The 72,089-nt window shown below is 37.3% G+C and overlaps 4 protein-coding genes across 6 annotated transcripts; 1 reads left to right on the top strand and 3 right to left on the bottom strand.

Annotated features, from left to right (window-relative positions):
• Positions 1-26,004: 26,004 nt before the first annotated feature.
• Positions 26,005-28,499, bottom strand: LOC127137871 (uncharacterized). Its single transcript, XM_051064290.1, has 4 exons — positions 28,493-28,499; positions 27,178-28,143; positions 26,166-27,101; positions 26,005-26,051 (listed from the first exon to the last, which is right to left on the bottom strand). The coding sequence occupies exons 1-4, from the start codon at positions 28,497-28,499 to the stop codon at positions 26,005-26,007; spliced, it is 1,956 nt and encodes a 651-aa protein (XP_050920247.1).
• Positions 28,500-31,479: 2,980 nt separating this feature from the next.
• Positions 31,480-33,370, top strand: LOC127135183 (exopolygalacturonase). Its single transcript, XM_051061964.1, has 4 exons — positions 31,480-31,752; positions 31,856-32,164; positions 32,261-32,782; positions 32,870-33,370. The coding sequence occupies exons 1-4, from the start codon at positions 31,627-31,629 to the stop codon at positions 33,098-33,100; spliced, it is 1,188 nt and encodes a 395-aa protein (XP_050917921.1). The 5' UTR covers positions 31,480-31,626; the 3' UTR covers positions 33,101-33,370.
• On the bottom strand, positions 33,346-35,937 carry LOC127135184 (F-box/kelch-repeat protein SKIP4). 3 transcript variants are annotated; one of them, XM_051061965.1, is made up of 3 exons: positions 35,786-35,937; positions 34,307-34,818; positions 33,346-34,033 (listed from the first exon to the last, which is right to left on the bottom strand). In XM_051061965.1, the coding sequence occupies exons 2-3, from the start codon at positions 34,801-34,803 to the stop codon at positions 33,436-33,438; spliced, it is 1,095 nt and encodes a 364-aa protein (XP_050917922.1). In that variant the 5' UTR covers positions 34,804-34,818; positions 35,786-35,937; the 3' UTR covers positions 33,346-33,435. The 3 variants fall into 3 exon arrangements, with proteins under 3 accessions (XP_050917922.1, XP_050917923.1, XP_050917924.1); XM_051061966.1 differs by lacking the exon at positions 35,786-35,937 and adding an exon at positions 35,583-35,766; XM_051061967.1 differs by lacking the exon at positions 35,786-35,937 and adding an exon at positions 34,896-35,575.
• Positions 35,938-43,158: 7,221 nt separating this feature from the next.
• Positions 43,159-45,506, bottom strand: LOC127135182 (subtilisin-like protease SBT3). The gene has a single exon (XM_051061963.1). It carries the CDS (start codon positions 45,498-45,500, stop codon positions 43,203-43,205), a length of 2,298 nt encoding a protein of 765 aa, XP_050917920.1. The 5' UTR covers positions 45,501-45,506; the 3' UTR covers positions 43,159-43,202.
• Between the last annotated feature and the right edge of the window lie 26,583 nt (positions 45,507-72,089).

Raw genomic sequence — 72,089 nt, 5'->3', positions numbered from 1 at the left:
TATGTTCACAACATTAAAATACCCATTTTTCTAATTTCCAACAGTGTTAACCGGTTAACGCCCTGGGTTAACCGGTTAACGCAGGACAAAACACACTTTCTGGCCTAGCGCAACAGTGTTAACCGGTTAACGCTCTGGGTTAACCGGTTAACGCAGGCAAAATAGCACATTTCCACAAAATATAACAGTGTTAACCGGTTAACGCCCTGGGTTAACCGGTTAACGCAGACAAAACAGCAGTTCCTGCGCTAACACAAGGCAGAATGCAGAGTTCTCCGCATTTTCCGCCGTTGGAGGACTTCCGGACCTCCGATTCAATTTCCGTAAAAGGCTATACGTTCGGGGGAACACGACTCACACAATTACAGACTCAATCACAGCTTCAATACAACTTATTCATCACAATATTTCAGCACTCAACATCCCCATTAGGGTCAAATCAACGGTTTATCACTACCCATTACATGTTAATCTATAATACCCATTAAACGACGATAAACCCCCCCTTACCTGAGATAATCCGGCAATCTCTAAGCTTCAAGCTTTTCCGTTCTTCAACCTTTGCTCTCTAGCTCTTCCTCTTTGCCCTTTCTCCACTTTTCACCTTTCAGCCGCTTCTCTGTTTCACGTGAAAACTCTTTACCAAAAATGAAAAACCCTTTTTCTTTTCTTATTCCAACTTATATATTTTCTACTAATTATTATTCCAAATAATAATAATAATAATAATCCAATAATTCAGTTTATTTAATTAAATTAATAAATATATTATTAACTTAATTTAAATAATTCTCTTATTTTATTCGGGGTGTTACAGTAGCTCCCCTAATCATTACCGCACCTGGCCCGATCCCGTATTCCTCAAGCAAAGTTATTCCGTGGAATTATGGCGGTGATGTTTACGTCCATGCCGTAAAGCAAATTGACAATTCTACTAATCCTAATGGCATCGTTGGGACTAGTAAAATTACTCGAAGTGGAAGGATCTTCTCTCCAGAAATCTCACCTCCTGTCCTTGAAACTCGAGGAAAGGAACCAGTCAATCCTTCTCAGTCAGAGACACCGGTCGAAGTTACTCCCGAAGATGTTGCCAAACAGGAAATGGAAGAAGTGCTGAAAATCATCCGCAAGAGTGATTTCGATGTGGTAGAACAGTTGGGGCATACCCCGTCTAAGATCTCGATGTTATCCTTGTTGTTATCTTCTGAATCTCATGCCAATGCATTGATAAAATTCTTGAAGACTGCTCATGTGCCTCAGGAAACATCTGTCGATCAGTTCGAAAATTATGTTGCTCACTTGGCTGTTGACAATGGCCTAGGCTTTTCCGATTGCTGACCTGACACCAGCGGGAAAGAATCACAATAAAGCCCTGCATATCTCCATTGAGTGTAGGGGAATCACTTTGTCTCATGTGTTGATCGATAATGGCTCTTTCTTGAATGTGCTGCCAACAGCTGTGCTGGATAAGCTGGACTGTAAAAGCATCGAACTGAAACCTAGTGACATTGTGGTACGTGCTTACGATGGTGCGAAGAGTGTTGTCCATGGCGAAGTAGCCCTCCCTATCAAGATAGGACCTCAAGTCTTCAATACTACCTTCCATGTAATGAACATTCGTCCTGCCTATTCCTGCTTACTGGGACGCCCTTGGATTCATGGGTCAGGTGTTGTAGCTTCGTCTCTCCATCAAAAGCTGAGGTATCCCACAGAGGGCAAAATTGTCACCGTGTGTGGAGAAGAAGAGTACATTGTCAGTAGTGTGCATGCCTTCAGATACGTCGAGATGGATGGTGAATTCATTGAGACTCCTTGTCAGTCATTTGAAGTAGTTCCTCCGACCAATCCTGTCCTTAAGCCAACTTCCGGTGTGCCCAAGGTTATCCGGACTCCTCCTACTATGATTTCCCTGAAGGACGCTCAAGTTGTGGTTGAAGATGGTGGCTGTACTGGCTTGGGTCAACTGATCGACGTACCGTACAAGTCTGACAAATTTGGCCTGGGGTTTAGCTCTGAGAAGGTAGCCAAGAGTCAAATTAATGCTGTAGAAGACGCTGACAGCGATTGCGACCTGGATAGCTGGATTTTCCTAACAATTGGCGACGGACTCAATAATTGGAAGGCTGAAGACACTATCCCGATTTCCTTTAGTCAGGAGTAATTGTTATTATCTATTTTGGTGTTGCAAATTTTTGTTTTTTTACAATTGAACTTCTCCAAGCGTTGTGTCTATGCCCGGGGCACAATAGCTATTTTGTTAAGGGTTTTGTCATTTTCATAAGCATATTCACATTCAATAAATCAATGGACTTTTTGCATTCAAATATTGCGCTCTTTGTCTTTTCTGTCATCTTCCAAACAAGCTATGTTTTCTTACACACACTCACGTAACGAATTGCAGATCCATACCCACTCTGGATCCTGTTGATAATAGTTCTACTACTGTTTATTATGACTTTGAAAATCCGATCTACCAAGCCGAGGATGGAAGTGTGGAAGATTGTGAAGTACCTGGAGAACTTGCCAGACTGTTACTGCAGGAAGAGAGGACTATACAGCCGCACGAGGAGTCAGTTGAGATTGTAAATCTGGGTACCGAAGTAGACAAGAAAGAAGTCAAAATAGGAGCAGGCTTGGAAAACAGTGTCAAAAGAAGGTTGATTCAGATGTTACATGACTATGTAGAGATTTTTGCTTGGTCTTATGACGACATGCCAGGACTGGATACTGATATAGTAGTACATCGGCTGCCAACGAGGGAAGATTGTCGTCCTGTTAAGCAAAAGGTTCGTCGCATGCGTCCTGAAATGTCTGAGAAAATCAAAGCCGAGGTTATGAAACAATTTGATGCAGGTTTTCTGGCTGTTACTTCTTATCCTCAATGGGTTGCTAATGTGGTACCAGTGCCGAAGAAGGATGGCAAGGTGCGAATGTGTGTAGACTACAGAGATTTGAATAAAGCGAGTCCCAAAGACGACTTTCCACTTCCGCACATTGATGTTCTGGTAGATAACACCGCTCAACACAAGGTATTCTCATTCATGGATGGATTCTCAGGTTATAACCAGATTAAGATGGCGCCTGAGGACATGGAGAAAACTACGTTTGTAACGCAATGGGGCACGTTCTGTTATAAAGTAATGCCATTTGGTTTAAAGAATGCAGGGGCAACGTACCAGCGTGCTATGGTGGTTTTGTTCCATGATATGATCCATCATGAAATAGAAGTGTATGTGGATGACATGATAGCCAGATCTCATACTGAAGAAGAACACCTCGATCATTTATACAAACTGTTCGAGAGGCTGAAGAAATACAAGTTGAGATTAAACCTACCGCTTCTAACGGACACCGTTTCATCCTTGTTGCTATTGATTACTTTACAAAGTGGGTAGAGGCAGCCTCATTCGCTTCTGTTACTAAGAATGTGGTGGCACGATTCATCAAGAATAATCTCATTTGTCGATATGGCATCCCTGAAAGAATTATTACTGACAATGGTACTAATTTGAACAACAAGATGATTACTGAACTCTGCACGCAGTTCAAAATAAAACACCATAACTCTTCTCCGTACCGGCCAAAGATGAACGGTGCCGTGGAGGCTGCTAATAAGAATATCAAGAAGATCATACAAAAGATGACGGTGACGTACAAAGACTGGCATGAGATGTTACCGTTTGCTCTTCACGGTTATCGCACTTCAGTACGCACTTCGACAGGAGCAACTCCTTTCTCTTTAGTCTACGGAATGGAAGCCGTTTTACCAGTAGAAGTTCAGATTCCCTCTCTAAGAATCATGAAGGAGGCAGATTTGAATGAGGATGAATGGATTCAGACTCGACTCGATCAGATAAATTTGATTGATGAGAAGAGGCTGGCGGCTGTTTGTCATGGACAGATATACCAGAAGCGCATGACCCAGGCATTTAACAAAAGAGTCAGGAGACAGGTGTATCAAATTGGCGACTTGGTAATAAAGCGTATCATCCTACCACAAGGTGATCCCAGAGGCAAATGGACTCCCACATACGAAGGGCCATTTGTAGTTAAGAAGGTATTCTCTGGTGGAGCCATGATACTAGCTACAATGGACGGCGAAGACTTCCCGCATCCCGTGAACGCAGACATAGTCAAAAAATACTACGCATAAAATAGACCTGCTAGGTCGACGTACCTAGGCAAAAGTAAGGGCATCCCGGCAAACCAAAAAGGTTCGGGCAAAAACTAGGGATAAACATAAAAAAATGTGCACCCGACAAGTCGAAAACCTGGAAAGGCGGCTTGGGCAAAAAGGGGTATCCTGGTGGATTGAAAACCTGAAAAGGCGGTCCATGCAAAAATTAGGGATCAAAGCGTATGACTATGTCCCGTTCTCAGACAGCTTCATCCAAGTTCAAAGGACTGAACAAGCTAATCACTTCTATCCGACAGCAAGAGATGAGAGGCTTGAAGACATAATGGCAGTAGGGGAATTAAAGTCAATAGGACGTTTTCGGCATAGCTTTCTCTTTGTTTTCTTGACAATTTCCTCTTACTAGGATTTCTGTCTCCTTGTACACAAATTGCCTGTTTATAGGCCCTCTTTCGAAATCAATATAATTTTAGTTTCAAAAAAAATGCTTTTGTTTTACTTTCTCTGTTTTGTTTGCATAAGCGTCCATTGATTTAATTCGAATTAATATATGCATTTGGATATGATCGATGTTTACCAAAAATGCGTGCATAAAATAGAAATAGCGATTACTACTAGACTTCAGGATCGAGGAGAAGGTCTAATCATGCTTTCCAATGAATCCGTTGCTAATCCTATCCCCTAGCAAAGCCAGTCATTCCCATAAGAGAGTGGCATTACTAGACAAATGGGTCATCTCTCCCACCCCCAGCCAGGCTTCTGTTGAACATTTCTACCATCAGACAGAAATCAAGCATCCCCGGCTAAGAAAGGGTCATCGATACCAGTATCTCCCAACCAGAAGATTGAGATTTGTTTTCCCCAGTAGAGTCCTCTGGAAGAACTTTTCAGATGCATAATTCATTCATTACATCATTTCACAGCATACGCATGCATACATCGTTCGCAGTTATTTTCGAAAGCATAAAACATCTCATGCATCATGACATGGCATGAAGCTAACTTTATTTTTCAGGTTAATTATTCCCCTGATACAGTCAAAACAAAGGTCCATTCAGACGGACATCCTCATCAATTATGTTCAGGATTCAACTACATCTTCCAGATATACTCCATGTCAACATTCATTCTGACATCCTCCTAACGATGGCATGTATAAGCCCATCCCAGACATTTATTGCAAATACAACATATACAAATACTATCAGATATAGCCTAGCGTACGGTTCATTCTGATTCAGCTCAACATATGACTCTTTCAACTCAGATGCGATCTAACGTACGATCCATTCTGACCTTCAACAACTCCAATACGATCTAGCATACGATCCATTCTGATCCTTCACCCCCAGTAACGATACAGCCTAACGGACGGCTCGTTCCGCAACTCAGATACGATCTAGCGTACGATCCATTCTGATCCTTTATCCCCAGCAGTGTATGACTCATTCGGATTCTTATCTCATTTTGATTCGGCACAACATATTACTCCTCCAATAATACGGTCTAGCGTACGACCCATTCGGATCTTCATTCCTCAGATACTACCTAGCGTACGGTACATCCCGAGGTGTAGTCTAGCGTACGACTACTTTTCGTCAGATACAGCCTAACAGACGGCCCATTCTGCAACTCAGATACGATCTAGCGTATGATCTATTCTGATCTGTTATCCCCAGCGGTGTATGACCCATTCTAACTCCCCAGTGAAGTCGACGGCCTAATGAATGACTCACTATACGGTCTAGCGTATGACCCAGTGACACCCATGACTTCAGATATCTTCTAACGTACGACGTACTCTGAAGCTCTCATCATCAAACTTCCTAGATGGCATCTTTAAGCCCATCTCCATCAAGACTAATTAATTGACAAGTGCAAATTTTTGGGGCATTCTAAGTGTTCAATAATCTTCCACCTCCAGACCACGAATGGCGTACATACCCTTCTGACTCTCTCGGTTCAAGAATATTGAACAGGGGCAGCTGTCATACCCCAAAATTTGCCCATTAATATTTCAAGACATTTTTCAGGGCACTCCGACTCATTTTTATGACACTGATCTTAAAGGAACAAAGGCCCAGCTCACGAATGGCCCAATCCAGAAAATGGCCCAAACTGGCCTGCTCGCTAGGCGAGCAAATCCTTCGCCTAGCGAACGTTCGCTACACGCTCGCCTAGCAAAGCTGGCAGATAACAGAAAATTATGGGCTTCACTCTGAGCCCATTAGGTCATGAAAAAAAGGCATTATAAATACCACAACTCCAGTCAGAAAAGAGGAGGACGAAAAAGGACGAAAGGAGAACCCTAGCAAGCAAACCCTAGCGCTCACAGACGGAAAACCCTGGAGGCTAACCCTGAGAATTCCGAGTAACCCTAAAGGAAACCCTGAAGGAAAAGCCGGCGGCAGCAAGGTCACTTCCGCTCAATTCGATCCGATCGGCCAATTTAAGGTTACAATTCGATTACAAACAGGTTGGCATTGCTATTACTACCTTATGTTCTTAATTTGCACATGGTATCATGATTGAATTTATGAAACTATCTTAAGTTTTACATATGAATTTAAGTATGCATGAACATCTGAATGTCTAACCACATAATCTCTGTAATGAATGCTATAAGGTGTGAAGCTTGCTGCCATTATATCGTTATTAAAACCAGAATCCGCAGCCGCTCGCTAGCACATCGCTAAGCGAGCATGCAACGAGTGTTCGCTAAGACTTCGCTAGGCGAAGCAGGAGCGAACGCGACAGCAGCCGACTTTTCTGTTCTGACTTTTGCCCACCTGTCATGTTTTTATCATAGCCATGCATTGTTTATCTGACCCTACTACTGTTCTGGTTTCTTTTGTGGTGTAATTCTCGATTGCACCCTGATTTGGTATTCTGACATGTTTGCTGAGTTTTGCAAAGGTTCACACATCGCCGGGAAAGCTAGCTAGATAGGTATTCCACTTTATTTATGGGATGCCCTTTGTGGAGTTTCACCCTAAATTACCTAATTAATTTTAATGTGGAGATCCACCCTCAATTACTTAGCTGATTTTAATGTATTGATTTTAATGTGGAGATTCATCCTAATTGCCTAATTGATTGTAAAATACGGCCTTTAAATATGTGATCTTGGACCTCTCTTTGCTGCCCTACGGCATTACGGTATAACGGTCGTGTCCCGCGAATGTAGGGATACACGTAGCAAAGACCCTTCGGTTAAATCATCATAAAATAAATCATGGCCCATCGGATGTTGCCTTCGAAAATACGATTTTGTCCCTCGATGACCCTTCGGTGTAGCCTACGTTAAATGATGATCGTCCCTTCGAATGCTAAGGTATCCTTACAACTGTTGCCTTCAATGACCTATCGATGACCCTACAATGACCCTTTTACATCCAAAGGATAAAACTACTTACTTCTCAATGGTAAGGACAGTTTTACCCTCATAAGGATAGGAAATGCCCATAACGACCTTAGGAAGGTATAACTCTCAATTACTGGATCATAACCTAAAACATTTTCCACCCCTCACACTTTGCAAGTCCTAGAAAATCACCACTTGGTATACATTCATACTAGAATCATTACCAAGTTATATTTTTCTAAACTGTTTTTCAAAATCAAACGAGATAAATACTTTGTATACATTCATACGAGAATCATTACAAAGTTAAACTCTCTTTTCGAAACATTTTTAAACAATTCACCAACACTTTTCAGACAAAAATATAAGTGATCCAGCAATTAAGAGCCCATGGATAACCATGGATACAAAGGGTGCTAATACCTTCCCTTTGTATAATGTACCTCCCGAACCCAAAATCTATTGAGGTCTTTCCTGTTCTTTTCCACCCTTCCTTATTGGATAAAAGAAAAGTCGGTGGCGACTCTTGCTATCCGCGACATTGCGATAAAAAGCAAAATACCCCAAGTCAGTTCACCGTATGACAGCAATTAATTCTACTGTCATCCTTTTGGTGCCAGAAAACCTGTTCAGTTTTTGTCCTTACGTCAAAAAAGACCTTTGCATGATTTGAGTCTCGACTCGAGGGTTGGCATTTGGTTTGACGTTCTAACCCTAATATCTTGGTGTTGTTAGAATATGTTGCATTTTCTTTTTGCATTTCTCCATTGCATTTCAAAGGACAAAATTTGGGTCTTTTCGTATTTAATTACCTTCCACCACAAATGTATGAAGACCGTTGTCATTCTTATCTTCTAGTTCAAGTTAATTAAATAGGGGCAGCTGTCATACCCCAATTTTGTCTGGGCATTTTTAAATCTTCGTAAATTTGATTTCATTTTTAATTTGCATCATATGCACAGCATGACATGCATTTCATCATGAATAATACCTAAAATATCAGTCGAAATAGATTTATTGAAAATACAGACAAATTGATTAAATCATTTCTCAAGAATATGCAAAATCAGCGAGTAAAAAGTTTCAAAATTAAACTTGCAGACGACAGTATTATTAATCTATGGCTCGCATAGTTTAACCTGGTGTGCTCGTTATATTTTTTGACGACTTTTTCAGCTGCATTTTTGATCCGTCTGAGCCTTTTAACCGGTAAAAATTTATTTCAGAATTAAAAGAAACGCTGTATTTTTTTAATAAGTATATTTCGCACTAATCATTTTCATGCATCCGATTTAATTTTTCGAGCAAATTTTTACCCGACTTTTATTCATAATTAGTCATTTTTATTTTATTCCTTTATCTGAATATCCAAATTAATTAGTTAGAATTTTTCTAGTTTGAAATTTTGACAATGAATTTTTAATAAGCCTATTTTCTTTAATGATAAAAATAATATTTGTTCCTTCAAAACAAAAGAATGGGGTAGCATTGGATTCCTTTGCCCAATAAAGTCAATTACGTGCCATCTCACAAGAGGCATATCAAAAATATCTCCTTCTTGCCACTTATGAAAAGCCACGCGTCCCCATATCAAAGGGAGGTAGCATTTGGGCAACTTTTATTTTTCTGTTAGCATTCACGAGGTCACCACAAGAGACGAAAAAGGTCTCTTTCACCACCCATTGATAGACAGCTGGCTTCGAAAGAGGGAGAGAATCCACAAAAAAGATCTCCACTCAAATACACTCTCTCACTCTCTTTGAGCGGAAAAAGGAAAAAGGAAAAAAATAAAAAAGGCTCCCACTTTTCTTAATAAAAGATAGACTCTCTCTCTCTCTCATTAAAAGAAAAAAGAAAAAAAAAAGAGGAAGAGGAGGCGACGAAAAACCCACTAGTCTACTCTCTCTCTCTGGAAAAAGCGGAAAAGGAAAAATAAAGTGAAAACAAAGAAGAGGATTCTTTCTCCTCCTTCCTCATCTCCGCGCAAGCCTTCATCTTCACTCTTCCCCCTCACCGGTAAATCAACCCTCAACCGTAACTCTCACTTTCTCCTTTTCACTCCCACAACCACGATCCACAACCTCACATTTCCGTCCACACCACCATACAACTCCGACCATACTCCCACCGTCGACGCAATCGGAACAACATAAGCCACCACCTCTCACCGCAATCGCCTTCGTCTCGCATCCTCATCACCATCCTCATCGATGAAAACTCAAACACCTTCGTCGTCTACACCATCGCGAAACCTCTTCTTCCTTCGACCACTACCGTTTCCGACCCACAACCTTGAAGACCCCAGTATCCGACGAACGCCACGAAACCCCCTAACAACCACTCAAATTCGGCCACCATCGAGCAACACGAGGAACAATCTCAGACGCGAACTCCGATTGACCATCACCTTTACGTCCTCTCATCGATCCAAGGGATTGTCATTGTCACGTCAATGTTTGGTCATTGAAGTTCGACGTTGGATACTTCGAGAAAATATCATCTAGTGAAGTATTTGTTAAGGTCGATTTTCATCGACACACGACGAATCACGCCCTTCTCTCTTGGTGTTTCCTCGGAGCCATTTGCTTATGAAAAATGTGCTTTAATGTCCATATGGTGGAAGATGCGGAAAAGAATGTTGAGTCTCGCGTGGTGAGAACTTTATCAGAGAAAGATCCTCCTAAACATCACGGTTTACACCGGCATTGTCGACTCGCAACAACAATAATAACTCGGTTGGTTTCACTTATGTCATTTTCTGTTTGATGTTTTTTAAGTTGTCTCTTTAAAAGTTTTCAATTCAATTCGAAATTTTTCTGATGTTCGTTCGTAGCTCTGTTAAAATTATTGTTGTGATGCGGTTCTGTTTTCTTTCAAGCGTTTTTGTTGAGCTGGTTCAGTTTTGTTGTTAAATTGTGCAAACAAGATCGGTTATTGTGATTTCTGATGAGTTTTAATAGATCTTGTATTAGATACTGGAAAAATCCAGCGTGTTGTTTGCTCTAAAAACTCCAAGCTACTTTCTGAATAAGGGACAAAAGTTAAATTAGAGAAAGGAACATATAGGATGAAGGGTGAAGAGAGCTATTTCATTTTCAAGTTTAAAGAATTTGCAGAGTCTTAATTTTCAATTTATATAGTGTAAATTTGGAAAATTAATAAATAGTGATTTTTGCTTTTGAGTTCGGAGATTTCATGTTTGACATTTTATTCTCACTGAATTAGAAGTTGTTTGAGCAGGTGGGGTGTTATCACCAAGTCACTATTTTCCTTTGCTTGTTTCTTTTTTTATTCTTCTTCTTCTTCTTTTATGTATTATTCAAGTTTTTAGTTGGACAAATTGGTCCTCAAGCCCACGCGTGCATATGTCTCAAGATAGCCTCACTATTTAGCTATACACCCCTCCATTTCCTTTGCTAATTATGCCACTCATTTTCTTTGACTAGTTTAACTAGTCGCTTAATTTCATTGGATAATTAGATTAATAGATTATTAGTTGAACTTCGTTGTTGGCTTTTGAACACGTTTAAGATGTAAATGATATTGGGTTGATGATTATTTTTTATTTTGTCATCTTTCAAATCGAGTCTCTGAATTATGGATTCGACGCATATATGTGTTATGCCACCAAGATTTCAATATATTAATAGAGAATTTCACCGCGTTTCAATCCACATACGACACTTCAATTCTGTTGTCGTTATGAACAAACCGGTTTACGAGCACATGGTCACCGATTCAATTCAATCAATTATATCACTTAATTCTTTCTCTTTTAATTATAACAAATTAATTAATTAATTTTTGACCAATTAGTTAATTACTATTAATTAATTTTAATTAACTTTATTATTTGATTTAATTAAATAATTTTGATAATTAATCTTAATTAATTTAGTTAATCGATTTAATCAAACTTTAATCAACTAATTTTGATAATTAATTGTTGATTGATTCCTTCCACCATCCTTTCATAATACAAACTCAACTCCAAAACCATTAAAATCACAATTCTCGATCCAAAGCCGAGCCTGTTTTCAAACACCTTTGTAAGTCGATCGCTTTTAAAGCATCGTCATCAACCTCACATAGCTTACTCTTGGGCTTTCTTACAATGAGACCTATTCGATTTTTAATCGAGTAGATGATTGATTCACTAAATATAATCCAATTAATTCAACAAAACACAAATTAAAAACCTCGATCCAATGTCGAATACATTTATCCAAATCAAATTAAAATACCCAATCCCAATCAAATACCATTTCATTTGGGAAATGAAAAGGGGGATGGTTTTGAGTTTTCAACTCCTCCCCTCGATTATTTGAATACGAGTTCTCTTACTCGGTTAGTCAAATAGTCGTCACTTCTATCCACCTAAGCACAATCAAATAGAATTATTTTTTTGTAATAAGAAATGAAAAGGGAGATGACTTTGAGTTTTCAACTTCTCTCCTCAACTGTTTGAATACCAGTTCTCTTACTCGATTAGTCAAATGATTGTCATCTCTCTTAAAGACTTCTAAACCCGTTTAAATCAAAATACTTTTATAATAAACTAAATGAAAAGGGAGATGATTTTGAGTTTTCAACTTTTCTTCTCAATTGTTTGAATACGAGTTCTCTTACTCAGTTAGTCGAACAATTGTCATTTTTCCATAAATTAATACATTAATCAAATCATTTTCATAATAATCTACGTGAAAAGGGAGATGGTCTTGAGTCTTCGATTTCTCTCCTCAAATGCTTGGATACGAGTTGTCTTACTCAACCATTCTAGTACTTGTCGTCTATTCTAAAATATATCAACTATACATAAACCTATCTTCATAATCACTCGGATGAAACAGAAAGTGGTCTAGAGTCTTCTATTCCCTTTTCCGAATTTTAGGATGCGAGTTTCCTTACTCGACTATCCGAGTGTTCGTCATCCATTTACAACACCTTAATTATTATTAAATCCTTTTTAAGGATGAAAAGGGAGATGGTTTAGAGCCTTCGATTCCCCTCCTCGACTATTAGGATACTAGTTGTCTTACTCGAATATCCGAGTAATCGTCATCCAACAAAATGTCTTAACACATCAAGTCTATATTTTCTCGCCCTCGTGCGATCGAAACCAATCAAACAAAACATCAAACATATTAACTCAACTTGTCACCCCCCGTGTGACCAAAACCCTTTTTTCCAAAGAAAATTGTTTAACCCTTTATAATGCGCACCACAAACCAGTCTTAAGCCTCCGTCGAGAGTAGACAAGCCGACGTTTAACCTTTAGAACGCGATCTACACAATTGTTCATAAAAGACACCAACCAGTCGTAGTTCTCCGAACTACGAATGCTCTGATTTTCTTATTGCACCATAAGGATACGTAGGCAGGAGATTGATGTATCTTCGCGAACACACTAATAAAAAACCTCATTTTCCCCCTTCTGAGGTTACCATCCATCTCCATTCAATATTTTTTATAACTCGAAGAAAACAAACAACGTAAGTTAACACTCAAATCGCAAAATTGAACTAAAAAGTTCCCGTTGAGTACAACGGACGTGAGGGGTGCTAATACCTTCCCCTTACGTAATTAACTTCCGAACCCGAATATGGTTGCGACGACCATTATTCTATTTTTTAAAGGTTTTATCGATATTTTCCTATTCTTTCATTAGAATGAATAAAGTTCGGTGACGACTCTGTTCGAACTAAAATATTTTTCCGCGCCCATGGCGAGGGATCACATTTTTCGAGGTGCGACAGTTGGTTGATTTTAGTTTATGAAAAAAATATTTGAATTTGAATGCACGAGGGCAAAAGAAGTTGATTTGTCGCACAGGGGCGAAAAAAAATTGATTTGATGGATAATCTGGATTTTAATCGTATTTTGAATTGTAAAAAATATTAAATTAATTTGATTTAAAAATATGTGATTTTTAACCAAGGTGTGAAAAGATAATTAGGGAAGAACCTAATGTATGTACAAATTAATTAACTCACTAAAAAAAATTACTTTTTTTATGACATTTAAAAGGGAGATTTTTTTTTTAATATTTTGATGATTTAACCAAATTAAATAACCTTAAAATTAAATCAATTAATTCTAACTACGCTATTAAAGAAATAATCTCAAGAGAGGTGCAAGAATGACTCGGGAGAATATGAATGGTTAAAGTTAGAGGAACAAAAGCTTTACGAGGCCTAATTAATTTACTCTTAAGCAAAAATTATAATTATAATTAAAAAAAAACTACTACATAATAATATAACAATGACTTAAACATAACAATGGTGTCCCTCTCTTCTCATCTATCAATCTACATTGTTTTTTCTTATTCTTATTATAATAAAACAAACCAATAAATTAGAATACCAAAAGAAAAAAATAATATAAATTAAAACTAACCCACAACTAGTGGAAAGGAGACAAGTGTCGATCAAATTAAAAATAATTTTAAAAAAAGGATTTAATTGAAATACACTGACAGTGTAAAGAGATTTTACACCGTCAGTTAATCCTAAATGTTGGATATTAAAATAAGTTTGACTTTTATTTTAAAAATCTATAAAATAATACAAACGGGTGATGGTGATGAATCGATAGTGTAAATCTTTTTACACTGAAAGTGCATAGTAATTAATCTCTTAAAAAAACTAAATAATACAAAATATGTGAAACAACATTAAAATATGATATCCGAGTCCTTTTCTCTTACGTGACTCTGGCTCTAACGTTCCTCTCCCTTCTTCCTCTTCAAGAGACACAACAATTACGATTTCACATGATTTTAAATATTAATTTAATTTATTGTTTCAATTCTTTTGTTATTTTTAAAAAAAGTATTGTTTGTAGAAATATTTAATACATAGATAACATTTTATTTAAAATATATTCTAAAATAATTTATATTATTTTTAAAATTTTAATACTTGTTTTTTAAACCTGAAATGTAGAAGAGATAAACTTTTTTTAATCTTTTTAGGAATATTCAACTCATTAGGTTAAAATTCTATTAAAAATATAATCTACAATTATATATAAATTTAATTACAATTTTGGTCTCCCTATTCTATCAAATTTACGAAATTAGTCATTATATTTTAAATTTAAATAATTTTAGTCTCTTCTCATAGAATTTATATAGGTCGGTTTGGGTTAAATTTAACCAAAATCATATACTCAATCCATATAAGGTACATCGGGTTGGATGAGATGAAATAACCATCAACAATTAGATTGGATTGGATAGTTGAATATCTATTTTTTTCTTCTTTTTTATTCTTTCTATAATTAAAAATGACATGCCATATTTTTTTAATAAATATTTTAATCTATTACAGCTATTATTTAAAACATCAAATGTCCAAGTGCACAATTAAATTCATCATAAATATAAAAATCAAAGTTAAGTTACGGTAATATTTAGAATTGCTTAAAATACTTACAAATTACATAAATTATATAAGTTAAAATCATTACTTAAAAAATAAAAAAGGTTCAAAAAGGTCGTAATTGAAGCAACAAGAAAAAATTCATTCTAATCATCATTCATCAAATTACACAAAATAGCCACATACAAAAATAGTCACTCAATTATTATTAATGGTTTTTAATTTTATATGAGTGGGTTTTATTGAGTTTCTTTTATTTACCCAACTCAAGTACACCCCATATCCTCTCATACTTTTTCCCTTAAAACTGACTATGTTTTTATTTTTTAAATGATAAATTACTTGTGAAATACGACAAGTCATCGTATATAAAGATACTTTTGAATTTTTTAGATAAAAATATAATTTAAAAATTAGAAATAAATATCTCATTTGTTTTTTATGAAAAAGCGTGAGGGGACTATAACTGTCCGAATTTAAAATAGGAGGAATAAAAAATATTTGAATTTAAAATAAGGGGACTAGTTTCATGAATTTGACAAAATTAGGAATCAAAACGGTAATTTAACCTTATATATATTATTATTTTAAATTTTAAATACTTATAATTTAAACCTAAAATTTAAAATACTTATTTTTAAAATATATTTTACAATTTTGTATATATAATTTAGGTTTAATGTCCTTTTTAATTATGTATATTAGTCTCGTGGTTCATTTTGTTCAGTTAATTTTAAAAAGATCTATATTGGTCCATTTTTGAATTTTTCCGTAGCTAAAAGACAAAAAGGACTAATATAAAATATTTTGAATATTTAAGGGACTAATTTGGTCCTTTTTTAAGTTAAGATATCAAAATAAAATCGGAGATTAAGATTCGGAATTATAAAAGATATTAAGCCTTTAAATATTTAATTTTTTAATTTTTTTTATTATTTGTAGGAAAATTCTTAAATTTTAAAATTTAAATATTTATTTTAAAATATATTCTAAAATTTTATATATATATATATATATATATATATATATATATATATATATATATATATATATATATATATATATATATATATATATATATATATATATATATATATATATATATATATATATATATATATATATATATATATATATATATATATATATATATATATATATATATATATATATATATATATATATATATATATATATATATGGAGCGTACCCAATGAAAACCTACATCCATTGTGAGAAATAAAAACTACCCATATCAACATCATATCATCATATTTAATTAACCTTTAAGATTTATTAATTCCATCTAAATACCACTTTATTAAAAATTCTATAAATAAAGAATCTTTCTCAAAAATATTTCCTATTTGCTATAATTATTAAAATATTATCATATTAGTATAATTTATTTTGAATGCTTATAATCGTAGAATTTGCACACACAAATATTATTGAACTTGCATATTAATAAATAAACAAATTTAAAGTACAAGATATAATTATACATTATTCAATATATTTAATCATATGAAAACATATGTGAGAAATGAATAAAGCATTTTAATTTAAAATGATTACAATAATATAACTGCAAAAAATTAAAAACATTTTGAAATTTCAATTAAAAAAATCAACCAAATTAAAATATAAGTAATAATTTCACTTTGTTTAATATTTTTAATCAAATAAAAATATATGTAATAAATAAATAAGGTATTTTATTTAAAATAGTCACAATATTAGAGCATGCAAATAAATAAATCAACCAAAATAAAAAATATAGGTAATAAATCAATACTGTTTTATATTTGGGATAATGAAATAATTAATAACATTATATGAGTTCTAAAGTATAAATTAAAAACTATATTCAATGGATTATTCAAAATTAAATAATGAATAAAATTATATCAGTTCTAAAATATAAAATAAATATTATATAAATAAAATAATTATTTTCCAATCAAGATTTTAAATCATATAAAAATAAATAGTTTAGGAGTCAGAATAATAGTGGAAATAGAAAAATATTGTTATAACATTTAAATATTAAATAGAAATAGAAAAATATTTTGATAATTGAAACATTAAATATAATATATCCGAAAAGATTTTACTATTGGGGTAATACTTCAATAATGGAAAATAGAAAATATCTCCGAAAATATTCTTTTTTTTTATGGAACAAAAATTCAGTTGTCTTTACATGAAATTAATAAATCATAAGTGTTAATTAAATTTGATGGTTAATATTGATAGTTCACATTTCTCACTATAGATATCAATTTTCAATTAGTACAAAATATATATATATATATATATATATATATATATATATATATATATATATATATATATAATATATATATATATATATATATATATATATATATATATATATATATATATATATATATATATATATATATATATATATATATATATATATTATTGATTATCAATTGACTTTATATTTTTAAAAATGGAAGATTCTTTTTAATATTGACTATCAATTGGGATATTTTCAATAATGATTATTAAGATAATAATGATTAGAAATAGATAGATGTGGGTAAAAATTCATGTAAAGAATTAGACTTTATCTAATATTTCAAAAATGTTGATAAAAAAACATAGTTTTTGCAAAAAATATATGGTATAAATTCTAAATTGTCGATATAAATATATAAGTTTAATAGAAAAAATATTTATTTGTAAATATTCGATAAAAAAATTTAAAATGCGGTAAAAAAAATCAAATTTTTTGAAAAACTTTAAAAAATAATAATTTGAATAGCAAAAATAATGCGAGGATATTATGATAAAAGTGCTGCTATAAATGGTATCACAGGTACATATAAACTGGTGTCAGGTAGAATTATCCACCCTAAAACCTAGAATGCTTTGGTTTTACTTGGTCAACCATTTGGCCATTTTGAGCTTTTAAGCCCATTCCTTTTTTATTTTAAAATTTCATGCTTGCTTTATTTTATTAAAGCTTTTATTTCATAAGTTAATTTTCATTTTATTTGGCATTTAATATTTTTATTTGATTTTGAATAAGATAAATAAATTAAATTAATATTTTTTATTTCATTTTAATTTAATATCACATTTTTGTGAATGTTTAATATCTAAGATACATTAATTATTATAATTTGGTGATCTTATTGTTGAGATATTAGATATAATTCAAGTTGAGTTGTCTGACCCAAACCCAAAACTAATTAGGATTTAAGGTTTGTTAGTTAGTTTCTTATCTTATTTAGTAGCAAGTCACTTAGGCTTATATAAATAGACATTTTGTAATTCAATTTTATTATTCAATTCAATAATATAATAATTATTTTCTTATTCTCTATTTCTCTCCTCACTAAAAGTGTCTGACGCACTAACAAATTGATATCTAGAGCTCCGATTAGATTCTTGATTGTGTTTTTAGAATCACACGTCAGAGATGGTGTTTTCGGGATCGTGGGTTATTATTGATTAATAGCTGCAAAGATGAATGGTAACAGAAATTTACGAAACTCTCTTCCAACTCTTGACGGCAATCTCTATTTGGCTTTCATGAAACTCTAGAAGTAGTTACTAATGGTGTTCATGCGGTTGGTGAAGATGGAACCGACGCACAGAGAACCACTCACAAGGATGCCAAGAAGAAGGATTGCAAAGCGGCATTTTAGATCTTATCGGCGGTTGACGCGACTAATTTTGACAAAATCTCTCATGCTGAATGAGCGAAGGAGACATGGAATATTCTTGTCAAGTACTGCGAAGGAGGCAAGAATGTCAAGGTTGTCAAGTTGCAAACTTTGCAACGACAATATGAATTGTTGTTGATGGGAGAAGACGAAAAGATTGCAGGCTATGTATCGAAGGTACATAAACTCGTCCATCTCATGAAGGATTGTGGTGAAACCCTAGTTGATAAGATGATACTTGAGAAGGTAATGCATACGTTGACCTTTCACTTTGATCACGTTATTGTAGTTATTCAAGAATCCAACAATATTGAAACCCTAAAATTTGAATATTTGGTTGGTTAGTTGGAGGCGCATGAGATTAGGATTGTCGAAAAGAAAGGAGTTCAAGACTCGATACAAGCACTACAGGCTCAGTCATAAAATAAGAATGGTGGTTCCAACAAGTTGAAAGGCAAAATCGACAAGACTTCATGAAAACCATTAATTTTTTTTTTAATATCTAATGAAGAGTTATCAAGGGTGTCTATATGATAATAGTTTTCAATCCAACCATTAACTTTGTTATATGGACATAGGATGAAGAGTTATCGAGGATGTCATATTACTAAATTTGACACTTTAATATCACTTGATCCTGAATATATATATATATATATATATATATATATATATATATATATATATATATATATATATATATATATATATATATTGTTCTGGACTGGGCCATGACACTAGGCACGGCACGGCCCAATGCTCGCCAAGCCCACGTCCAAACGACCGTGTCCAAACGACCACGAGGACACGTCAGGTGAACGACCGTCCGCCCGACGAACGTCTCCCCGGCCCCTTAAATACGTGTCGGACAACGAGCGGGTCCTCCTCATATGATCTCCATCCACTCATCGTCAACCCACGTCGCGGACACCTAAGTTGTGTCGGGCAGAGCCATAACGGCATCTCACTCACCACGTCACCCAACTCCCCTATATTGTCTCCTTAGGGATAGGGGCAGTTGGACCAGGGGGCAGACCTTGGTCTAGGTCTTAACGCTTCTTACGCGTCCCCTGGCAGCTCCTCCTTGGGCCTAGCTAATCCAGCCCATTAGGAGCCTTAGCCCAGCGCTGGGGGCTCAATATAAATACCCCTTTCATGGCAAAGGGGCAGGTATTCTAACTCACACTCTGATAACCTCATTCTGTACCTTTTCTGACTTAAGCATCGGAGCATCTTGCAGGTACACCCCCCTCTCATTTCATTCTCTGGCCCATTCACCAAGACCTTGGAAGGCCCTCCTGATCAGGTAAGATCAGTGGCGCCGTCTGTGGGAAATAGCTATCCCCATCTTCATCAAACGAGGATCAAAAGCTCATTTATTTCTGTCCTTCCAACATGGCCGGAGAACAACATAGCGATCACAGCCGTCCCCTCGACAACTACAATATGGACGACGGCCCGCCATCCCATGAAACGGGCGCTCGGGACGGTCATCCATCCACCCCGTCTCCAGAGCCCCAAAACAACGGGGATGCCTCTCACGCCCACAATTTAGGGGCAGAGACATTTCATCCCATTCCCGTTCCCGTTGAAGGAGACGCCGTAATGATTGCCATGGTGAATGCCCTCAATCAGGCCGGTTCTATGCTCCACCAGCAGCACGAACGAATCATGGCCCTCGAAGCCGAGCGACAAGAAGCCCGGCCCCAGCCGGTGAGTAGGATACAACAACGTTCGGAGCCAACGAAGAAGCGGGGACGTCGCTCTCCAGAACCCCACGTCAGCAGGGCACGCGCCCGTCGTGACGGTGGTCGAGCGGGAACATCACCAAGGCGCGGGCACAGCCCCGGCAACAACGAACTGTCTCCCTTAAGGAGCGACGAGGAAGATTTGCATTGCCCCCTATCTCGGGCAATAATGGAAGCCCCGCTCCCCAAAGGCATGGAGAAACCACCAAATCTAGCTGTGTACGACGGGACTACAGATCCCGACGATCACGTCGACAACGTCAACGCGATGCTCGACTACCGCAATGATATAACCGGGCACCTCAAATGCCGACTGTTCTCAACGACCCTCAGGAAAGGGGCCATGGCTTGGTACAAAAGCTTGGCCCCTGAGTCCATTACGTCATGGAGAGTCATGAGGTCCATGTTCACCAGGCACTTTACAGCTTCCCGTCGTCACCCCAAGACTGAGGCGACCCTTGAAGCCATAGTGCAGAAGAAGAATGAAACACTGCGCTCATACATCGAGCGATTCAACCAGGAAGCTGTCGAGGTAGATACCACCGAGCACATGAAGAAGTATCTCCTCGAGAGAGGTCTCTTGCCCGGCAGTGAACTTAGCAGAGCCGTAGGGATCGAGCCTCCCCGCACCTTAAACGAGCTCCTGCATAAAGCCCAGGCCTACATCAGATACGAGGAAAAGCAGGTGGCACACAATGCCCGCAGCGGACGTAACGCTGGGGAAACCGAGCACTCAAAACGCGAGGACACGAGCATTTCCCGTCGCAACGGAGACAAACGAAGAGAAGAAAGACCTCGCGAGCTCCGGGAAGGAAGAGGCCCCGCGGGCAGATATAGCGAGTACACCTTACTGACAGCCCCTCGGGAGCGCATCCTCGCAGAATGTATCAACTCTGAATTTAAGCAGGGCAGGGTCAGGTTCCCAAAACCGTCTGCACCAAAGCCCCACACCGACAAATCAAAGTACTGCCGGTTCCACAGAAGTCACGGGCACGTGACCGAAGACTGCGTCCACCTGAAGGATGCGATAGAAATTTTAATCCAAGAGGGGCACCTGAAGCAGTATACGAGGAAGAACGAAGCTCCCAGACACGACGAGCCAGAGAAGAAGAGACCCCGGGAAGACACACCCCCTGGCAACTCTCCCTATCAAGTGGCCCTCTGCGTGTCACGACCGGAAGATTTCTTCCTCCCCGAACCATTGCCCGAGGACAAGATCACTGCACTCAGCCCCTGGGAAAACTTCCCTGCCACACTGGTGATATCAGGAGGAGGAACTAACGGGGAATCCGCGGCCCTCTCCGTCAAACGTAAGTTCGACGAACTCCTACTGACTGCCCCCGAGCAGAAAGCGACATTGACAAAATACCGGGGAAAATCCAACCCAATATCCTTCTTCCTGGAGGAACTCCCGGGCGGATCCCCGAACTCGGGCATCCCACTATTGATAAGGGCAAAGATGGCCCAATTCGACGTACGACGCATCCTGGTCGACCAAGGCAGCTCAGTGGATATCATGTACGTCCACCTCTTCAAGACTCTGAAGCTAGACAAGACCAACTTAGCCCCCTACGTCGGATCAGATCTCCAAGGATTCAACGGAGCAACAACCAGACCGTGGGGATATGTTGAGCTCCTCGTCACCTTCGGCGAACAAGAAACGGCCAGGGAAGTCAAAATCCAATTCCTGGTCGTAGACTGTCCGTCTCTCTACAATTGCATCTTTGGACGCCCGACACTGGCCGAACTCACCGCGGTCCCATCCACCGTCCACCTGAAGATGAAATACTACACCAAATTGGGACGTGTGGTCACCATCCATGGTGACATCGAAGCAGCCCGGCGATGCTACGACGCCGCAGTAAAAGGACAGGCCGTAGTCAGCACGAAGAGCAACTGCGACAACAAAAAACTCAAGACCGAGGATCCTGCCCGAGGAGTCAACGCCATCGACCTCGACTGTCGCATCGGGCTGGACGAGACCGAAGAGGGGAGGTTCCCCAAGGAACGCTCTCTCGAACACCCGGTCCGACCAATCCCCGACGGGGAGTTCGAACTCATTCCTCTTGGGGACGATCCGGAAAGGACGGTGAAGATAGGTAAGGGACTACCCGAGGAAACAAGAGAAGAGCTAGTAGCATGCCTCAAAGAGAACTCCGACCTCTTCGCGTGGAATGCCGCAGAAATGCCCGGGCTGGACCCCGAGATCGCGTGTCATAAGCTAGCTTTAGACCGGGCAGCCAAGCCCATAGCACAGCGTAGACGCAAGCAATCGCCCGAAAAGGCAGAGGCTGCCGAGCGGGCTGTAAAAGACCTCTTAGAGGCAAATTTTATTTCTGAAGCCCAGTACACAACCTGGCTCTCTAATGTAGTCCTCGTTAAGAAAAATAATGGAAAATGGCGTATGTGTGTTGATTATACTGATCTTAATAGGGCTTGCCCGAAAGATGCTTTCCCCCTCCCTAATATAGACTTGCTCGTTGACAACTCTGCAGGTTTTAAACTCTTGTCCTTCATGGACGCATATAGTGGATACAACCAGATCCCTATGTCGCCCGCAGACAAGAAACACACAGCGTTCATGACCCCAACGGGCAATTACTATTACAACGTGATGCCGTTCGGGCTCAAGAACGCTGGCGCTACATACCAACGCATGATGAACAAAGTCTTCAAGGACGAAATAGGGGACATGCTCGAAGTGTACATGGACGACATGATCGTCAAATCACACGAGGAGATAACCCATGCTCGACACCTTGCGAAGGTATTCGAGCAGGCGAGACAGTGTAAAATGAGGTTCAACCCCGAAAAATGCACGTTCGGAGTCCGGGCAGGCAAGTTCCTCGGTTTCTATCTCACCGAAAGAGGGATCGAGGCCAACCCCGACAAATGCCGGGCATTCTCGGAATTTCCGACCCCGAAAACCAAAAAATCGATCCAGTCACTCAATGGAGTGCTCGCCTCACTCTCCCGTTTCATCGCCAAGTCCGCCCAGCACGCATTGCCATTCTTCAGACTCCTTCGCAAAGAGGCTACCTTCGACTGGACCGATGAATGCGAGCAAGCGCTACTCCATCTAAAGAAGGTTCTGTCCCAACCCCCGGTCTTATCACGGCCATCAGAAAAGGAAACCCTATACTTATACCTATCCGTGGCAACCGAGGCCGTCAGCGCCGTTCTAATAAGAGAAACCGACGAAGGACAAAAGCCCATCTATTTTACGAGTAAAGCACTCCAAGGTCCCGAGCTCCGATATCAGCAAATCGAAAAGGTCGCCCTGGCCCTCATCAACACAGCGAGGAGACTACGATATTACTTCCTCGCACACACGATAAAGGTGAGGACCGACCAGCCAATCAAACAGCTGCTCGGGCGCCCTGATATGGCCGGGAGGATGCTCAAGTGGTCACTAGAACTCTCCGAATTCGACATACAATACGAAAGTAGGAAAGCCTTGAAAGCTCAGGCACTGGCCGACTTCGTCGCGGAGATGACCCACTGCCCGACTCCAGCAGAAAGCGCCCACAAATGGACGATCTTCGTCGATGGCGCCTCTAGCACATCAGGCAGCGGGGCCGGGATCATCCTCGAAAATGAGGAAGGGATCCTGATAGAGGTATCATTGGCGCTAGCGTTCCCAACATCAAACAACCAAGCCGAATACGAAGCCTTCCTCGCAGGCCTGAGGTTAGCCGAGGACCTGGGAGCAAAAGAGGTAAAAATATCCACCGACTCCCAGCTCGTGGCCTCACAAGTGCGGGGAGAATACCAAACCAAGAACGACAACCTCCTCGAGTACTTGTCCCTCGTCAAAGAAAAACTTGATAGATTTGAAAAATGGGAAGTTCAACACATACCCCGCGAGCACAACACACGGGCAGACGTTCTCTCGAAACTAGCCAGCACGAGGAAAAAGGGTGGGAATAAATCAGTAATCCAAGAAATTCTCCCTCGGCCCAGCATCGACAAACTACCGCCTCCACTCGAGGTCAACGCTATTGGAGATGCCCGCTGTTGGATGACACCCATCTACAATTACCTCACACGAGACGAACTCCCGGCTGACCCGAAAGAGGCGACCACTGTCAAACGACGCGCATGCTCGTACGTACTCCTCGAAGGCAAACTCTACCGGAGAGGATTCTCCATCCCACTACTCAAATGCGTCGAGGAAGAGAAAGTCCCCGACATACTTGGAGAGATACACCGGGGAATTAACGCTCAACACCTCGGCGGACGATCGCTCGCACGAAAAGCCCTTCGAGCAGGCTACTACTGGCCGACCATGCAAAACGATTCGAAAGAGCACGTCAAAAGATGTGACAAATGCCAACGACATGCCGACATGCACCTCGCACCCCCGAACGACCTCAAATCACTGTCTTCCCCATGGCCCTTCGCGTGGTGGGGCATGGACATCCTCGGACCCTTCGTCACCGGATCATATCAGAATAAATACCTCATCGTCGGGGTGGATTACTTCACCAAATGGATCGAGGCGGAGGCACTGGCTAAAATAACCGCGCAGAACATTCTCCGGTTCTTCAAACGCAACATCCTCGCTCGGTTCGGTATACCCCAGGCACTTGTCACAGACAACGGGACACAATTCACGGACGGAGGATTCCAGGACTTCATCGCCAGCCTGGGCACCACACAGCATTTCACGTCTGTCGAGCATCCGCAGACGAACGGGCAAGCAGAGGCGGCCAATAGGGTAATCTTACGTGGCCTCAAACGCAGACTCGGTGAGGCAAAGAGGGCATGGGTCGAGGAGCTACATAGCGTGCTATGGGCCTACCGCACGACTCCACATTCTACCACCGGGGAAACCCCGTTCCGACTAACTTACGGCACCGAGGCAGTCATCCCGGTGGAGATACGGGCGCCAACGAGGAGGACGGAGGAGCCCCTAGACGAGGAAATGAACGATGAAACCCTTAGAGCCGAGCTCGACCTAGTCGAGGAGATACGTTCCGAAGCAGCTCTCAGGGAAACAACCCTCAAACAAAAAATAGCACTACGCCATGACGCGAAAGTCATAAAAAGAGAGTTCCAGGTCGGCACCCTGGTCCTCAGAAGAAACCAGAAAAACCCGAGAGAGGGCAAACTGGCGGCCAACTGGGAAGGCCCTTACCGCGTCCGCGACAAAACGAGCAACGGGGCCTATTACCTGGAAAACCTACAAGGAGAACAACTCGCTCGACCATGGAACGCAGAAAAACTTAGACAATATTACAGCTAAATACACCACGGGGAGACGTGGCAGGTACGACCACGCTCTTCGTCCCCAAAACCCCAGGGAGGAACCACGAGACCCGGGAACGATCCGGGGTCACATGACAAACACAACCCTCCCCGACGGTTGGGATCTTGACCAAGACTCAACGTCGAAGTACCAGGACTGGCAGGGCACCCAGCTCGCGATGGGAGGGCCCAAGCCTCGGGACCAGGGTTCGAACAACGGACCCGGGCCTCGATACCCACGGGCACAAAGCCCGACACTTCGTCGGTTCCCTAAACCGAGGAGATTATCAAAGTCGAGCAGAGTACGAATTCATACAAACAAGTATCAAACGCAAACGAGCACAATGAATGATAACGTAAATATTCATGCATTAAAAACGATAAGAGCGGCCGAAGCCAAGTACGCCCGAAGGCCATATTACAACGCCCGAAGGCCAAATACATAAGGCACGCAGGCCATGATAACTAAAATCAAAGAAAAACAAATAAACTAAGACTCCGCTCGGAGCACCTCTTCATCCTCTTCTTCTTCTTCTCCCCCCAGCTCCTCCTCCGCTTCAAACGGGCAGATAATCTCACCGTCCCGGACGCAGCAGTTATAGGCCGACCCTACTGTCACCAACTCAGGGTTCAGAAGCCCGAGCTGCTCGACAGCATTGTCGAAACCCTCTTTGAAGCAGGCCACGAGATCTTGGTTGAGAGTCCGAATATGCCCTAGCAGCTCACCGCGCGAACCAAGGGCGTGTTCCTCCTCGGTCTCATCTGCCAGAGGACGGACCTTTCCCTCGAGAGACTCAACCTGAGCCCGTAGGCAAGCGTTGTCCTCGGTCAGCTTCTGATGGTCGACCACCTGCTCTTCCAAGCTCGCCTTAGCAGCCTTCAACTGGTCCCTCTCCTTTTCCACCTCCTCCAGCTTCTGGCTCAGCCCTTCCTGCAGCTGATGCTCTTCTTTGTAGTCCGACAGATCTTGAGATAGTCTTTCCTTCTCCGTCCGAACCTGCAAAAGGGCATCCTCCAGCGAGGCGGTGGAGACCGAAGTGTCGGTCAAAACCATGGCCGTCTCCATCACCCGGATGACAGCAGCAATATCCCTGGCCAGATCTTTCCTCCGGGCAGCAACATCCTGGTCCAGAATAGCCTTGGCCTCAGGCGCAGGCACAGCAATCGACTCCTCGGCCTTGAAGAACGACCGTTCCACATAGCAGGGAGGTAGAAGATAGCTGCCCGGTCCATGCGAACTTCCTGGAGACGACCTAGTAAGGGCCCCAGCCGGACGCTTCCGTTTATGGAGGGGAGAAGCCGCTGGCGACGGACTGCTATCAGGAATGTTGATCGGGTTAGATCGAGGAGGAGAGGAAGGAATCACGCTCGCCGCCTGCGAGGGACTAGCCCCGGCATCGCCAGCAGTCTCCAAGGGACGGGCCACAGTTTTCTTCTTCTTCTTGGGCACCCGGTCAGGAGCGCCGACCTGATTCGCTAGCTTCAGCACCCGATCACGAGCATTGGGCATGGCACCTGCAAATAAATTACACACCAACATTAGCGAGCGAAGTCATAAACAGAAATAAAAAGCTAAACAAAGTCTGCCTACTCAATAACGCCAGAGCTTCCTCCTCGGTATCACACTCGAGCAGAGCCTTCGTATTGATATAACGCGCCTCGGTGATTAGTTCCCCGGCCTCATCCAGGTAGGGCACGCCCTGTCGATTCGCCCAGAACCCCAAGCTGAAGCTCTGCACGTAATCGACCAGCTTCTTGTACGCGAGCCTATCCTCCTCGCCGAGCATCGCATACTTGACTCGGTAATGCGCCGTGGAGAGATCGAAATGATCACGCTGCCACCTCAGCGGTATCTTCGACATCAGCGTCTCCTCCCCATTGGGTGTCCGCTGATAGTAGTATAGAGAGTGAAGGGCAGCCCGGGTAATCGGCATCACCACGTACCACCGGTTTTTGAAATGGCGAACAGAATCCTCGTACGTCTTGAACAGACGCACGGGCTGCTTGAAAGAAACCCAACTGTGGCGACCACGGGAACCGGACCTCTGGAGATGGAAAACGTGGAAGAAGAGAGCCCGGGTGCAACCAATGCCGAGGAACTGGCAAACTAACTCGAATGCCCGCATAAATGCGAGAGCATTAGGATGTAGTTGGGACGGCGCCAGCCGGAGCCACTTGAAGACCGACATCTGGAAGGAGTTGAAGGGCAGTCTAATCCCCGCCTCACGGAAAGCAAATTCATACATGGTGAACTGCTTCCCCGGGAAATGATGGCAAATGCGGTCTTCTTCCTTGGGGGCGCAGCAATACCAGTTCGGTGGATCCTCCCGGCTTATGGTCTCGACCATAGCGTAAGCAATGACGGCCTCGTCACAGAAGTCTGATTCCTCCTCCAAGGGCTCGTCCGCAACCCATGAGAAGTCGACCTGCCCGGAAGAGGAGGCGTGTTCGGTACCATCTCGGACACTCCCATCCCCGACAGGGAGACGAGCGATTGTCGCGTCTTCGGTGGAGGACCCAGAATCTTCCCTCCTCGGTCGTAAGCGCCCGGTAGCACCTGAAACGCAGACAGAAAGAGTGAATTCGACGTCGTATCAAATCCACCCTTCCACCGCAGGTCAAGTGAAAGGGCGTAGCGGCGACGGACACTAACCGTGCTCAACTCGGTGACGCGCGCATTCTATGGAGACCGGGCATAAACTTCATACAGCCTATGCAAGTATTGCCCGGCATATGAAATTTATGCCCGGTACAGTATGATCCCAACCCTATTTTCTACCACCTAATATACACCTACAGTCCACTACACTGTTCCTAAGTTAAACCTAACCACATTTCTACAAAAATAGCATGCGTTTGACAGAAAACAACAAGGAAAAACAGTGGGTCACAGTGGAAAATCATACCTGTCATAGTTAAGTTGAAAGGGGTACGGTGGTGCCCGAGCAGAAGACGGTGGTTCAGATAGGAGGACGGGCGGAGACGGCGGTCCAGACGGTAGAGCGAGCAAACGAGGGAGAATGTGGAGAACTCCGGTGAACGTGTGAGCGAAAAAAGTGGAAATGAAGTTACTCAACCCCTTTTTTATAGGGCTTGGCACGTGGACCAACACGCTAGGTCATCATTGCCTAGCCTGCCTACGCCGTCTTTGCACACGAAACGAAGCGACCCCACTGATTCTGAGACACGTCTATCAAAGATAAGAAACTGAAACGACCCGAGCACCTATCCGTCTCCTCGACTCACCAAGACGCCACCTCCCCGCGTCATACCCACGTTTACCACAAGGAAGGTGCGGACCAACCGATCACCTCCATCCCCGACATTCCCGGAGAAAGGGTCGGTCATGAACAGGTCTGTTACGACCTCACCTGTCTAACGATGAAGCTTCCCCATCGCCTCGGGGAACCCTTAGTTGAAACATAAGTCATCTCTCTGGCTCAGAGACTCGACTTGGGGGGCTCCTGTTCTGGACTGGGCCATGACACTAGGCACGGCACGGCCCAATGCTCGCCAAGCCCACGTCCAAACGACCGTGTCCAAACGACCACGAGGACACGTCAGGTGAACGACCGTCCGCCCGACGAACGTCTCCCCGGCCCCTTAAATACGTGTCGGACAACGAGCGGGTCCTCCTCATATGATCTCCATCCACTCATCGTCAACCCACGTCGCGGACACCTAAGTTGTGTCGGGCAGAGCCATAACGGCATCTCACTCACCACGTCACCCAACTCCCCTATATTGTCTCCTTAGGGATAGGGGCAGTTGGACCAGGGGGCAGACCTTGGTCTAGGTCTTAACGCTTCTTACGCGTCCCCTGGCAGCTCCTCCTTGGGCCTAGCTAATCCAGCCCATTAGGAGCCTTAGCCCAGCGCTGGGGGCTCAATATAAATACCCCTTTCATGGCAAAGGGGCAGGTATTCTAACTCACACTCTGATAACCTCATTCTGTACCTTTTCTGACTTAAGCATCGGAGCATCTTGCAGGTACACCCCCCTCTCATTTCATTCTCTGGCCCATTCACCAAGACCTTGGAAGGCCCTCCTGATCAGGTAAGATCATATATATATATATGTATGTATGTATGTATGTATATGTATGTATGTATGTATGTATGTATGTATGTATGTATGTATGTATGTATGTATGTATGTATGTATGTATGTATGTATGTCAGTGTAAAATATTTTACACAATCGATTCATCATCATCCCCGTTTGCACTATGATTAACTGTCAGTGTAAAATCCTTTTACACTGCCAGTGTATTTTAATTAAATTATATATATATATATATATATATATATATATATATATATATATATATATATATATATATATATATATATATATATATATATATATATATATATATATATATATATATATATATATATATATATATATATATATATATATATATATATATATATTTTGATTTTCGATAATATATATTGGGAAAATACTTGCATGGAAACACACTTAAATTTATACTTTTAAAAACATTTAATAAGAAAAAAATTTAAAATTTATTTTCTTTTTTAATTGAAATCATGGAGGTGGTTGTGATATGAAGGAGAGAAAAAATATTTTTATTTTTTAATTAATAAATAAAAATTGTTTCTATTTTTAAAAAAAATCTATATATTGAAAAAAATCACTATTTTAGAATGTACTGTTAAAAAGTAAAAATAAATTGTATTAATGAATTTATATTGACACCGATATCTATAATAGTAAATAAATTTTAAATTTTAAATTATATTTAAATTAAATTATATTAAAATATAACATAACATTATTATTTTATTAAATAAAGTTATGAATATTCAATTAAATTCAAGAGTATCTTCCTTAAAAGAAAATGTATCGTCCTTTACAAAACTATATTTTTAGGGGTGTACACGGGTTGGGTCGGACCGAGTTTACTCTAACCCGTTATCCAACTCGTTCAAATTTTAATGGGTTGGATTTGCCGTTCAGCATGCAATTTCACTGGCAAAATCGATCTGAGTTGTTCATTTATAGATTGGGTTTCAAATAAAATATATATTATATGATTATTTTTGTCGGCTTAAAAAAATGTAACCCTAACTCAATACAATCATATTCATTTATAACACTCAAATTCGACGAACCACATCCTATAATATATAATAAAATTTATCAAGAGACATAACACTTGATAATAATATAAAATTCAACCAGACACATTATTTCTATAAAATAGGTAAGTTGGAAATGATATAAAAGAAAATAAGAAACAAAATCCAATCTTCAAATTAGGTAAACTCATGGGTATAGTAGTATTATTGATAGGAAAAAAAATTGGAAAAATTAGGGTTATAAGTAAGATATTAGTTTATATTTTTATTTAAAATAATAAGAAATTATTAAAGAAACATCTATGAATTGGATTAATGAATCTGGGGATTGCAAAATTCAAACTCAATATCTAAACCATAAATCATAATTATACGGATTGTTATAGGTTGAATTGAATATACTCGTAGATAAATGAATTAGAATAATTTATAAGTTGGTTTGATTTGGGTCCGTCAGTCCGTGGATCACTCGCATCCATGAACATTCTTACTTTTTTTCTTTTTTTTTTCAAATAAAAAATTAAAAAGAGTTGAAAAAGTAAATTAACTTTTTTGGTCAATTAATCAAACATATCCGATCAAGAACTTTATTCCTAAAAATGATTTCGATAAAAGTTATTCAAGATATTATATACTACTTCTTCTCTGACTTTTATTTATGGAAAACATTTTAACTTTATTGATATATGGATATTGTTAGTGTTTCCGATAATAATAAAAGACATTAATATTTTGCCTCGCAGAAAAAGCATAAATATTTCTTACCTAATATCATCATAAAACTCATCTTGGTTATTATAAAAAACGACATGCAAATCACCAACATTGAATACATTTGATTTCCTAAGATTATATAAACCTAGTACACTTATTCTCAAAAATCCAAAACCAAACTACAAAGCTTAGTTATATAAAAAAAAAAAAACATCAAAATGAACACAATTTTTTTGTTTGTGTTTTGCTTTCTAGTTTGTATTGCAGAAGCAAAAGTTGAATACAAACTTTTCAATGTGATGAATTATGGTGCACGTGCTGATGATAGAACTGATAATAGTGTGGTAATTATTAATTATTAACTATTAATTATTAATTAATCATATTCATTAATAGTAATCTCTTCTCTTAATTTTTTTCCTTACAATTTTGATTTTGATGTGGTAGGCATTTTTGAGAGCATGGAATGATGCATGTAGTCGGAGAGGAAAATCAACAATTTTGGTTCCACAAGGATCATATATGCTTCATGAAATTATATTTAGTGGTCCATGTAATGCTTGGATGAACTTTCAAATTGAAGGAAGATTGAAAGCTCCAAGTGATATATATTTGTTTAGGACTGATAGTTGGATAAGTTTTAGATACGTTGACAAGTTAAATGTTGGTGGAGGTGGTACATTGGATGGTCAAGGAGCTTTTGCATGGACCAAAAATGATTGTGAGAAGAATCAAAATTGTCGAACACTTCCGACGGTAAATTGTTTTTCTATTTATAAATTTAATTCATATGCACTGACAGTATCAGGACCGATGATATACTGATGTATGTTTTGTGAAATTGTTTACTAGACGATGACATTTCAGTTCGTCACGAATGGTTATATCCATCACATGCGTTCCATTAACACAAAACAAAATCATTTTGTGTTGTATGGATGTAAGGACATGGTGTTGACAAGATTGAAGTTAATTGCTCCTTTCAATAGCCCTAACACGGACGGTATAAAAATCGCGATGTCGACGGGAGTAACGATCACGAGTGTGAATATTGGAACGGGCGACGATTGCATTGCTATGCTCTATGGTACTAAAGGGGTTCGGATTTCGGATGTTTATTGTGGACCTGGTCATGGAATTAGTATCGGAAGTCTTGGGAAGAGTAACGGCGAAGACGATGTTGATGATATTGTTGTAAAGAATTGTACATTTAGTGGTACAAACAATGGTGTTAGAATCAAAACATGGACAGCTGTTTTGCAGAAGATTATGCATGTTTCTAACATTCATTATGAAGATATTGTGATGGAGAATGTGCAAAATCCCATTGTCATTGATCAAAATTATTGTCCAAGTCATCCATGCCGTCCAAAGGTTTGTTCTTCTAATCCACACTTTTTGAGATCTCTATAGACATCTTTTAACTACTTAGTTTAATCTCTTGCTAACAATTTTGTGTAGGGAGGAGTTTCAAGTGTTGAAATAAGCAATGTGAGTTACAGATTTATTAGAGGAAGTGGAAATTCAAATGTTGCAGCAAGTTTGCAGTGCAGTCCAAATAAACCATGCCTAAACATTACAATGGATACTATTAATTTGTGGCCTAGTGGTAAGGGTAAAAAACTAAACAATGAGTGTTTGAATGTTAATGGTGCTTCTTATGGTATACAGATCCCCAGTCCTTGCATGTAGTTTTCTCGAGTTTTATCTGCTCGTTGATCCAGAGATTTCGTCTGTGTCAATACGAAGCGTACTAGAGTACATATTGGTGTAATATTAAGAATAATGTTGCATCAACTCGAATTAGGTGTAAGAGATGCAACAAATGTGTAACATTGTGTGTGTTTGTGGTATGAAACCTTTTTGCAGCAAGAATAGTTTTTTTTATGTATTATTCAATTTTTTTGTCTGAGGAATTGGTGTAAGAAAAAATGAAATGAAATAATACAATACAGTCTTTAATCTTCAGATTGCCAAGCATAGAAGAACCTTGATACAACCATATACAAAATACACTTCAATTGTGATCAGATTGACAAGCATTTACAACTAATTACATTGTAATCAGAGACTAATTTAGGTATAGAAGAACCCACCATCAACCTTCCCATATTTTCAATATCACCAACATCGACAACCACAGTGCTAAGCTCTTTTCCGATGATATAAATGCTTTTACCAACTGCAACAAGTTGGCAGGGTGGTCTTGTACGCAGTGGTGACAACTTACCAACCGGTATCCACTCGCGTGTCTTTTTATGCCACATCATCAGCCTGGTACCTGAACTTTGATCCAAGACAAAAAGGATTCCGTCCACAACGACCGCAGGACCTCTCCATCCTGAAACCATGTCAGCTTCTGCATGCTGCCATGTGCCGCTTGATGGTTCGTATACAACAGCATACACGTGAGGTGTAACAGGAGATTTGCCACATCGGATGTATATTTTCCCGTCCATAACTATTGAATCTTCGATTTCGGGAACAATATTTGGATCTCTGTGAGATGTCCAACCATTTATGCAAGGATCAAAAGTATCCCATGAATGAGGATCACTTGAATTTGAACCTATGCCACCAATAGCATATAGTTTTTCGTCCATGACTTCACAAGCAAAGTAGCACCTGAAATTTTTGTGTGAAGGAAAGTGGTGATTCTTACATTACAGTCAGAATAAAAACTTGCAGATCCATATTATAAAAAAAATCCAAATATAATACTTAGTTGTGGCTTTGTTTTTGGCATAAAAAGCTTCTAGAAGTTCAAGTAAATGTTAGACTCTACCTATAACCTATTCCAAAAATTCCTAGCAGATTGATATTGCCAATCTATTTCTCGCATTTCTTCCAACACTTACTTACATAGCTTCTCAAAGGGAGAGACATGAGGACATTTACCTAGCAGTTGACAATGAAGCAGTTTGAACCCAAGAGTTCAAGGAAGCATTGTATGCATAAACCTCATCGGTAGCATCTTCTGACCAGCCACAGCCACCCAATAAGAAAAGCTTATTTCCCAAAGCTTCAAAACCCATGCCTTTCCTTCTCACGATGTGAGGCGGAAGCCCATGTATGAGCTTCCAAGATTTTCTTGACGAGGTTGGATCCAAAACATAACAGCAAACCTGATCCAATCTGTCCCTGCATAAAGCATAGATCCATGTCTCATCAAGTTTGTGCTTTCTACGATAATGAAGCCACTCTTTGCTGGAAACTAAGTCCCTCCATCTTTTTGAAACAGCCTTCATAACTGAATGATATCTTCTAGGAACTCTCGCCAAGCACAAAAGAGAAATATCATCTGGAAGGCCACCAATAAGTGGAGTATTAATAGTGACTTTTACTTCATCCACATTATTTGACGATAATCCTTCCTCATTATCTAAAAGCTCCATAATAGTTCATAAAACCTGGAAAACAAAAAAAGCATCTCATTAGAGCTGACAACAAATCATAATTCCATTGAACTTACAATTCATTTACGTACATTGTATGTAAAGCATCTAGCCATTGTGTTCCCAAACTAAAATTGTGAAACGTAATTAAGGAAATCTGATAGACCCGGGCCTCAAATTCAACGGGTGAATGCCAAGACAAAAACAAGATCAAGATTCGTCACATTTGTGTGATAGGGTTCATACATCTTTATGGCTTGATATTTTCACAAAGACATAGCATAATCATATGACTTGGCGTTTGTTTGATTTTGCGATGAAAAAATAAAAAAATTGATTCCGAGTAAATTGATTCTGCAAAATTATGAATCTGGCTAAAAGTGAATTGAAAGTAAAGTGATTATTTTTTAATAAATTCTAACAAAGATGAGTTGAATAGTGAATTTCAATATAAAAATAAGTTTAGACTCAAAAGCTACAAATCCTAACTTCAAGTAAAACCAATTCTAATCGAGAGCAACCAAACATGTTAAAAAAACACAACCAGAACATCTCAAATAGATGAAACAAAATACCATATAATCTCAAGCAACATATTTTTCATCCAATTTAAGGAGAGTATGAGAAGTTGAGAAAAAAATTGAAATGTTACATAAGAAATCATCCAAATTCCAACAAATCAAAAACTAAGCTATATAAAAAACTATAAAACTATAATCACATGGTTAATTATTTCTACTACAGATTTTTTTTTACAAAGAATCAACATTTAAACCCACCAAAAAATGCAGTGCGTTTAATATTGCTAAACCTAGCTTTTGAGAGTTTTCCCCCAATTTGTTTTTCTGTAGTTGGAAGCAACAGTTGCAATTTCAGATCCAACTCCAAAAGGGAACTAAGATTTCATTTTTACAATTGCAAAAGATTATGAATTGCAAGTAAATGATGAAGAATTAAGGAAAAAGAGAAGAGGGAAACTCACCAGCACGTAATTAGGGATTTCGTCTAAAAAGCGCGTTGCAAAATAAAGAAAAACCCAGAAGTTTTGTCTAAAAGAATCTATAGTATTTAAAATAAGTACTAACTTTATACATTTTTATAAATTTAGTTTTAAATATTTAAAAATGTTTACTTGTTTGAGTTGAACCAAATTGTTTTTAGAATAATTTTTTAGTCCGTTCTAATTTATCCTCTCAAAATTTGAATGAATTAAGGCGATCTTTGAGATTATTTGTGTGTAACTATGATCATGTTGACGTAACTAACCATGATATATGTAGTGAAATAAATTTTATTTTGAATATATTTTATGTCGTTTAGAACGTACCAATATTTTGGCATTTTTAGATAGTTGAATAATGAATGTCTTAGTTTACATGAATATCCTCGAAAATAGTTCCTAGGTAATGTTATTCTGATATGTCAAAGTGTGTATATCATATAATGTGGTTCTATACTTTGTTATTGAATTTGTTTTATAACGAGTTTTGAGTTTTTTAGTAGATGATTCATGATGTGCTTTGGATTGCATTGGAATTAAATTCCAATTTTAGAAATAATTTGAATCAATTTTGATGAACAAAAATTATTGTTTTTGATTGATCGTTCCTCACTTGTCACTTAAGTGATTCAACCACATCTTGGTTACAAGATGATTCAATCGTACAATGATTTGAGAAAGTGAATTAGAGAATAAAAGAGGAATTATGATTTTGGGAGAAAGGGGAAGAAGATGGATCAAATTCTGCAATATTTTTCACTTCTTTTATTCTGACTGAAATTTCCTTATACAACAACTACTTACAATAGTATGGTACCTCCCTATTTATATACGAGATTACTTGCACACCAAGTAATTTCTAACTAGTTCAACTACTCTGTCGAGGTTAACCCCTTCGATAGCTACCTACTTCGACTCTTTTGAATGCTTAACACAAAGAATTACATATTTAACACACCACCTAATTCATTGTGTTTAAGCTATCTACATTCATCATAGTTCTCAATCTCTTTCAACAATTAGACTTGCACAACCTTCGTCATGATGCCTGCAATCTGATTATTAGTTCTACAGTGTTCCAAGTTCAGCTTCTTATTAGCTACGTGCTCTCGAAGATAATGGAAACTCATTTAGACGTGTTTGCTTCTTCCATGTGTTATCGGGTTCTTTGTCAGATTGATAACAAACATGTTTTCGATCTTCATGGTCATTGCTTCATGGTTCACCATCCATGTTGCTTGACATGCACAGAGAGAGGTGTAACGGTAAATTCATGACCACTGAGCTATTGGGTTAGCTCAACGTCAATAAAATCAGAGTCACCACCGTGCTTTTATTGTTTCCAAAGGAAAAGGAAAAAGTACGAACAAAATCCAAAGATAAGAAGTTTTCAAATCAAAACTAATAAAATGTCAGAGATTATAGGTAAGGGGGTTGGTTACACATAAGGAAGGTATTAACACTCAAAGTGTCCTAGGTACTTCTAGGAAGCCTTTTTGTGTGCAAGTGTTTTAGTTGAAAAAAAGATGTTTGCTAAAAAATAAAATGAGGGGACGAGAAAAGAATTCATTATTATATTTTTGTGTTCGACAAGACCTTCGGTCTTATGCCTACGTACCAACATAAAAATGAGGGATCAAAACCTCGTAGTTCGTGGTAAAAATTTCAAAGATGGGTAGATTGGTTTTAACAAAAGGGAGAATACTCAATCAAACATCCACCGATAATGAGGGTTTTACAACATTTAAGAGGGAGGGCTCCAATTTGGATTCAATCAACAAGTATGTCACTAACCCCTAATAAATGAAAAGACTTACAATCAATATATCATGAAATGAGAGAATTATATCTCAACCAAAGATAACTCAAATCTAAATGCCCTATTTTGAAAAGTTTAAAAGAAAAAGGCATAAAATGGCCAAAAGGATTAGATGAGGTTGTTAGTTCTTTTTGTCTTTTTGAAAATAAAGTCAATATGATTAAGTTTATTTACAAGTTTGATTTAAGAAAATATTTTAAAAATCAATGGCATAAGGCAAAGGTTTCTACTCATTAAAATAAGTCTAAATTGAAAACACAAGCAAAGATGTTTTTGAAATGAGGGAGAGATTTTGAAATTAAAGAAGTGAGAGGGGATGAAGAGACTATCCTAGACAAGATTTAAAAGTTTAAAGTTGAAAAGATCTAACCAATAGAAAGCATCCACAAGACAAGAATATCATATAGAAACACATTTCCTTTGGACTTTCAAGCAAGCAACAAGCATAATCGTCTAAGCAATTAATATGAAGACCAATTGTATCAAATAAAGATAACCAAACATCCAAGCAAGCACTCCAAAAGCAATCAGTCTCCAATATTCTTTAAATGTATCAGATGAAATATCCCCTGAAACAACTCAAAGAGAAAACATCATATGAAAACAACAAGATCAAAATAACAACTTAAGCACAAAGACAAAGATGCAACAGATAAACCAAGGGGAGTCTCAAGACTTGTATCAGGTGAATGGCATTGGCCAAGGAAGGTCTCAAATAATGGCATTGACCAAGAATTTTCCATAGCTCAGGGATGTTGCCTACTTCTAAGCCCAAGTATCAAGATCAAGTCACAGACAGAGGTTCAACAGTCCACCAATGTACTTTTAGGGTTTTTGTTTTTATTATGTATTTTAAGGTCCTAAGACCACAAACAAAACAAAATCACAAGCACAAAATAATGCAAGCACAAAATATGGCTCAAGTGAGCAAAGTGAAAATCACTGAAACATAAACAAATTGCATGAATGTATATGACGATGAACGATAAAGTGCATAAATTTAAATTGCATTAAAGTAAATGACATTAAAATAAAGCAAAATAAGAGATATGTTAGTGAATGTTAGTGGGAGAAGAAAATTGTTTTTAAGTCATTCTTTAGAGAACACTCAACCATCCACTCACAAGCATGAAAATATAAACCTAGACATCATCTATGAGAAGGACTCCAACTTGGATAAATCAACAAGTATGCCACTAGCTCTCACAAATGTAAAAAAGGTAAAATCTTCACACAATACCATGAGGGAAGGGAGACTTACAATCTCCCTTACAAAAATATTATGCCTTTTCTGACAATTTTAGCCTCATGTTAAGCAATCGTAATTAGACTTATGTAGAAGTCAAAACTATCTGAGATCGGGCAATAATAATATTGGTGTTAATGCATGCTAGAGACAAGGTATAGAGACCAAACTCCTAAAACATACCACACACAAAAATAAGAGGAGATGAATCTATCTCAATCAAGCTTTTGTTGATTCATCTGACACAAGGTCATTGATGAATCAACTAGCATTTGAATATTTGAGAAGTCATTAGCCAATGAAGGGATTAGGGAAGAAAAAGATAAAGAGATGAAGTGAAAAAGAATCCCAAATTGATAATGGGATGAACTTCATTTGATTAATACCATCCATTCATTTTGAGGGATGGAGTTCAAACTTCATCAACCCTAAAGCCAATGGTATTGATCAAATAAATGTCAAATTCAACCAAGATCAAGGCCAAGCAGAAGTTGAGTCAACACAAAGTCAATCAAATAGCTCAAGAAAATATTAAAGCAATTAAACAATTTAAATTCAATTTTTAAATGAATAAAAATATATTTTAAAAGGGAAAAAACCTCAAATCCTTTCAAATCACCAAAGAAATGGCCAAGGGATTTATCATAGGTCAAATAAGGTCAAAGGATCATTGACTAATTTTTTGGCATTTTTGAAAAGTCGGAAGTATTTAAAATCAATTAAAAACAAGTCAAAAATCATTAAATTCACTAAAAATATCAAACTGAATCCAAAATATAATTTTAATTCAGAAATGGGAAGAGGAAATTATTTGATTTTTTTTTTGTGAAAGTCCCATATTTTTTGGATTAAAATTTAAATTATAATGAATTAAATGAGAAAATAGTATTTAAAATATAAAATCAGAAAATTAATTAAATCCAAAAGAACAAGGGTCATCAGATCTCCCTCATTAATTGAGGTGACAAATCTGATGCCCACGCGCATTATGCCCACCATGGACCAAAGTCAATGCGCAAGTACCAATCGTAATCAGAATCAAAGGATGAGATTATAACGTGGCAACCAGATCAGATGGCCTGGATTGAACTAGTGCATCACCGGAGCCCTAGCTCCGGTCATCTTCTCCGGCCATGTCACCGGACTGGTCAGGACCAAAGCATTACCAAAATTAATGGATCATATACCATTTTGAAGAGAAAATGATGAGGATCTTGAATCTGACCTCCAATTTCTTCAACTCTCACTCTATAAAAAAATATGGAGTTGAAAGTTGAGGTTCCATAACAGAGTTGCTTCGATTCAACCTCAAATTAACTCAATCTTATTGCCTATATTGGTAGGACTTCAGCCAAGCAAAAATCAAGCAAAAAGGTTGAGAAATGAGTGAGAATCGAAGAAGGAAAGTTTGAGATATTTCACCTTCGGGTGATGAATTCTGAGCTAGATCTCGATGCAATTACACTTGGTTTTGCTTCCTCTTGCTTGCAGGAGATGATTGAGATGAAAAAGGATGTGAACCCTTGGAGTTCTAGTTCACAAACAGAATTTGAACTAGAAGCTCGATTTTAAAGAAATCTTCAAGGTGTTCTATCAATGGAGACTATAGGATTGATGAGCAAAGCTTGGGCAAGGTTTTTTTTCCTGAGGCAATGGCAATGTATTTATAAGCTCATGAATTCATTTCCACACCATTTGAAATTTTGGCCAAATTTAGCAAGTTTGTGTGCATGGATGCATGGTCATGTCCTTAGGCCCAAGTGATGATTACAATAAGTCCAAATTCATGCACAATTGATGCTGAGATCATAGCATGAAGTCATGCAAATAAGTGTAACATTTGAGTTCAAAAGTTGCCAAAACAAACCATCTAAAGGAACCATGCGCAAGTCCTTCAATTTTGATCCAAATGGAATGATCTTAGACTCTTTAGAAAGCTACCATGAAGGGTAATAACTTTGGTGTTGGGAATTTTTCCATTTAAGCTTGGAACTTGATGAATTCTGACCTTAAAGTTGGAGGAATCAAACATACTTGAAAATTTTCTAAGTTAAAAGTCAAATGACCCTTTTTTCCACCTTGAATAACTTTTGATATGAGCTTCAAATGACTTTGGTTCCTTCTTCAAAGTTGTAGCTCTTTCAATTATCTTAAATTTGGTAACAAATTTGACACCATTTGGATATTGCATGATGGATTTATGGATTTTAGAAGTTGAGGAAAATTGCTTGTTCAATGATGAGGACCAAAATGGACCTATAATGTTTCCTCATGGAACATGCCCTTGCAAGTGGAATTTAACCTTTCTCAAAGAAGAAAAGTTGAATAAGGCATCTTGAAATTAATCATGAAACTTGGATCATATTCATATCATAAAAATTGAGCAATTTATGGTTCTTGGAAGTTGACCTTCCATCTAGGGCATAGACAAAACGACCTATAATCTTTCACCATAAAAAACGACTTTCCAAGAAAAATTAACTCTTGATGCCAACATGAAAGTTAATTTTAATGTCATAAAGAGTAACCTTTATCTTGGAATCATTTTTATATGACAAAAATTGTAGGAGATAGGGTCTAGGGAACCCTAGATTTGATTCGTTGACTTTTCTGGTCAACCTCCTTGAACCAACTTGCAAACTTGAATTTCCCTTGCTATTTGGGGCTCATGGAGGATCATATATGCTTATGATGAATTTCAATGAAGTATTCCATAATATATTTGACCAAATGTTGAAGAAACTTGCTGAGGAAGGCACACAAGATACCTAGATGAACTAGGGCTTCCTTGACAAACAAGCTTCAAACTCTTGATGAATTCTTGATCAAAATGACAAATAAAGAACATGGGGATCCATATATGATGCTTAAAACTCAATCGGACCTTTTCTTGCTTGATCCCTTGCAATGAGGGTCTTAAACCCTAGTTGTGAGCTTGATAGGGCACAAGTGGATGCACACACTACCTACAAAAGGAACAAAACTATATTAGACATATTTTTGGCATTTTGGTTAGTAAACAAAGAGAAAAAAATAAAGTATGATATAATCACAAATTCTTGGTGATCTCTCCTAATACAAACCTAATGAATGAAAGGTAAGGAGGATACCAAGGTGTGATCCCAATGCCAATGCAAATATAATGAGATGGCATGAAGGATCTTAGGGTCAAAATTGGGGTCTTACAGCTGCCCCTATTTAAGGTCATTCTATCCGGGGATGTGAAGGTTAAAATCTTTGTATCAACGCGGTAGAATGGACTTAAATAACAACATCAAGAAAAAAAAATTGGTCCCTAAGAGACCTCTTAATGTATATGATATGAATGCAAAAAATAATCTATCAAAATATTTTCGAAATGAGCAATGCTGAATCCTTTCTATGACATATATAAACTAGCGATTAAGTCTCCACCGTGAGCATGCAAGCCCACGTTTAGCCATTAGAATGCAATCTAAGTATTCACTCATTAAAACAAATCAACAAATAACTTATAGTTCGCCGAACTACGAAAACTCTGATTTCCTTATTGCACTATAAGGATACGTAGGCATGAAATTGCTAGATCTTGGCGAACACACTAATAAAAATCCTCTCATTTCCCTTTTTGGAGTCTCCTTTCTATTCTCTTTTTGATCTTTTATTCACTCGAAGAAAACAATAACATTTAGCTAACATTCAAATTGCAAATTTAACTAAAATGTTCCCGTTGAATACAATAGACGTGAGAGTTACTAATATCTTTTCCTTGCGTAATCGATTCCCGAACCCCAGATTTGGTTATGACGACCATCTTCTTTCTTTTTAAAAGTTTTATTGATATTTTCCTATTCCCCCATTAGAATAAATAAAGTTCGGTGACGGTTCTGTTCGAATAAATTTTTCTACGACCATCACGAAGGATCGTATTTTTCGAGATGCGACAACGTGAGGTGAGAAACTCTATAACTTTTTGGGGATATGTTGTGTGTATTGCAATATGTCTTTCTCAATCTTAAGATTGATGTATTTATAAAGGTTTTTGGGCTTAGGGTTCAAGAAACTCCTAAGAAGTGGTAATCGCTCCCTCTTAACTGAGAGGGAGTTGTTGACTACCTATTTTAAGAGAGTCATTAGCACGAATTTGCACTTGCAGTTATAATCTAAAATAACTATTATTCACTAAAATTTTAATTCTAGAATCAATTGTTAAATTTGTGTGGAATTGATTAGAGATGAATGCACTATGTTTCTCATAAAATTGTGAAGGGTTGATTACATGTTTTGTCAAGATTAGATTCATAAATATCATTGTAGTATTTTATCATTTTTGATTCGATATAATGATCTAGAAACTAATCGAAATTGGGTGAAGTTGCCACTATAGGGCTTCTCACCACATGCTTCCCATCCTCCCAAGTGAGGTACCCAAAAGCTATATCATTCTTTTGTTTCATTAATGGACCTTCAATTTTCAACTTGAAGCTTATTTTCTCATTCTTGTGATTGAATACCAACTTATTTGGGATAACACTTATGTTGAACCCTTTAATTGGTGTAATGTGAGCAACGTAAGTTGTTTGTCCTTCACCAACATTGGTCACTGTTCTGGAAAACTGTTGTATTATCCTTGAAGAAGAATTTTTATCATCGCTGAAAGCAATAAAAGAAGGGTAGTTGAGATCTAACGAAGGTTTAGAGCAGTCATTAAAAGTGGATCTTGTAATAGTAGCGATGTTTTTCTGTGAGTAATTAAGTGCACAGAGAAGATTAACATAATCTTGAACACCGACATCATAAACAAGACCAGGATCAAGTGCTTTATTAGGATCAAGATGACCGGCCCCCAACGCTAATGGAGTTCCTACTTCGTTACCATATCCAATGGCTTCGATGGCTTTGATGTGTTTCTTAGTATTATCCAAAATGTATGATGTTGTCATAATTGCAGATCGAATAGCCGCTGGACTCCAATCATTATGTGCTCCTTTTAAAAGTGCTCCTACACCAGCAACATGAGGACATGACAGAGATGTTCCACTTGCAATATTAAAGTTGTTGAAGAGTTCACGGTCCTCAAAAATACCCACAGGGACATTTATGGGCCATGACGCTAAGATATTACTACCGGGAGCAGTGATGTCAGGTTTCAACACATATGGACAACTCCTTGATGGCCCTCTTGAACTATAAAAATCAACCCTGGGTGATGGTTTCACACCAAAACCTGTTGTCTTGAAAGTGAGGCTTGCTATAGAAGTAGAGTTTTTCGAGTTATGACTCTTTATGTAAGATTGTATAATTTCTCCATATACTGGATTAATAATGATGGATGGAATTCTATTGTCTGAATCTAATATGTTTGGGGTAATTGATATGAAAACACCTGCAGCAACTTTTGCTTTCACCATATTATAAATTTGAGTACCAAGAAGAGTTCCATTATTATCTTCACAAACTATAATATTGCTCTTCAGTTTGTTTAATTCTGTAATATTTTCGCACATGCCCATGAAAATAATTGGAAAGTTGGTTGCAGAAAAATTTCCAGGATACCAAGACAAACCGGTGAATGAGACTCCATTATCAAGTGTAAGAACTCCCTGAAATTCACGATCCAAAGTACCAGCACCAACAGATGTGAACCAAGGTGCTGCATTTTGAAGAGTTTGAAAGGGAGATCCCTGATTACCTGCAGATACAGAAACAAAAATACCTTTTTCCATGGCTGCAAATGTTGCTATTGCAGTAGTATCTTCATAGAAAGGTATTTCATCGGCGCCCATTGATATCGAAAGAACATCGACACCGTCTGATATTGCAGCATCAATTGCAGCCATAATATCAGATGCTACTGCTCCTCCATAGTTTCTCGCTGTAGTCTTGTACATGGCTACTCTAGACATTGAAGCTATTCCTCTTGCTGTTCCATTTGCATAACCAAAGTAAGATGCACCATCGATTTTGCTTCCAGCTGCAATTGATGAAGTGAGGGTTCCATGGCCTTGTACGTCACGCGTGTTGTTCATGATTGTTGAACTCTCGTTGGGAAACATCGCCAAGAACCCTTTGTTGAAGTATCTAGCTCCAATGAGTTTCTTGTTGCACAAAGATGAATGGTCAGAATCATCAAATTGACATAATTGGCCTTTCCATTTGGAGGGTATTTCAGTCATTCCATCATCTTTGAAACTTTCATGTTCTGGCCAAACACCAGTGTCAACTAAGCCAATTATGACATCTTTGCCATACTCAGAAGATGGCCATGCCCCTTTGTAGGGATTAAGGCCAAGGAATTGTGGTGAGTATGTGGTGTGAAGTTTCAAGGTTAAATCAGGTATTGAAGAAATGTATCCAGGAGTTTTTTTGAGAGATTCATGATCTTGAGGTGATAAATTTGCACTAAAACCATTCATAACATTACTGTATGTATAAATCATTTTAGAAGGAGAAGAATTGAGATTATTGTTGCTAGTAGTAACTTGAGAAAGAGTGGAATGATACCAATCATGTTGGTTTGAGAATGTTTTTGGCATAGTTGATAAATCCATGTGAATGATATAATTATCATAGTGAGCCAATGTAAAAGTAATAAAGTGAAGACTTGTTGTAATATAGGATAACAACAAAAGGAGACACATATTGGAAGCCATGATTCAAATGTGTTTTGAATGGGGATGGTTATAACAACAATGTGTGTCTAATTATATGTAGAGAGTTGATTAAAGTTGTGAGATATTGTATTTAATGTGATTTTCTTATAAAATATATTTGGTTAAAAATTTGCATAAAGTATATTTAACTTTTAAAACAAAATCTCTTATATTTAATTATTTTTATCTTTTTATAAATACTTTTAGTGTTTAGATTAAAAGAATTGAAGAATAGATTTAAGCTTGAATCATTCATATAATCACTTTCTCAATATTATTTTAATTATTCTTAAAACGTCTTAGAGTCAACATATATAAATATTTAGGATAATTCAATTTATATTCGAGTTTGTATAAGATAGATAAAAATTTAAATATAAGAAAGATGAAAATTTAAAATTTACATTAAAAAGGATAGATTAGTGTTTTTTTTTCCGAATCAAAAATGATTTATTTATAATTAAATAGTATTATTTTACAAAATTAGATTCTAGATAAAACGCAAAAGCAGCATTTTACACTAAATATTATAATTTTTCACCTTTTACCAACTATTACAACACTTCATAAAGTGTTGTCATTTTCAAATTCAAAATATAACAAACCATTAGTTTTGATTTCTTCTCAAACTTTTAAATAAAATTTGGCAATATGTTATGTTTTAAATGAGATCAATATGATTTATGGAATATTCTTATTTCCCATGGATATGATTTATTGACAAAAAGAAATAAACTAGTAAGAAAGTTTAAAAGCTAAAAGTTAGACAACACTTATTATATAAAGTTTTTTCTATTAATATGAACTGAAAAGTTAAAAAGTTAAAAAGTTAAAAGTTAAAAAGTAAAAGCTCTTTTTTTTTGTCTTACCAAACAATCTCATAGTAAATTGTCTTTAAAAATTTTCAAATTTAAATAATATATTAAATAATTAAATATAATAAATCAAATAATATTAAAATTTGGTAGAGAAATTGTAACATAGAATGATCAACAATGAAAAAATTAGATAATTACTCTAAATAAAATAATTAAGTTTTAAAACTATTAGAAGTAATTCATATTTATTAATTATATTATTTTCTTAGCCCCTAAGTTTGTTAGAGGGTATTTTAGTATTTTATCCTATTCTAGTAACCCTAGTTTTAGCTTATAAATAGGGTGACAATCATTGTAACTTTTATCATGTTTTTGTAGCCGTCATTCTCTTAATAGAATATTCATCTTTCATTCTACTTTTGCACCAACAATTGGTATCTAGAGCTCCGGTTCGGATTCATTGGGAAACACGGGAAACACGAGTGAACGTGAGGTCTTGTGTGTTTGATTTTGATTCTTAGATTCGTGTTGAATCTTGAACAAAATCTGATCAGAATTTTAATTCTGTGGGTTGGGAAACACTGTGTGAGAAATCTGAGTGTACTGTGCAAGGTAGAAAGATGAACGGAAACGGCAACATGAACACCAAACTTCCAGTATTTGACGGTAAAAACTGGAATCGTTGGATGATCCAAATGCGTGTACTGTTCGGTGCTCAAGATGTTCTAGATCTTGTCACTGATGGTTATGTTCCGGTAGCAGCAGATGCGACGGATGAACAGAAAAACACGCAGAAGGAAGTAAGGAAGAAGGATCAGAAAGCATTGTTCTTCATTCATCAATGTGTTGATGTAAATGTGTTTGAGAAGATTGCAGATTCAACGACAGCAAAGGCTGCGTGGGACACACTGGTTAGATGTTATGGTGGTGACGCATCAGTGAAGAAGGTGAAGCTTCAGTCCTTGAGAAAGCAATATGAGAATCTCAACATGAAGAATAATGAGAAAGTTTCTGAATACATCTTCAGAGTGATTCTGATCACTAATGAGATGAAAGCGTGTGGAGAAACTCTTTCTGAAGAAACAATCATGGAGAAGGTATTGAGATCCCTTACCTGTCAATTTGATTACATTGTGGTAACAATAGAACATTCCAAAGATCTGAGCACCATGAGAATTGAAGAGCTGCAGAGCAGTCTATAAGCGCAAGAGTTGCGTTTAACTGAGAGAACTTCTTAAAGGGAAGTAGAGCAGCAGGCTCTGAAAGCAACTTCTGATAGGAGGTATCAGAAGCAGTCAGAAGCCAGGAGAAGATCTGATGGTGGTCAGAAGTCAGAAAGCTCAACCTCTGATAGACAAAAGAATGCTTAGAAGGGAAAAGAGAAGTATGACAAGAAGAAAATCCAATGTTACTGCTGTAAGAAGTTTGGTCATTTTGCTAGAGACTGTTGGTCAAACAAGGAGAGAAAATCAGAAGAAGCAAATATAGCCAGAAGTTCTGATGACGAATCTGTGCTATTGATGGCCTCTGAATCTGATGATATGGATCTGATAGACTGGTGGTATATGGACACTGGCTGTTCAAATCATCTTACTGGAAACAAGAAATGGCTGGTTGACTTTGACTCTGAAAAGAGGACAAAGATCAGATGTGCTGATGACAAATATCTTAATGCAGAAGGTATGGGAAATGTCAGAGTGATTCTGAACAATGGGAAAACAACATTGATTCAGAACGTGTGGTATGTACCTGGCATCAGAAGCAATCTGATGAGTGTGGGACAATTAATTGAGAAAGGTTTTTCAGTTACCATGAAGGACAATCTTCTGAAGCTGTATGACTACAATCAGAAGTTGATTATGGAGTCAGAACAGGGAAGGAATAGAACATTCAAGGTGAATGTCAGAACTGCAGACTCAGAATGTCTTAGTGCAACAAGTGCTGAGAAGGAGAGTGAGCTGTGGCACAGAAGATTTGGTCATTTGAATTTCAGAAGCTTAAAACATCTGAATTCAAAGAAGTTGGTACATGGAATTCCTGCAATTAAGAAGCCTGAAAAGTCATGCAAAGTTTGCATGGAAGGAAAACAACCACGATTGCCATTTGCGTCAGAAACTGCTCCAAGAGCAAAACATGCCTTGGGAGTTGTACATTCTGATGTGTGTGGTCCATTTCCAGTAGCATCGATTGGAGGGAATAAATACTTTGTGTTATTTGTTGATGAATTCACAAGAATGACATGGGTATCCCTTATTAAGTTTAAACACGAGGTGTTTGATGAATTCAAGAAATTCAGAATGAAGGATGAGAATCAGAGTGGTCAGAAGTTGAAGATTCTTAGAACTGACGGTGGAGGTGAGTATAACTCTAAAGAGTTCCAGAAGTTCTGTGAGGAGAATGGAATTGAGCATGAGGTTACTGCTCCTTATACCCCTCAACACAATGGTCTTGCTGAAAGAAGAAACCGCACTTTGCTTGATATGGTGAGAAGCATGCTAAAGGAGAAGAAGCTTCCTCAGAAGCTCTGGGGAGAAGCTGTTGCCACTGCAACGTATGTACTCAACCGATGTCTTACGAAGAAGTTGAAGGAAATAGTTCCAATACAGAAGTGGACTGGAGATAAGCAAAGTGTTAGTCATCTGAAGGTGTTTGGTTCTGTTTGCTATAAACATGTTCCAGAAGCCAGAAGACAAAAGCTGGATGATAAAAGCAAAGTGATGATTCTGATAGGGTACCACAGTACAGGTGCATACAAGCTCTATTGTCCAGAAACCAATAAAATTGAATTCAGCAGAGATGTGATTGTGAAGGAATCAGAAGTTTGGAATTGGGATAAGTCTCAATCTGATTCTGATGTTAGAACTTCTGAAGAAAGGTCAGAGTTAAGAATTTCTGAAGTTGGAGTAAACTCTGACATTGATTCTGATTCTGATAGTGATTCTGACTCTGGAGAAGACTCAGAAGATGAAGGTGACTCTGATGATCCAGACTCTGATGACCCAGACTCTGATGGTAATCCAGATTCTGGTGGCAATTCAGACTCTGGAAATATGCCAGCCCCTGAAGATGGTCAAAGCTCTGGAGGAAGTCAACCATCTGAAGCTAGAAACTCTGAAGCTCAAGACTCTGAACAAGTTCAGAGACCACAAAGAATCAGAAACATCCCCAGAAGATATGCAGAATTTGACATGCTGCAAGACACTGAAGTAGACTCTGAAGGAGAAGTTATTCAGTGTGCCATGTTAGTAGACTCTGAACCCATAAGTACAGAAGAGGCTCTTAAGCAGAAGCTCTGGCTGAAGGCCATGAAAGAAGAACTTGATGCTATAGAGAGAAACAAGACTTGGAAGCTGACAGAACTTCCAAAAGACAAGAAAGCCATCAGCGTCAGATGGGTTTTCAAGCAGAAGTTAAAGCCAGATGGTTCAATTGGCAAACATAAAGCAAGGTTGGTAGCCAGAGGATTTCTACAGAAACCTGGGTTGGATTACTCTGAAGTGTTTGCACCTATAGCAAGACATGAAACAATCAGAATGGTGATTGCAATAGCTGCTAACAGGAATTGGCCTCTGATGCATTTAGATGTAAAATCTGCATTTCTGAACGGTCCATTAGAAGAAGAAGTTTACGTGTCACAACCTCCTGGATTTGTGAAAAAGAATCAGGAAGGGATGGTGTACAGATTATACAAAGCTCTATATGGATTGAAACAAGCGCCCAGAGCTTGGAATCAGAAGATTGATTCATTTTTCAAGAAGCAAGGCTTTCAGAAATGTGAGATGGAGTACGGTGTCTATGTTCAGCATACTTCTGAAGGAAATATGACTCTGGTATGTTTATATGTTGATGATATACTGCTGACTGGAAGTTCTGAACAGGAGATAGCCAAGTTCAAGAAAGTTCTGATGAATGAATTCGAAATGACTGATCTAGGCAAAATGACATACTTTCTAGGGATGGAATTCAGATACTCTGAGAAAGGTATTATTTTGCATCAGCTCAAGTATGAATTAGAACTTCTGAAAAGATTTGAACTGAAGAATTGTAAGATTGCTGTCACACCTTCTGATACAAATCAGAAACTGGATTCTGACTCTGATGGAAAGGATGTGGATGCTACAACCTTCAAACAGTTGGTTGGTTCTCTGAGGTATTTGTGCAATACCAGACCTGATATTTGCTATTCAGTTGGGATGGTTAGTAGGTTCATGAGTAAACCTAAGTGGTCCCATTACCAAGTTGCTGTCAGGATTCTGAGGTATATCAAGGGAACTCTGAAGTATGGAGTATTATTTCCTTCTGGAAGAAAGGATGAGTCAGAACTTCTGAGTTATTCAGATTCTGATTGGTGTGGAGACAGAGTTGACAGAAGAAGTACGTTTGGGTACTTATTCAAATTTCTGGGAGGTCCCATTTCTTGGTGTTCCAAGAAGCAACCTGTTGTGGCATTGTCAACTTGTGAAGCTGAATACATTGCAGGTGCTGTTACTGCATGCCAAGCTGTGTGGATTCTGAATCTATTGCAGGATCTGAAGATTAAAGTAAACAAACCTCTGAAGCTGATGATTGACAACAAGTCTGCAATCAATCTTGCCAGAAACCCAGTGTTGCATGGGAGAAGCAAGCACATTGAGACCAAGTATCATTTTCTGAGATATCAAGTTCAGAGGGGAGTGTTAGAAGTTGTACACTGCAGCACTCAGAAACAGTTGGCAGATGTTCTGACGAAAGCTATCAAGACTGATCAATTCCTCAGATTAAGGGATGGAATTGGTGTTACAAGCTTTGATGGAATATGAATTAAGGGATGGTATTAGAAGTAATTCATATTTATTAATTATATTATTTTCTTAGCCCCTAAGTTTGTTAGAGGGTATTTTAGTATTTTATCCTATTCTAGTAACCCTAGTTTTAGCTTATAAATAGGGTGACAATCATTGTAACTTTTATCATGTTTTTGTAGCCGTCATTCTCTTAATAGAATATTCATCTTTCATTCTACTTTTGCACCAACAAAAACATTACATATTTTTAAATATAATTAATAAAATATATATAATTATTAACCTTGATAATCTTGCGCATTCTTTTTTTAATCTAGAAAATTTAGAAAGAAATCAAAACTTGATAATTATAAATTGGGAGGACCGATTTGGTGATCAAGTAAAAACAACCAAATCAAAGTGGTAAATAAATTAAATTAAAATATAGTTATTCCAAGTAATTTTAATACTTATATATATATATATATATATATATATATATATATATATATATATATATATATATATATATATATATATATATATATATATATATATATATATATATATATATATATATATATATATATATATATATGGAGAGTATCGGATAAAAATTGATATCTTTTGTAAGAAATGAGAACTAATAATATCAATTTATTTAACGTTTAAGATTTATTAATTCTATTTAAAGAGCATCTTATTGATTTTTTTTATAGTATGTCTAATATTCAAAATTTCCATAAAAAAGAATCTTACCATAAATATTTTTCTATTTGTTATCTTAATATTTAGTGTAAATTAAAGATTAATATTTTTTTATTTAATTTATTTGAAGGATTAAATATACGACACATTTGCAATGCAATCTTAACGAATTTCGGTTTATCTCTGGAAAATAATTCTTTTATTCCTGTTTGTAATCTGAAGATTCTCTTTCTATAGCTATTTGTGCACTATTTGCTGATGTGGTCATTTAATTTAATTTTTTATTATTTTTTTAAAATTCACCTCAGCAAATATTAAAATATAATTGCACATGGCACTTTTTTTAAATTTTAATATTTTATACTTAAAAAAAATCTTTATTTTTTTTTTAATGTTAAAAAAAATCTTAAATTAGATAATTAGTTTTTTTAAAAAAGTTATTTTTTTTATTATGAGAGATAAAAATCTATTTTAACCCCGGTAATGTGAACGACTTTTAATTTACACCTTCGTAATAAAAAAATAAAAATAAAATATATTTTTTAAAATAATTTTAAATAAAAAATTGAAAAACTGCCACATGAAATTTTTAAAATTATTTTTTACTATTTGCAGATGTGAATTTAAAAAATAATAATAAATTAAATTAAATACACATATACACGCCACATCAATAAATAGTTTACACAACGGTCAAAAGCAAAGAATCTTTAGTTACAAAAGAGAATAAAAAAATTGTTTTACAAATAAACCGAAAATCACTAATATCGCAGGTATCATATATTTAACCTTTATTTTAATAAATTAAATAAACAATAAAATTTAAATTTTTAGTTTCAGAATATCCACGCCACAAGTATTAAAATATTGTCGCAATAGTAAAATTTTCTTTAAAATGATCACAATTGTAGAATATTTAAAAATAAAATAATTTGTAACTTACAATTAAATAAATAAAGTAAATTGAAATATAGGTAATAATTTTACATTCTCTAATATTTTTAATTAAATTAAAATATCTGTATTAAATTAATAATGAGTTTTTATTTAAAATGGTCACAATAGTAGAACATTCAAAAATAATAAAATTCCTAACTTACAAACAAATAAATTAACCAAATTAAAATATAGTTAATAATTTCAAACTAATTAATATTTTTAATCAAATAAGAATATAGGTGATAAATCAATAACATATTTTTATTTAAGATGGTCACAATAGTATAAGATTAAAAAATAAAATTTTATTTTATTTATAATAGATTTGTTTTATAATTTAATATTATAATCAATATATTAGAACATTTAATATTATAATCAATATATTAGAATATTATATATATATATATATATATATATATATATATATATTATAATCAATATATATATACACATATATATATATATATATATATATATATATATATATATATATATATATATATATATATATATATATATATATATATATATATATATATATATATATATATATATATATATATATATATATATATATAAATAAAGACTATGTCATAGTATTATTCAAAATTAAATAATGAATAGAATATATCAATTTTAAAGTATTAAATAATATAAATAATAAATAAAATAAACTTTTTTTTATTTTAATTATGGTGACCATTTTAAATAAAAACACATTATTGATTTATCACTTATGTTTTTTCATTTGATTAAAAATATTAAACAATATGAAATTATTACCTATAGTTTAATTTAGTTGATTTATTTATTTGCAAGTTAGGGAATTTTTTTATTTTTGAATGTTATACTAATGTGACCATTTAAACAAAAACTCATTATTGATTTATTACTTATATTTTAATTTGATTAAAAAATATTAGAGAATGTGAATTATTAGATTTGTTTTATTTTAGTTGAATTATTTATTTTTAAATTTGGAAAAAAAAATTATATAAATTTTATAATTGTGATCATTTTATATAAACTCTACTACTGTGACAATATTACAATATTTATTGCACCTATTGGATATTATCAAACTAGAAATTTGAATGTTATTATTTTTTTAATTTTTTCAAATAAATTAAATAAAAAATTTTAATATTTAATTTATACAAATTATTAGTATAAAAATAGAAAAAAAATTATGGTAAGATACTCTTTTTATGGAATTTTTAAATACTAAGCATAATAGAAAAAAATAAGTAAGATGCATTACATGGATTTAATAAACCTTAAGCGTTAAATAAGTCTGACTTTTATATCGTTAGTTCTCGTTTCTCACAAAATATATCAGTTCTTACCAGATACATTATATATATATATATATATATATATATATATATATATATATATATATATATATATATATATATATATATATATATATATATATATATATATATATATATATAAATTTATTATTAAATTTATATAGTAACTTAATCTAAGAATTAAATATTATTTTTTACTTTTTATTTGTTATTTTTTAAATTATGAAATTTCTTTTTATATACCTATAAAGAGTAATTAAAGCAATGGAAAATATAATAATTTTTTTAAAAGTTTTTTTATAATATAAATGGTTTTTCTTTATAAAACACAAAAAATTTAATTCTAAATCACTAATTTACTTTCATTTAACTCAATTAGCATTTATCATTTCAGCTACCAAAATATTAAAAAATATGTAGAATGTATATACTAACTTATTATTAAATTTATACAATAATATACCTAAGAGTTAAATATTTATTTTTGTATTTCCTACTAAATGATTTTAAATTATGAAATTTCTTTTTATATACCTATAAAGAGTAATTAAAGCAACGAAAAAATAATATATATTTATTTAAAAAATTTCAATAATACCATTATTTTTTCTTTAATTTGTTGATTTATAAGTTTATAAAAAAATTAACTTTAAATCAATAATTTACATTCATTTAACTCAATTAACGATTATTATTTGAACTTTATTATATGAATCGAGATTATTGGTGAATTATTTACATGGAATTATTGTTGCTTTATTTGAAGTAGAAAATAGATTTTATCGAAATCGCTCCGCAAGGTGATCATAAACGCTGAATCTTATCTTAGGAATCTTTGCTTCCCTTTGAGGCAATTACACATGTTGAATCATGACAGAGGAATCTTTTATGCCCCTCGAGGCGATCACACATGTTGGATCCTCATGTAATAATCTTTGTCCTCCTTAGGTAACTTTTGAATCCTCAAGAGGAATCCATTGCTCCCTAGAATGATAGTCATAGTCATGTTACAAAGCAATCCATGTAAATAAAATAAGAACATACAAACACTTCATTTAATTGAGACGCACGAGGAAACAAAATCCTAAGGAAATACAATTACATAAACCCTTTATGGGGCATGATTACAAAAAATAAAGTCGCTAAAGGCATGAATAAGTAAGCCCTAAAACTCATTAATCCTCTAAAGTATTTCCCGGGAGAGTAAAATCTTTTGTTTCTTGGCAATCACTTGAGGCGATTTCCCAACTGGCGGGATCTCCTCCTCATCCACTAACTGACCGCTACAGACCACCTTGAACAAGTCCATTTGACTCAAGTCTTACCAAGGATAAAGGAATGATATCTCCTCCTTCGCCGACTCGAAGTATTGGTTCAAAGTTTCCACTAGGTCATATTTGAGTGCAGATAATTCCCCCTCAACTTTCTTGAGAGAGTTGGGGCTCTTTTCTTCGGCGACATGAGTTCGAGCCTCTACCGCCACCGACTTAAGTAGGATCTTCAAATATTCTCTCTCTTTTATCAGGGTCATCACCATCTCTTGACGCTTATTAATACTCATTTGGTCCACTGCGAGCTTAGATTTAAGATCTCCATTGACTTGAGTATACTTCTCCCACTCTATCACGAGACCTATTAACATGTGGTTTTCGTCCACTCTCGACGGCTCAAGACACGACTTATCATGAAGAACTTTATAGTCATTAGGTAAATCCTCGGGAAAGGGGTGACAACTCCTTGTAAACTTTATAGCATCGAACAAAACATCGCTCCATAAAGAAGGTTGGGGGCGAGAGCCATCCTTCATTGGTAAGAGCTCCCCTTCACCCCTACCTTCTCCGACAACCATTATCTTCCCTTCCTTAAAAACCATTAAAGGACCCTCTCCTTGATTTTGAATTTTATGGAGGCGGGAAGCATCCAAGGCATGATCATCGCCACACATTTTTCCCTCCAATGTCATTTGGCTGCCTGGGAGACCTTTGGGGTTGTCTGTTGAATGGCATTTGGCCTTCTTTTTAGCTATGCGCTTTTTCCTCTCAGTCAGTGGAATTATAGAAATATTTTTCTGCAAGAAAGTCATAGAAACATATGAGATAATATGATACACAAATGACCTCAAAGAAAGAGTTTTTCCTTTCCACAAACTCACCAAGATATTCATCTATCTTACTATCAGTTCCTCGATCTAGAATGATCAAGGTACAAGATCTCTTGAATTCAAAATATCTTAATACTTGAATCATCTCTTGCTCAACAGGGGTAAAATACTCAAAGTCAAATTCAATGATGACCTTAGGGTCACTCGTCAAGACAAGGGTAAACAAGGGGTGTCGGTCACCCTAGTGATGACCATGGAAGCATAATCTCGCCCTCTGACCCTCATAAACTTGTCTTTCCAATATGTATAAGGTTTCGAGTGGGGATTTAGAATTTTTCTCCTTGGAAGACTATACAAGGTCACCCAGCCTCTTTTGGCGCTGATTTTGATGCAATAAAAGGAGAAGAATACACTAACGATATGAGATACCTCCCTAACGATACCCCAGACATTGGGCGTAACTTGAGAAGGATCGACATTTTTAGTCTCTAGAAACTCGACTTTAAATGGTGTGAAAGGTATTAAGACTCATGAATCATGAATGGTAATGAGATGCATGTAGAAATAGGAGTGGGGGAGCCATTTCGGATGACCATATTGTCCCTTTACCCCTTTAGAGCATGGTTCCAAAATCATGTCATCCTCATGTCAAGTATTGGAAATTCCAATTTATCGCCGAAAAGCAGTGATCATCTCCTCGTTAGAGTACATGGATGAGAAATATAGAACGTTGAAGCATTTAACATATATTTTTGCCATTGGTTCATGGTAATAAGAGAGAGCAAGAAAATAACTATCAAAACCACCAAGGCTCTCACGTCTCCATAGGCCAAATTTGTGGCGTTAAGTGCATAGCCATTCTATAAATGTCATAAAATGTAATAACTATTATCAAGATTAAAGGAGAAAAAATGGATTCATACTTGTAATCACGATGAAGAACGTGTAAAATGAATATAATATGCACCTATGAGAACTCTTGACTAGTTGAATAAGAGTTTAGAAGGAGAAAATACGGAAAATATCAAATTAAGACAATTGAGATTTTTTTATAGGAGAAGTCCAGCCGTAGGGGAAACCTTGCGTCACCCATTGAGCACCTCAACAGTTACAAGGAAAGGGTAAGACTTCCCACATCATAGACATGTGTAAGGAGTAATGCCAAATTTGGATTCCCAATAAAAATTATCATCAATCGCATTTTATGCAACACATGCTTCCCTCAGCTGACTGATGTTTGATTTCCCTCAACTGACTGACTTGTGATTTCCTTCAGTTGACTGACAGATGATTTCCCTCATTGACACCAGGAGAAATATCCCAGGCTCACCTCATACAAAAGGGGTTCACCTCATACAAGATATATTCACCTCATACAAGAGGGGCTCACCCGGATAAGAAGAGGAAAAGCATAACTAAACCACTTTGCCTTTCCAATCTCTTGTGCTTGAGGGATTTTCTATTAGTATATTTATGAAGGGCCTACAAGGGGTGAGATGGGATGAAAATGATGTAACTTCTTGCTCACAACGCCCCTGATTTCTCGTTTCCTAGATCTACTACATGTTTACTGGAAGTGATTCCCCTTTCTCATATATATCACCCACTTCCTGAAACACTTGCCTGAAGCATGCAACGTAGGAAGTGACGTGACCCAAGTCCCCAACGGTTCTGAATAAGTCATGGAAAACATAAGCATGATCTCCTTAATAACATGGGATTAACTTTTCACTCCCACATTTTCTCGAAAGTGGTTGCTACTCTCAAAGGGCCTAGGATCTAGACCCATTACAACTTTAAATATTGCAACCCTAAAGTTGAGAAGGGAAAATCTGATATTCACACAAATACTAGATAAATAGAGCTTCTCACCTCCCTACGTGAGCCAACACTAAACCCTACAATAAATGTAAAGCCTCTGACAACCCTCAATCACTAGGGATTGTCACGTATTGTACTTTTAGCAAGTACTTGTTGCATTTCTTATTTTTTGTTTCATAGTTATATTTTCATGCTTTCTAGTTTTGTTTTATGATTTTTCCATGTTTTCATGTTTATGTTTTCTAGATTAGTTTTCATTGTTTTGTTAGATAATTCTCTAATTAACTGGTAGAATATGGTTGAATTTACTATTTGTTGCACAATCTAATGATTTAGGTTTAGAACAAACAACTTGCATAAAGTACACTTTTTGTCAAAAAAGTTATTCTAAGGTTAATCTGTGATTATCCTTGAACATAAGCATACCTTTGAACCAATTGCTTTGTTAAAGTATACTTTCACCTACACAATGAAATTGTTAACTAGTTATATGATCATTGTAAGCCAGTTGGTAATTTTTGTGTGAGCTTCCATTATTTACCATATTTTGAAAAATATACATTGCATTATCTTTGTTATTTTGGTTGAATTTGTGTTAATTGTTAAATTTTATTTAAATTATAAATATGATCAGAACACTTTGTTAATATTTTAGTGAAACTACTTGACCATAAGGCTAACACATGAGCAAGTGATCCCTCGTAATCCCTTTGAGGTGAAAAAATTAAAATGGTGTTCTTCATAAAATTGCAACTCAAATCCAAAGAAAAACAAATGATTATCTCAGTGTCCTTAGGGTTGAGAAAACATTCATTCTATTTTAGGTCATGAACAAGTTAGAAGGAGGAAAGTTTGATTTTGAAAAAGAAAGAAAGGTCAAAGAATGTTAAAAGATTCGTGAGTTACAAAGACAAAAGCCTTATATTGACAATTTAAATATAAAAAAAAAAAATTTAGAGAGAGAAAACATCACCAAATGAAAAAAAATGCGGCAAGAGATTGAACTGAATTAAAAATAAAAGATAGTGTGGCTGAAAAAGTTATTTCGTAGAATAAAGGCTTTGTCAAACCTAAAGGATTTTGATTCTAAAAAATAATGATTTCTTTCAAAGACTAAAAATATTACAATAATAAAATATATTAGTGATCCCTAATTAAAAACTTATTTCAAAATCAAGTTTACTTAATGTGAAAAGCAATGCATGGTCTAAGCGAAAGATTCACCCCATTGAGGGATACATTTGTATCGGTAATAATTACGATTGCTTGATTTTTGGTTGGAATTTGTGATTGGATTATTTGGTTTAGAAAATCCTTCATAAATATTATTTATTTCAATGATATCATTTGATGATTGAGAATTTGTTGTTGATGAACCATATAAGTTCAAAAAGTATTGAAAAAACCATGTTTGATGTGTAAACCTTGGTTGTTAAGATTATACGTTGATGATTTGGAAGAGATGCCTATTTTGGATTTAATTTTTTTGAAGGCAAACAAAATTCTAAGTTAACAAGAGTTGATAAATGTGTAATTTAGGTGAACAATGTGAGCTCCATCTCTTATTCTCCTGTTGTAGAACAATGTGAACATACTTCAATTTTGCACTACCTCACTCCACTGAAACTCCCATAAAATTAAACTAGAAGCCTCTAATTATAAGCAAGATTTTTTTCCCCTTGCTAAGCCCTTTGCGCCTAGCAATCCTGCTTTCTTCTGAGTAAGCAAGGCTAGCTATCTGACAGGTGGCCCTAGTCGCCCTTCCTCACTAAGCGCATTGCCTTTACACTTAACTGACAACCCCTTTCTTCACCATGAATTACTTGAACCTGGAAGTGCCATCTGGCTTCTTGAGATCGCCTACCGCGCTTGTGTATGGGCCTAGCGAGCCTTGATTTTCAAGGTTTTGTTCTGGCTTAGTCTTTGTGTGCTAAATCGTGGTTTTTTGGGTCCTTTTTACCTATTTTAAGTTAATACATAATAGGAAAGTCCAAATAGGTGCTTTTATCACTTTTCATAGATAAATTGAAGGTATTTTATATTGATTGCTTGTAAAATAAGTTAATAAATGCCTACGTATTTTACGTAAATTTGACACTTATCAACTCTCCCCAACTTATATTTTTGTTTCTCCTCAAACAAAATCAACCAAATGGCTTAGAAATATTTTGAATGCATGTTTCACTAAAAAGGTTGGCTGAATAAGGTCAAAAATTTTGAAATTATGTTTTTGGCATGGTATTCTTTCAAATGCAAGTTCATAATCAATGTCATGAATGTCCATAAACCATAACATAAAGATAAATTGTTTGATTGACCAAAGTAATATTTTGAAACATGTGTAGATCAATAGTTAATCATTTATCAGAATTATGGTCTCACTGAGTATCTCCCAATAGTTAGTATTTTCCTCGAAAATCAGACAATGCATGAACTGTAGAAACACTTTGTATTTCATCTAAACATAAGCACAATATATATCATCAGTCATGGATCACTAAGGTCTTTTTTTTTTGTAACGTGATTGGGATTAAAAAAAATATTGGTTTTTCTTTGGATTCAAAAGCCTAAAGATAAGAGAACATAAAGTATTTCTTTCTAAAAATTCTCTTTCTTTACTTCCACTTTCTTAAAAACCATTTTATTTTTGGTGATTTTTCTTTTTGTATGCTTGATTTTTAATTTTTGAATTGTTTTATGTCAGTTTAATACCATTTTTCGTCCCGTATCTTGTACCTGGGATTCATTTTAGTCTCATAACTTAAAAAGAACAATTTGAGTCATTCAACTTTTTAAAATGTACCATGTTTGTCCTTTCGTTCTAATCTATTAGTCAAAGTCAATAAGCTAATCTATGTGACACTGATGTGAAAGACAACAAGCATGCCAAATGGAATGCCATTTTTAGTGACCATTATTGTTGGTCTCTAAATCTGTCATAAAACAAAATTTCTTACACCTTTCTTACAAACATATTCTATGTTTTGGAACTTCCCAAACTCCTCCTAAAAATGTTGGAAATCCACCAAAATCTATGGAGAATTTCAATCAATCTTGATGAACAAGATTATTATCACCCACACGATAACAATGAAAAGAGAAGAACAATGGAGAAAGAAAGAAAGTAAAGAACGATGAATGAGACGAAGAATTAAAATTCTGCAGAGTTTCTCTCTGCCCACAAACTGTGGAAAACTTCTTATTCACTTTGCAACTGCAAAATACTGTGAATTACAATGTTATGAATACTTTATTCACTTCATTACAAGAATAAGGGTTACTCCCTCTATTTATAGATTTAGGTTAACTTGGACCACAAGTCAAATCCCAAAACTATAAAAGCCCAAAATAGCTAACACTACTAAAATAGGCCTAAGTCGAAATCCTGTGTGAAGCAACATACTTTAACACTTCGACACACTAAAACAACTCAACACCCTAGGTGGTTCGACACTTCCTTGTTCCTGTCGAGCAACCTGCTTCGACACAAGGAATTACAATTCAACATACCACTTAATTCACTGTGTCTAAGTTATCTACATTCAGCATAGCTCTTAGTCTTCTGAACACTTCGACCTTCACTCTCTTCGTCATGATGTCTGCAATCTGATTCTTAGTTCTGCAGTATTCCATATTCATTTTTCTGTACGCTACCTGCTCTCGAAGATAATGGAATCTCATCTCGACGTGCTTGCTTCGACCATGTGCTATCGGATTCTTCGCCAAATTGATAGCTGACATGATGTCGATCTTTATGGTAATAACTCCATGACTCTTGGTTGTTATCTCTTCGACCAAATTCACCATCCACATTGCTTTACATGCACAAAGAGAAGTAGATATGTGTAGGTGTTTAATTGGCTGCATTGTATGGTAAAACACTAGCTGGATTCTAATATCTTGACTGATGTCATGACATGCTGTGGAGGTGTTTGTTTGACTGCATTGTATGTTAGAATATCTAGCTGTACTCTGATGTCTTGGCTGATGTCATTACATACTTGAGTAGTATACTGCAGGATTAGCTAATACAGGATGTATTGAATGTCAAACTGGATGTTATGACATTCATCCCTGTCAGCAGATACTGAGGAATAGAACAGGTTGTGTTCTGTTAGAACTCAGTATTTATTTTCAGTCTGGTCATCAAGGAAATACCAGACCTGGCATAAGGCCTACTGTCTGAATGTCAAACTAGATGTTATGACATTCATCATTGACAGCATATACTGAACAATAGGCAGAGTGTTTTTGCTACACTTCAATATGTATCTCAGTCTGTTCTTCAGGAGGAAAACAGACCTGACATAAGGCTAATTGTGTAAATGTCAAATTGGATGCCTTGACATTTATTAATGTGAGCTGTTACTGTAGAATGGACAAATTGGTCCTGTACAGTTCAACAGATTTGTATAGTCTGTTTTCAGGAAAAACAGACTTAGCATATGGTCCTTGATGTCAAGCTGAATGTTGTGACATTCATTCCTGACAGCATATGCTAAATTGTAGGTTGTTTAGTTTTTCTATTTCAGCATTTTTCTCAGGCTATTCTTCAGGGATTCAACAGCTGAGAGAAAATCCAGGAAACCAACAACCAAGCTACATTTAATGAACCTAACAAATAGCCTATTTATTAGTAACCTAGATGTGGAATTTAGGGGAACTCGCGTGACCTGAAATTCAGGAGAATACAAGTACAAGGCCCAAGTGCTGCAATATAAAAGGAAGTCATTCCTTCATTCAGAACTGGGGATTTTGAGGCGTGAAGAATTAGTGTGTCCATCATACTTCACTGCTGTATTTTTGTGAGTCTTGTATTAGACATATCTTGTAAGCCAAGCTATTATCACGTAGATGATTGCATTGTGTAACACCTCAAAATTTGCCCTCCTTTCTTGGGACTAGCATTAACATATTTGCATATCATTTTAGGGCATTAGGCATTTCATATTGCATAGCATGTGGTTACATTGTGCAAGCTATCCTCCCAAGTCTTGATCAGAAGATGGAGAAGTCTAAGTGCAAGCCTAGGGTTTATTGACTGATCATGGGCCATCTGAGGATTGGGCTGTGAATTAGGGTTTTATGATTCTCAATGGATGTTGGTCTTCATCTTGATTGTAATGGTACATCATCATCATCATGGTTGGGTATCATCAGGAGATTGAAGCAGATTCCTTGAGATTAGGGTTTTGACCACTGGTCAACCCTAATCAGTTGCATTGGGCCAGTCAGGGCATGGTCAGGAGATGGGGTTTATGATGGATGTGGGGTTCATTCTGTGATTATATTGAGCTTATTGAGGCTAGGGTGTCACTCTTGAGCCATTTCAGTTGAAGATTGGGGCTTAATTTGATCTATGCATTGCCAAATTCATCTATCAGATGAAAAAGTCAACTGTGGTCAACTGTACATGATTTGATGGATTTGGAGGTGGAAATGAGTTAGACACACTTCATTCATGTTGGAACAAGTGTTATTTGACATTGCAAAGCTTAAAAATGAAGAAAATCAAGTCAGGACAAAAACTGCCAAAAATAGAAAGTGACTTGTAATTGAAGTTTCCAAAAAGGGAAAGTTTTTGACCTCAAAGCCACGTGTCCAAGGAAGCTTCAAATGAAAATTTGTTCAACATGAAAGTTGTAGATCTTGTTCTCACCTTTCCAAAAAGTCCAAGAACTTGAAAATCCAATGTATGGTTGGAAAGTTATGGCTCAGTGAAATTCAAAAATAACCTGTAATCAGGAGGCCATAATTTCCACATGCTTTGTCCAAATTGCAAGTTCTTTATATGCACAAACTCCATTTGACATGTACTTTCATGGTGCATAATTGGATTTTCCCAAAAATGGCCAAGGCAAAAAGTCACTTTTCAACTGGACAGCTGAATTGGATCAGGGGCAAAATTGTCCAACTTTCAAAATAATTGGAATTTTGAGATGAGACTTTTTGCTACACCTCATAAATGGCATTTAGAGTGTGTTGGAAGCATCATTTCATTGCATAGGCCTTGTAAATTGAGATTTGGCTTGAAAAATGCAATGGTTAAAAATGGACAAATGCATCCACATGGTGATTTTGAGATTTACACAACCAATGGGCATGAGGAAAGTTTCTACAGCTCACATGTGATAATTGAAAGGTGTATGTGCTGTCAAAACAGGTGGCACTAGCTGGCATAGTGAAATTCCATTTTTACCCCTCATTTGGAAATTACACTTTCATTAACAAATCCCTTTTTGCTAATTAACTTGATTAGAGTTGGATTAAGCTATCATATATAAACATAAACACTCTCTAATCATAACAGAAAATCACAGTTACCAAAGTTGGATCTCAAAACCTCTCATTCTCTCAAAATTTCATCAAGAACACAAATCTTCAAATCCAAGTTTCTTCATCAAATCTCAACCAATCTTCACGATTCCTTTTGATCTGAACTCCATTCATCATCATCTCTGACTGTTTTTGGAGATTGGAGGAAGAAGCTCATCAAATCGTGACTGTTCAACATGGCCTCATTCATGGTGAATTCGGATTGTGGACACTAGGAGCAAAGGCAAGTGGAGTTGAGCGCAGCAATCACCTTCTCTACCTCTCTACTGCAACTGTTTTAAGGAGTCAAGCTCTAAAAGCATCAGTTTCAAGTCTGCCATTCCAGGTACCTTCGAATTTCGATCATCATGTTTTGCTCGATGTTCATATGCGTTTTATAGAGCTTGCTACGTAGGTCATGGATATGCTTGTGGTTTATGAAATGGATGACTGTGTAGGGAGAAATCTAGGATTGAAATTTTGTGCCAAAACCCTAAGTGATTCAATTCGCTTGATATAGGAGCTTTGAGGATGTAATGAGTTCGTATTCGTGTTGTTGATGTTCATACGAGTCCATTGATTATATGCACGTCCATTTTAGTGATGATTTTGTGTTCGTCATTTTTCTGAAATTCTGGAAAAGATTTGGTTGAAGATGAAGCTGGAAGCGCATTTGATCCAAAAAATTGTTTAAAAATTTGAATAAGAGGTTTCCCTCCCGCGCCAAGCAATATTACAAAACTGCCATTGGCATTTTAATTAATTTTAATTAATTATTAACAAATATTTTAACACCTTAAAAAATGCATAAAAAATAGTAGAAAATTCAGAAAAATATGGAGATTTTTTTCTATGACTTCTTTGTTGACTTTGTGGCTGAGTGTAGATGATTTTTGACCTATTGGTCAAAGTTGTGCTTGGTAGAAAAATCATTTGACTTAGGGTTTTCTCACATGTGTTACCTTTTGCTACCTTCTACCAATTTGATCATGAAATGCACCTATTGTAAAATAAATTCTTGGCAATTTTTGTGGTGATTCTTGACTGGTTGATGTTCATTTATATGTAAATTTCATGCATTTTTGATACCTGGCCATGGAGTTATGAATTTTTGAACATAGGTGTGACAATGTGTGTCACACCTCATTATGCCAATTTGCTGGATTTAATTGATTGACCTATGCTTGTTGAAATAAGATGAAATTTTACATGAGTGTTGATTTACATGTTAGGAAGCTATGAGAAATTTTGTGGAATTTTTCATTGCATTTTCAAATTGATTGTGATTTTTCATTTCTGTTGACCAATTGTGCAAGCTTGTGTGACATAGGTTGGTAGATTGATTGGGAAATGCTCATATGGTACTGTATAATCATGAAATTTGATATGCTTGTAATAGACACATAATGTGACATCCCTGTTTTGGTCTCATCCATTTCTTTTTTGTTTTCATTGAGTTATGAATTTTTGAAGTGGAAGCATGTGTTGATGTTGTGATTTGGAGCCTATAATTGTGTTTGTTTTTGTTGATTTTCATTGACATAGTTACCTTTGCCCAATTAAGCTGAAATTTGGTGTGCCATACCTGGATTAGCCCCTGTTTAGGTGTATTTAATTTGAGAATTTTTGATTTATTTTGATGTGGATTTGAATGCAATAGTTCTGTTTGTATGCTTGGTGCTTCATTTGAACTAGTTTGCCTTATTTTGTGCATAACATGAGCATAAGGAATGATATAAACATGAGACCAATGATGTTTGCTCTTGTTTGACTTTAATTTGAGATTGGTTTGTGAATGCCTTGCTGTTTAAGGATTTTTTCTTGTTTTGGACCCTAGGCTTAGCCTAGTGGTCTTGTTGCTAATATTTGCTTGATTTTTCAGGATCAAAAGCATAATGCACATGGAGAATGAATCAAGTTAAATTTAATTGATGTTGTTGATGTTTGTACACTAACATAACATTGTTTTGTAGGTGGTGAAGCTTAGGCTTGGGCTTTGAGCTTGCTTTATTGTGCATTGCTTTGTATAGTTTGATTGATTGAACACTTGCTGTTTGGTTTTGTCTGTCTGAGTACTAACTGTGTTGGATTGTTTCCAGGTACTTTAGTTGCTCAGTTCCTTGTGAACTTTTGCTTTGCGTTGCTTAAGCAACTCGCATTGAGGTAAGTCCTCTTGACTTCATGTAGTCTGGAGACCCGGCTGTTACCGGGCCGGGCAAATAAATGTCTGAAGTCCTCCTTAAGAGGCAATGATTGTGGTTGTTTATTTTTAAGCCCAAGCAGGTGAAAGTCCTTTAAATAAGGCAATTGGTGGAAGGTAGGGGTATGCAGTCTACCCCCCACTATTCAGTTGAGTCTTCTCCTTGCTCCCATTACATGGTTGAAGCATTGAGATCCTAACCCAAGATCCTGTGCAGTGCACATTGAGTCAGAGTCTCCGAGTATAGAAGGGTTCCCCTATTCTGGACCCATGCTCATTTGTCAGCTCTCCCTGGTTAGGAATAAGAGCTGTGAGGTCTGATCCTCACTTCATCCTTTCATCTGCTTCACCTTAGCCTCGTAATGGCAAGGTTAAGAGCAAACCCAGCCCGTACAGACGACTCGCTTCGGCAGTCAAACCTATTGTGTGAGCCACTTGTTTGGTTATAGTGCGTGCTGTGTGGATATCTGTTTGAGATGCTTGTTCTCATTTGATGTTTGCTTGTGTGCTTGCTTCTTTCCTGGATAGGAGTAGTTTGCTTATGCAAGTAGGATAGAAAACTGAACTTAGGGTGACTTTGCATGACAACACTAGGCTCGAGTCGTAGTCTCCCTAGTGTCGTGTCTTCCCCTGGTTTCTGGTTAGCAATTCAGTCCCTTTCAGGGGAACTACATCGCCCTGATCCTCGTGCCAGACGAGGTATGTAGGCAGGTGGTCGTGCGAGACCACTCCGGGCAACCTTTTTCTTTTTTGCGTGCGTTTACTTGTTATCTGACTGTGCTGTTTGGTGTTTTGGGTTCGGATGCCGACGTAAGCCCAGTGATTGGCTGTCGGGCTCCACGTTTGCCCTTTTGAGTGTGTTTTGGTTCGGATGCCGACGTAATTCCATCCAGTGGTTGTCGGGCTCCATGTTTGCCACCCTTGCTTGTTTGTATGTTTTGTGTTGTTTGGCGTGCGTAAGCCGAACTACAGTGGCTCTGATTCTTGTTCCAGACAAGATATGTAGGCATAAGGTGCGACGCCTTATCGAGCCCGTTTCTCCTAACCCCACCTGCGTTCCCTGTGTGTGTGTGTGTGATGTTTAGCAACCTTTTCTTTATTCTAGGACGTGGATCCCTAGGAGTACCTAGGACGTGAGGGGTGCTAATACCTTCCCCTCGCGTAACCGACTCCCGAACCTTTTCTCTCTGGTCGCGAGACCATGTCTTTCCAGGTTTCTCTGAGCGTTTCCTTTCCCTATCTTGGGATAAATAACGCGCAGTGGCGGCTCTGTGTGTGTTTTGTTTTCGAGTCTCGCCGGTTGATTTTTCGCAGGATGCGACAGCTGGCGACTCTGCTGGGGAAGTTCTGATGTAGACCTATGCTGGTCCATGGTCCCTAAGCGAGTCCTTCCTAGCGTTCTAGGATTAGTTTAGGTTGCTTGCTTGTGTTATTTATTGCATTTATTATTCTAACCAGTGTGTATATATTTGCATTAATGTCTGCATGCATCATACTATCATGTTGTTGCCGTCCTCATGCAGGTGGTTCCTCTGTTTGGGGGTGGGTGTTCTGAGTGGGGCTAAAACCCAGGCCCGAGTATACACCTAGGACTAGTGTGGTCTCACGTTGCCTCTTTCATGTTAGATCAACATGTGCCTGGCGGCGTGATGTGCCACAAGCCGGACGAGGCTCAGTTGATAGTGCTCATCTTTGTGGAGTATCCACTTTGTTTGAGTCACTCCATCTGAGTTGTTGACTCTGGTGACCGATCATTTCCCGGATCTTTGGTTTAGACGATTTTAAGAGAGCTACAATGGCACACCCGAAAGGGCAAACCCATTGAGTATCTCTGCCCGATTGTCGAGACTATTATCCGCCTTAGGATGACCTGTTTAGAATTTACCTGTGAGGGGAGGGTGATTCTTTCAGATGCATGTTCAGATGTATGCTCAGATGGTGACTTTGTGATCAGTGATTCAGAGACATAATTATGAGTCGGATTTATGGTCATTTATTGCCGTGACGCCGGAGTGCTGTCCGTGATTTATCAGTGGGGATCCGTTTGTTTCAGGATTCCCCGGGCCGAGATATTTATCAGTGGGGATTCGTTTATTTCGGATTCCCTGGGCCGATTCAGATGGTGATGGTGTGTCTGCTCAGAGACCAGTGATGATGATGATGTATCTGTCTTCCGTTTATTTCGGAACCCTTGAGTTGGATTTGTGGTTGCATGTTTTCCTTCAGATGGTTGTGATCAGTCCAGAGATCCGAGCTGTAGTTCAGAGCAACAGATGATCAGATGACTTGGAGGATGGCACAGTGCATTACATCTGCATCATTCTCATTTTGCATTCATCTGCACCAAACCTACGTCTAGCCATATGGGGAGTATTATTGATTGAGAATCTGGTTGAGAGACATCTTGAATTTCAGAATGTGGATGTCAAAATATTAGCTGTCTCGATGAAACCAGAATCAAAGGACAGAATCTTCCTCATATGGACAGACGTTGCATTCATGCATATTAACCCATTTGCTGTTTTGTAGGTGTCAACCGGTGCGCATAGCTTGTTTGCTCAGATATCCTGCTGGGGGCAACAAATCCGAACTGATGGATCCACCCAACACCGACATTCTCGAGCTGAAAGAGAAGATGGGAGAAGCTGATCAATGTCATGAAAGAGTTCGCCTTGGGGCAGAAAGTAATTGCCGAAAAGGTGGGGAGGATTGAAGACTGGCTAAGGAAGGGGGAGATACAGGGAAACGTTTCGTCGTATGGACCGAAGAAATCCTTTGGTAATGACCAGCGCAAGAATGAGGGTGAATCAAGTGCTGTGCATGCCCAGAGAGGACACGGTAGGGGTCGTTACTACCAGCACACTGCTGCTGTAACCATCCCTGCTGGTAACCAGTCAGTACGACAGCAACGTCAGCCACCTCAACAAGGAGCTGGGAGCCAAGTGAAAGGAAAGGGGGTCGATCGCCATTTTGACAAGCCGCCAGTGACGTATGCTGTTCTATTTAAAGAGTTGATGGATCTTGGGTTGGTTCAGCCGAGGGCGATGGTTCCGATGAGATCTGATCAGAAGCCTCCTAACTATGATGAGAACGCCCAGTGTGAATTTCATTCTGGAACACCGGGGCATAACATTGAGGGCTGTAGAGCATTCAAGAATGTTGTCCAGGATCTGGTAGACTCTCAGGCTATCAGTTTTGCGCCATCACCGAATGTTAATGCTAATCCCATGCCGGCGCATGGTCAGGTGATGAGGGGTGCAATTGCTGAAGATTCAGATCACGCCTATACGGTGGGGGGAGAGACTAACAGTGACTGGGGGACTGATCAATGGATAAAATCGTGTGTACCAGGAAGCTGGAAGGCCTAAACAAGATCATCACTGACACTCGTCCGGAAGAGTAATGATTTTCTGTTTTCAGTTTTATCTGCATGAAAGCCATACGTGTTGCCCGACACGTAATGGTCCATTGTAAGGGCCACCTCATGTTTAAATTCGCATTTTCTGCATCATTAATAAATGGATGTTTTTCAGTCAAAAAGCGGTGTTCCCTGTTTTTCCTTTATTTTTGCAGTTTAAAAACAAATAAAAACGGCAATGTTTATTTTCATTTTTATCTTTTTTGATTTGTCTCGTCCCAAAGTCGAAAAATAATTCTCCGGATCTCGTTGATAACAATTTGGTTACACCTCGTATGACTTCGACAATCCGAGCGATCAGGCTGAAGAAGAAGGCGAAGAAGACTGTGATCTGCTGTAATTAACCAGGTTGTTTAAACAAGAGGAGAAGGTGATTCAGCCGCACGAGGAGCGGGTTGAGGTTGTTATTCCAAGCACCGTCGAGGTCAGGAAGGAAGTGAAAATTGTGGCCGCTTCAGAGGCGAGTCGAGAGCAGAATGGTAGTCCTGTTGAAGGAAGCACGTAGATGCCTTCACCTGGTCGTGTCAAGATACGTCAGGGTCGGATACCGGTGTCGTTATGCACAAGCTACCATGGAGAGAAGACTGTCCTCCAGAGAAATAGAACGCCAGTGCCTGTATCAGAGAGCCATGGTGACTTTGTTTCATGATATGATTTATCATGAAGTTGAATGCTATGCTATGACATGATAGCAAAGTCCCAAACAGGAGAGGGGCATCTGGCAGACCGGGGCAAGTCGTTTGACCGATTGAGACAATTCAAACTGAGGTTGAATTCGAATCAGTGCACTATCAGAGTGTGGGGCCGGTAAATCGTTGGGGTTCATTATAAGTGTCCGAGAGGAATCGAGGTTGATCCTGCAAAAAAAAAAAAAAAAAAAAAAAAAAAAAAAAAAACAATAAGAGAAACGCCTGAACCGAGGAAAAACAGAAAAAGAGGTTCGTGGTTTCTTAGAAAGATTGAACTATCTGTCATGGTTCACATCTCATCTAACAACCACGTGCGAACCATATTCAAGCCATTGAAAGAAAAGATCAAACGGTCAAGTGAAATAATGATTGCCAAGGGGCATTGAAAGAATGAAAGAATAAGTTGCAGGAACCGCCGATTCGGATGCCTCCCTATGGAGAGAGACTGTTAATCTGTACTTGACAGCCTTCGAGGGGTCTACGAGGTGTATTGGGTCAGCATGACGAGTCTTGTCGAAAAGAGCATGCAATTTACCTTAGCAAAAAGTTTATCGACTGTGAAACAATACATTCACTGTTAGAGAAAACTTGTTGTACTTTGGCATAGGCTGCTCGCCGACTGAGACAGTTTATGCTGGTTCATACCACTTTGTGGATTTCCGAGATAGGTCCGATCGAGTATGTGTTTGAAAAGCCAGCAATGACCGGACGGGTTGCGAAAGGGCCAATGATTTTGATTGAATACGATATTCGATATATCTCTCAGAAAGCAATCGAGGGGAGTGTATTGTCTGATTACATCGCTCCGCAACCCATTGAGGATTATCAACCAAGGAAGTTTGAGTTCCCTGATGAGGACATCTCGAGGTGCTCCAATCGAAAGATTGAGAGTAACCGATCCCGGAGGAGGGGCCTGACCCTGAATCCGAACGGATTATGATGTCTGATGGGGAGGTTAAGGTGAATGAGCTTTCGTTGCCCGGATAACGTTTGAAAGCACCGACGGTGCGATTGTGCAGAAAAGGGTGGTAACCTACAAGGATTGGCATGAGATGTTGCCATTTGCATTGCATGGGTATCGAACGTCGGTACGCACATCTACTGGGGCAACTCCTTTCTCATTGGTATATGGAATGGAGGCTGTGTTACCTGTTGAGGTTCAGATTCCCTCTTTGAGAGTCCTGATGGACGTGAAATTGCAAGAGGCTGAATGGGTAAGGACCCGATATGAAGAGTTGAGCCTGATTGAGGAAAAGAGGCTAGCAGCCATTTGTCATGGGCAATTGTACCAGCAAAGGATGAAGCGTGCTTTTGACAAGAAGGTACGACCTCGGGTATATCACGTGGGTGATATGGTGCTGAAAAGGATCCTTCCTCCTCAAAACGATCGAAGGGGCAAATGGACACCGAATTATGAAGGTCCATTCGTGGTCAAGAAGGTTTTCTCTGGTGGAGCCTTGTTGCTAACGACCATGGATGGCGAGGATTTTCCATCCCC

The sequence above is a fragment of the Lathyrus oleraceus genome, chromosome 4 (genome assembly GCF_024323335.1).
Source record: "Lathyrus oleraceus cultivar Zhongwan6 chromosome 4, CAAS_Psat_ZW6_1.0, whole genome shotgun sequence".
NCBI lineage: Eukaryota > Viridiplantae > Streptophyta > Magnoliopsida > Fabales > Fabaceae > Lathyrus > Lathyrus oleraceus.
The sequence above is the reverse complement of the archived record's forward strand: the minus strand, read 5'-3'. Positions and strand labels throughout refer to the sequence as shown.

Bases quoted from the DNA above. Each gene is read 5' to 3' on its own strand.
- LOC127135182 (XM_051061963.1), bottom strand. From the start codon at position 45,500: ATGGCTTCCAATATGTGTCTCCTTTTGTTGTTATCCTATATTACAACA.
- LOC127137871 (XM_051064290.1), bottom strand. The intron at 27,102-27,177 runs GTAGGCAGACTT...ATTTATTTGCAG, and splicing joins GGAAGCTCTGGCGTTATTGA to GTGCCATGCCCAATGCTCGT. The intron at 26,052-26,165 runs GTGAGATTATCT...CTTTGATTTTAG, and splicing joins TAACTGCTGCGTCCGGGACG to TTATCATGGCCTGCGTGCCT.
- LOC127135184 (XM_051061965.1), bottom strand. From the start codon at position 34,803: ATGGAGCTTTTAGATAATGAGGAAGGATTATCGTCAAATAATGTGGAT. The intron at 34,034-34,306 runs GTAAATGTCCTC...CAAAAATTTCAG, and splicing joins GCTTCATTGTCAACTGCTAG to GTGCTACTTTGCTTGTGAAG.
- LOC127135183 (XM_051061964.1), top strand. From the start codon at position 31,627: ATGAACACAATTTTTTTGTTTGTGTTTTGCTTTCTAGTTTGTATTGCA. The intron at 31,753-31,855 runs GTAATTATTAAT...TTGATGTGGTAG, and splicing joins ATAGAACTGATAATAGTGTG to GCATTTTTGAGAGCATGGAA. The intron at 32,165-32,260 runs GTAAATTGTTTT...ATTGTTTACTAG, and splicing joins ATTGTCGAACACTTCCGACG to ACGATGACATTTCAGTTCGT.